Source organism: Rhinolophus hipposideros (assembly GCF_964194185.1).
Source record: "Rhinolophus hipposideros genome assembly, chromosome: 8".
NCBI lineage: Eukaryota > Metazoa > Chordata > Mammalia > Chiroptera > Rhinolophidae > Rhinolophus > Rhinolophus hipposideros.
Window position 1 is genome coordinate 62,483,913 of NC_138054.1, and position 72,089 is coordinate 62,556,001.

At 43.1% G+C, this 72,089-nt stretch overlaps 2 protein-coding genes across 6 annotated transcripts; one reads left to right on the forward strand and one right to left on the reverse strand.

Moving 5' to 3' along the window:
• Positions 1-396: 396 nt before the first annotated feature.
• Positions 397-20,065, forward strand: PDZK1IP1 (PDZK1 interacting protein 1). 5 transcript variants are annotated; one of them, XM_081055964.1, is made up of 8 exons: positions 397-571; positions 2,918-3,026; positions 4,926-5,021; positions 5,555-5,705; positions 7,218-7,316; positions 8,527-8,715; positions 9,416-9,572; positions 19,426-20,065. In XM_081055964.1, exons 1-4 carry the CDS (start codon positions 505-507, stop codon positions 5,625-5,627), a joined length of 345 nt encoding a protein of 114 aa, XP_080912090.1. In that variant the 5' UTR covers positions 397-504; the 3' UTR covers positions 5,628-5,705; positions 7,218-7,316; positions 8,527-8,715; positions 9,416-9,572; positions 19,426-20,065. The 5 variants fall into 5 exon arrangements, with proteins under 5 accessions (XP_080912090.1, XP_080912088.1, XP_080912092.1 ...); XM_081055962.1 differs by lacking the exon at positions 8,527-8,715; XM_081055966.1 differs by lacking the exons at positions 8,527-8,715; positions 9,416-9,572.
• On the reverse strand, positions 18,587-53,659 carry CYP4X1 (cytochrome P450 family 4 subfamily X member 1). The gene is made up of 12 exons (XM_081055961.1): positions 53,265-53,659; positions 46,591-46,732; positions 45,406-45,450; positions 43,896-44,023; positions 41,786-41,913; positions 41,551-41,705; positions 28,936-29,039; positions 27,231-27,421; positions 24,102-24,235; positions 21,899-21,963; positions 20,399-20,481; positions 18,587-19,576 (listed from the first exon to the last, which is right to left on the reverse strand). Exons 1-12 carry the CDS (start codon positions 53,436-53,438, stop codon positions 19,408-19,410), a joined length of 1,518 nt encoding a protein of 505 aa, XP_080912087.1. The 5' UTR covers positions 53,439-53,659; the 3' UTR covers positions 18,587-19,407.
• Between the last annotated feature and the right edge of the window lie 18,430 nt (positions 53,660-72,089).

The following is a 72,089-nucleotide window of genomic DNA, read 5'->3' on the forward strand; positions in this document are numbered from 1 at the left end:
AAGCTAGCCAGTAAATTTCTTAATCTCGCTGTCAGCCTTCCAAGAGGTCCTGCCTGCTGGGCTTATTCGAGACAGGAACAATAATGCGTCACATCACTCCATTTCCCAGAGCCCAGCCCCACTGCCAGGAAGGGGGAGCTGAAGGAAAACCTTTGGGGAGGCCTGGGGCTTAGAGGTGAAGCCCCAACACTCCCTACATCCACCTGGTCCAAAGACCCACTTCCTTAGTCAGCTTCTGAAAGGTGACCTTAAATGCCATCTCGAGTGCGCTGGGCACTGGCCAGGGAGGCCAGTCCTGGCAGCTCATTACCATGCGAGGGAGGGCAGTTTCTCTCCACCTCCCTCCTCCTTCCTCTCTCGCCCTCTTCCTTACTAGCTCCTTTCCTCCACGGCCAGTCTGAGCTCAGCCTGATCTCAGCACACACCACACACCGACAACCCTCACAGCTGCTTCAGGCGCCGATAACAGCAGCCAGAGGGAAGGGCCAGAAGCTGCCTCCAGCCATGCCACCTCTCATGCTGGTCCTTCTGGGTCTGCTCATGGCAGCGCCACCTGCCAGCTGTCAACAAGGTAGCATAGAAATAGGCCTGCAAGGCTGAGGTGAGGAGGGCGGGATGGGTGCTGGCAACCCAGGCGTGGGTGGGGGGCTGTTTCCTCGCCTCCCTTGCCACCCTTGGGGGGGCAGGGACTTGGGAGGAACCACCAAAGGCAGAGACCTCAGTCTGTGATTTGTTTTCCATGAGTGAGAAATGGAGACAGCAGGGGAAATGTTGTGTCTAGGCTTGGGGAGAGGAGTTGAGACTCAAGCTCTAGGAACAGGAATTTCCCTGGAGATAGATGGGTCCTGAGAATAGGGGTCAAGGGCTACAAGGAGGGTGGGAGTGGGACCTGAACCACTTGTGCCGGGGGAGGGGCAGAGCTGTCACTGGTTTACCTATGGCTTTGGCTTAAGTCCTTATTTCAGTTTCCTGGGTTTTGGTAGGGGACAATGCCCCCGTGTGGCCCTTACCACATACCTGAGCTCTTTGTCCAATTCTGCCTCTGTCATGCTGTGTGGCCTTGAGCAAATCACTGCCCCTCTTCGAGACTCAGTTTTCTCATCCATAAAATGAGGACAATAAACCTGCCCTGCCTACCTCCCAGGACGGCTGCCATGTCAGGGGTGTGGAAGGGCTTGGCACCACACCCTAAAATCTGGTATCTGCCCTGCATTGTGAGGCCACATCTGCAGCCAGTCTGAGGACTCTGCAGGTGGGATTTGGGTCCAGAGGGCGCTGGCAAAGATGCTTCTAGAGCACCCCCTCCTTTGCAGGTGTCCTGAGCTCTCATGCACATCTGCTTCAACTCTGTCTCCCAGGTCTTTGAAGCCTTCTTGGAAACTGAAGATCAGAGGGGTTGAGTAACTTGTGTGGGTCACACAGCAGAGCAATAAGGGACAGGGCTCAGATCACCTCTCTTCTACCCCACACTCTGGCCCTTGCATTGTGTGCTCTCTCTAGAGCCACGTGGAAGAAGGAGAGGGACTGTGGTCACTGGTGTCTTTGGAGGGAGTTGGCTGCAGGGTTTGGAGGAAGCAGGGAGGGCTTGAGCCCTAACTCCTGATCCTTGAGCAATCACTGACGTGAGGAAACAGTGGGTCTGAACCATTGTTTTTGGGGAGATGGTGAGTCAAAACATTGCTTTTGGGCAAGTATGGAACTCAGGTATCTTCTGTGTATCTTCTGTTACCCAAGGAGAGAAGCAAGATCTCACCTGGCCATAGGCCAGAGAGTTCTGAGACCCCTCCCTCCTTCCCAATACCTGCTAGGCTCAGAGAGAGCTCAGAGAAAAGGCAGGGCCTTCACTGCAGCAGGAGAGCTTTAGGGTAGACTCAAGGACTTTTGAGTGAGAGTGAGGCAGAATGAGGTTTTTGATGCCCAGCTCGGCCCCTCAAAATACAGAGAGCACTAGTGATGCAGGTGTATTCACCCGGAGGCAGGACTTCTCTGAAGTTTCCTGTTGGCCTCTGTTCCCTCCTGAGACCTGTACTTGCTCTGTGTGTATGTCCTCTGTACGGCTGAGCTTTCGGGCTCATGGGGGCACAGTGATACCCTGGGAAAGAAGAGCGCTTTGAGGCTGCCAGTGGCTGAGGGCAGAGACATCTGAGGGTTAGAGGTGGTGTCAAGGGTTAAGTGTCAAAAGGCAGAGATGGTGCATGAATGGGGCCTCTACCTCGAGGGTCTCTGGCCTAGCCCCCTGGCACCCAGCTGGAGGAGCTGAAAGGGCCCAGGTTTTGAAACTTCCTTTCTGGCCCCCAAGACCCAGAACAGAATCCCTCTGTGTTGCCTTTCAAAGAAGTCCTGTCCCATCCTTCTCTCTGGGCACCCTGGCACCCCTAGCTGAGCAGCCCGACCTACCCTACCCGGCACCAGAGAAACCTCTTGTTACAGAACAGGATCTTCCAGATGCTAACCCAGTCAGATCAGCTGTGGGCTGCCCCAGCTTGCTGAGAGCCAGAGAGGAGGGGAACCCCCCCCTGTTGGCAGGACCTAGGCCGGCTGTCCAGGGGGCTGCCCTTTGGCCCAGACACTCCCTGTGGGTCTCTGCATGTGACCCATGGTGCGATGGGGGTGGGAGCTCAGGCTGTTTGGACCTCAGACACAGCATTCTGAGGCTTGTTCCTTCCTCTGTCCCTCATTCTTTGAATGCCTATCTTCCTTCCTCTAAACCATCATTCCTTTCTTGAGCTCAGGGGGGTTCAGATGGGTCCTCCTTGCCACCCCTGCCGCCCCAGAATGTCTCCTCTTGTTCTGGCAGCTGGCTGATGGCCTCTAACACAGCACCAGCCCTTGGGGTTTGAGGCCGTCCTCTCCTTTCTGCGCTTGCTGCCCCCACTCTGGCCTCGCCGACTGTAGCACTCCCTTGTCCCCTTTCCAGGCCTGGGGAACCTGCAGCCCTGGATGCAGGGCCTTATCGCCATGGCCGTGTTTCTGGTCCTCGTCGCAATTGCCTTTGCTGTCAACCACTTCTGGTGCCAAGAAGAGCCGTGAGTACTGCCTGGGGCCCTCGGGGCTGCACCTGCACTCGGGGCCCCAGGGCAGGGCAGCCCCAGGACCACTGCTGCTGCTCCAGCAGCAGTGAGGAGGGCCTAAGAAACCCTGAGTCCAGTCCTCTCACTGTGTGGAAGGGACACTGAGGCCTGATATCTTGGGGACTAGGGTGCCAGCTTGTTGGCTCCCAGACCTGCCTCTGATGGCCCTGTAGCTCTGGTGCTCACTCACTGTGAGGTTGGGGAAATGCCTTTTCTTCTTGGAATCTCGGTGTTTCTATCTGCATTGTTGGGACAGCTGCCCAGTCTGTGATGGGGGCTGTGAAAACCTCTGTGAAAATGACAGTCCCCATCCTTCCTCAGGGTCAGCTGCTATGCCACATGTAGGGGTCCAGAGGGCTAGGGGGACAGACACAATCCCTGCACTTACACACAGCCTCCTATACCGGAAGGGAAGGCTGACATGGAGGCAGCCATCACAAGTGCAAGCACTTACGCTAAAGGGGAGTACAGAATATAGAGCAGGCCTGATCTGCTGGGGCGGTGGTGATGTGGGTGGCTGCGGTCCGAGAAGGCCTCCCATTGTACCTTTTTCCTGAGGCCTGAAGAATGAGGAGGAGCCAGTCTCAGGATAGGGTGGAGCTGGAAGGGCACTGCAGTCAGGGAAGAGTACACCTGCGTTAGCGGTCCTGAGTTAGGGGCAGGCCACTGAGGTACTAGAGGGGGTGGGCTGAAATCTGGCCCACTCTGCACTTGCCGACCCTGGGGCAAGGCTGCAGCTGCCCCCGGCTCTTACACAGGTAGTCTGGTGCCTAGGTGCAAGCAGCCACCCTGCATGGCCCACTGAGGGGACACAAGCATCTCCTAGGTGGAGAGAGGGATGGAGAAGTCCCAGATAAGCTGACGAGGAAGGCAGGTCCTAGGCCAAGCAGACCCTTGTGCACCAATGCCCCAAACTGTGGGCTTTATCCTTAGTGCAGGAGGAATCTACTGAAACTTTGTAAGCTGGAATGAAGTGCACCCGAACAGAAGCATGCTGGCTGCCCCATGGCAGATGTGTGGGTTAGGGGACAATCTGCAGGTGAGGACAGTGATAAGGAGGCTGAGCATGAGGTCAGCAGAGAGTCTGGACAGTGGGGGCAGCAGAGGGGATGGAAAGAGGGGACAGGTCTAAGGTGTCAGGAGGCGGACCCCCTGAGAGTTGGGGGAGGGGGCAGCAGCGGGCAAAAGGGACAAGGACAGAGAAATGTCCAGCCTTCTGACTGGACCACTCCCTGAGGCACAGAACACAAGAGGCAGATCTGGGACTACTGCTGAGTTTAACTGGGGACATATTAAGTCTGAGAAGCTTGTGGGATGTCCAAGGAAAGATGAGTAGCCATAAGAGTCCCTGTGACCCTTGTGAGAGTATTTTCCAGAGAGGTGGCGGCAGAGGCCACGCTCAGTGGATTTAAACATAAACAAGAGGTCAGAAGCTTTTTGTTGGTAATGCTTCCTTTCTCCACTGACCCCAGCTTTGTCTTCAGTGGCTGTTGACCACAGCTGCTCCTACTGGGTGGTAAAAGCCCTGTGGAAATCTGAGGCAGACACTAAGTCCTGCTGGGTCTGCTCCGGAGACTGAGCTGAGGGCAGAAAGCGAACAGCAGAGGGTGGCTGGGAAGTTCCCAGTGTAAGGCCTCGGATGGGACTTGAGGTCCCCACTTTGGAGCAGGGAGAAGCCTGTGAGGGCCCATGGGGAGGGGCCAGAATGAGGTTCTAACAGGGGCCCTGCAAGGGAGAGGGGCTTCTGACTTGTGAGAACCAGAGCCCAGAAGAGGGCCTGACTGGACGCTGGGGAGGAGGGGGAACAAAAAGGGAGGGGACCCAGAGAGCCCTACTGATGACACCTGTCCACAGGGAGCCTATGAACACGGTCGTGACCATTGGAAACAAGGCAGATGGGATCCTAGTAGGAACAGAAGGAAAGTACTCCTCGATGGCTGCCAGCTTCAGGTGAGGTGCTGGTCAGTACAGGACTGACTGCCCTGTGCTTCAGGGACCCACGGTGCTTCTGAGCGGGGTGAGGGTGGGGAAGGGCTCAGTGAAGAGAGAGGGTCTATTGAGGGAGGGGCTGGTGAGTGACGGGGGCTTTGTGAGGACTACAGGGCTCCATGAGGACATGAAGCCTCAGTTTGGGGAGAGGGCCCAGGAAGAGGATGGGGACATGGTGGGGGGAGTGGCTCAGTGGGTGGATTGGGACTCACAGGGAGGGGTGCTGTGAGGAAAAAGGGCTTAAGGAGGGAAGGGGACTCTGATGGGATGAGTGGAGGGACTCAGTAGGGGGAGAGGGATCAGTAGGGGGACAGAGGTGGGATTTGGGGAGGTGGTGCTGAGAGGCCTCCAGTTTCAGGTGCACAAGACCAGATGTGGTCGTAAATGCCCTTCTGGGATTCAAAGTTTATTCTGAAAGATACTGTCCTCACAAGCATGGGGTAGGGAGAAGGGGTGGGATGGAAGGTGCCAGGACCGCTGTCATCCTCTTTCAGGTCCAATGAGCATGAGAACGCCTATGAGAATGTTGCTGAGGAGGAGGGCAACATCCGGAGCACCCCCATGTAACCCCCTGGCCTGTGGCCTCCAGTGTCGATCCAGGGCACTTGTGATCAATACTACTCCTTCTCTGTGCAAGAATCTTCAGTAAGGGGCCAACTCCTCCAACTCCACACTACCCTACCCTCCCTTGAATTGTCCCAGCCAAGGTCAGAACTCAAGCTCTGTCTAGGTTGGGGTTCGGCTGTGGACCTGGGGTCTCCCACCTAATTCAATTCGGAAGGCCCTTCTGAAGGAGACAGAGCAGCACCTCCCATCCTGCCTCACATTTCCTCCCCCCAACTGTGGAAATGGCCCTTATTTCTGTGAAATAAAGACGTTTTATACTTCTGAGGCCAAGGCTCCCAGGGCTCAGACACAGTCCCCCAGGCTCCCATGCAGCCCCGCCTTGCTTTCTGAATCAGGAGAATCACCTTCCAAAGCTGTTGTCATGGTGGCTTTGGAGGCTGTCCAGGAAGCCCTCTCTGGGAGTCCTTAGGGGCCAGGGACTCTCACCCACTCCGCCCTTCTTCCAGGCAGCACCCACCTCCTCTCCTCTTGCCTCCATACTGCTTGGCATTGCAGTGGGTTCACTCACTTCTCATCCGTCCAGGGTGATCACCCTCCCATTGGCTTCTCTGGGCTTTTGGGCATAGGAAGCACCAGGCAAGGGTCTTGGGCTAGGACTCAGGAAGCCCAGATTTGGCTTGCTGTGTGACGTTGGTAGGGTCGCCATCCTCTCGGAGATCAGCTTCCCCTCTGTGGAGGGTTTGGCCAGTCTCACCCCAGAGCTGGTGTAAGATAGTCCTCACAGACACCACTGACTCCCAGTCCTGAGCAGCAGTGGAGTCAGTGAACTGAGTCCCAATGGGAATGAAGCAGGAAAGAGAGGAGAGGAGAGGAGAGGCATGACTTAGGGGCTGGCTGACCATGGAGGCCTGTCACCTCTGTGACTATTGTTCTTACAGAGGCCTGTCACCTCTGTGACTATTATAGCTTCTGTCTCAGGGGTGACAACAGAGCACTGCTATATGCAGAGGAGTGGGGGTAGAGGGTAGGAGGCCGTCCACCTTTCCCCCAACATCTTCTGCCTCCTATCCCAGCCTGTCACAGCACTGCCACTTCATTACAACCATTCCTTTGCTGTTCTAATGCTTTACTAAAATACCCCTCGGGGAGACCGATCTGCAATCCCAATAATCCCTTCTCTCCTCCATGCGGTCTAGTTAGCAGTCCACAGCAGGGGGAAGAACCCTGAGCAGAGGGATGGCAGGCTCTTTGCCTCAGGCCTCCCCCTGCCCTGCTGTGTGACATGGGGCAAGTGTCCTCCCCTCTCTGAGCTTCAGCTCAGTGCATGGTGGCTGTAGCTCTTGTGATTCCCACTGTAGGCTTTTGCTCATATGGACTGATGCCTTCTCACCCACCTCTGCTAGTTTAAACTCTGCAAACTTCTTTTTCTTGGCCCAACCAAGGTTCCTCTTCCTCTAGAAAGTCTTCCTTGATTAGACCAGAGGGCAGAGCCAGGGGACCAGCCAGCCCAGCCTCTCACTTATTGAAGGAGAGATGGAGGTTCCTAAAGGGCCTCTGCTAAAGTACAAATACCCCTTTCTTCCTCTGCAGCCTCCTGGTCTGGACCTTTTGGCTGCCCGGCTCTAATTCTCCTTGCATCAAGCTGTATTCCTTCCCACTGCTGCCCCCATCTGTCCCTGAGGCGTGGGGGTAGGTTCCGGTCTGGCCCCTCATCAGCCTGCCTGCTTGAAGGCAGAGCCACCCCTGTCCCTCTGTCTTTCTGCAGAGTGAAGCCAGTCCTCCTCACCTGTGAGGTTTTACCAGGAGGCGCCTGCAGCAGCTGCTGTCCTACCCTGGTTCCTGGGGCCGGTCCCCCAGCACTCTGCCTGGGCCTCCTCAGCCCCCACCCCCCCCATGCTGTCAGGACCAAGATGGTGGGAACTCTGGGGGTCCTTGCAGGTGCTGGGCTGGCACTGACCTTCCTCCCCCCACCCCATGTTCCTGCCCCGACTGGGGGCAGGGGGCATGAAGCTGCGGGCCCCAGAATCGCCCAAGCCCGCAATCCTTATCGCTAGTTCCCACCTGCCGGTCTGGTCAGATGAGGGAGGGAAAGGAGGCTGGGCCAGGGCCAGGTCCAGGGCGGCGCTTAATGACCCACCCGGGGCCTAATCTCAGACTGGCAGCCGCTGAGTGGCTCAGGTTCTCTCCTGGAGGAGGCTGATAACGCACCAGCTGGGCCCCTCACCATCTATCGGGGCTGCACAGCCAGTCCCGAGGGGGCGGCTCTCGGAGTGCCTGGGGAGCGGGAGCCTCCGGGCTGGGGCCGGGCGGGAGGTGAGCTCTCCACCCCCGGCCGGGATGGGGTGGGGGTGGGGGCGATTCTGAGCTCCTAGAGTGACAGCTGAGGGGGAGGGCCTCGCCCGGGGAGAGGGGAGCTGGGCCCGCAGGAACTCCCAAATGGCCGGTGCTCCTTCACGCCTTCCGGCTCCCTTCCCACACTTTGTCCCCATTTAGGACCTCCCAACCCAGTCCTGGTCTGCTTTCAGGCCCTCCCATCCTTTATCGATCTCCCACCTCAGTCACTCTTTCTGTCTCCGAGTGCATCTCTTGGCTTCTGCTTTTATCTCCATCTCCTTGTGTCTGTCCGGGCTCCCTCTTTTCTCCACGTGAGCCGAGTTTTCACCGTCCCCTTTCATCTTACATCCTTTCTCTATTTCCACCTGGTTCTTCCCGTTGGCCTTTCACCTGCTCTCTGCACCTGTCCAAACTGCCCTGATGCCACCCTTGGCCAGGAAAGTCCCCATCCCTCCACATGCTCAGGTTGCCCAGGCTTTGGCTCTAGGACCAGGAGATTCTCTTACTGCTATAGGACATGCGTGCTCCTTCCCCCCCCCCTACCCAAAACGTGTGAATTTCACAGGGTTACATCATAGGTCACACCCAAACTCAGGGACTGAAGGCTCCACCCAGGAACTGCAGAGCTGAAGACAGTTTGCAGTACAGCTTACTTCAGTTAGACTTGAAGAGGAACTTCCAGTCTGGAGTTAATTTCAAAAAAAGGCTGTGGAGTTCTATCTTGAGTGTCACTTGTTAAAGGACAGAATGTCAGGTGATCAAGATGATTTTCATGATTACTTCACTCATTCTCAGCATTATGAGCAGAAATGCTGCTTACTTATTGTGCTTCAAGGAGCCATCAGATCGCGACTACTGCTGGGCAGAATTTCCTCCAGCTCAGGGTAGAGGTGGGGTGGAGGGTGCAGAATGTCATTGGGACAGGGGTGTGACCCAAGTCACACACACTTTGCCCTGTCCCCATGGACCAACCTCACAGGTGAGTCAGATGACTGGAGCCATCAGATTTGCTGAGACTAGGACAGGAGGCAACTGCCTCCCTTCCAGATCTGGCCCAGGGCCTGAATCCCCCAGCTCAGCTCTCCCCCCAGTTTTCAGTTCCTGGAAGTACACACAGTGGCCAAGAGTTTGATATTGAGAATCGTGCAAACTGGCTCAAATTCCAGCTGTGTTCCTCACTGTTTGTGGGACCATTCAGATACTCCATTCGCTTGTCAGTAAAACTGGTTGTTGTGTCTTCCCTGTAGGGCTGCTGGAAGGAAAGAGGTAATATATGTTATAATTGCACCTGGCTCTTGCCGGAAGGCCCTGTAGGCTCAGCTTAGATGTCACTTCCTCTGGGAAGCTCCTCCCCCGGGAAGCTCCACCCCCACCGGGTTAGGTGCTTCTCTGCGCTAGTCTAGTCATTTCTGCATTCATCTCACCTTGTTGTCTGTTTACTTGTCTGTGTCCAGCTCCAGCCCAGGCCTGGAAACTCCTCAAGGGCAGGCGTGGGGCCACTTCCCTCTCTGTGTCACCGGCCCCCAGGACAGGGCTGGACTCAGAGGAAGGGACGCCCTGGAGGTGGTGAAGAGACCTAAAAGGGACTTAACTTCAGTCACCTGTCCAGCTGTAAGTCTGTCTTCACCCTTCAGCCCCACACAGGCAGACGCACACGTGGGCACATCTACATACGTGCACTCAGATTCTCTCTCTGGTTGACGGTCCTGGGATCAGTGGCAAACCCTCCTGAACATCACTGCCCACATCATGTGCCCTTCAGTTTTTGTTTTGTTGTTGTTTTTGAGGGAAGGGTGTGGGAGGGGAGGGTGCTGCTCTCCCTCTGCCTATAACATTGGCTGCCATTTGGTGGCTGCACACCCAGCAGGAAGAGCAGATTCATCAGAGGCTTTGAACTTGAGCTTCAAGTGCGGTTCTTGCTCCTTAAGTACTGGGACCAGAGGCCTTCCCATGGCGTGTCCCTTGGGACCCCCCACAGGTTGTGCCAGCTCCTTGCTCAGTGTTCCTGTGGGCTTCAAGGGCAGCCAGGCCTCCAGTGCCCCCTCCTTGTGGCCCCAGCGGCCAAGGCCATGAATATCTCAGGTTCCATGCATGGTGGGGCCAGGCTATTGGGAGGTTAGTCATCCCGGTCCTGATGACACACCTCCTTTCTCTCAGAAATGGTCTGGGAACCCAGTGGCTTTTACCCTGGGGCATTATTTCAGAGGATTAGGAATGACCATTTCTGGGACCATGTTCTCTGGAGACCTTAGCCCCCTGGAGAAGTGAGAGAGAGAGAGAGAGAGAGAGAGAGAGAGGTCAAGGATGAGTCCCAGTGTGGTCCTGAGCAATGTGGAGGATGGTGGACTCAGGGACTCTGCACTAGGCTGTGCAGACAGCGCCTCCCCCAGGCCCTACCAGCTGGTGCGGGCACGGTTTTCTGATTCTTACATAGCCGAGTGAGTGGCATTGAGAATGGCAGTTGCCAGGGGACAAGCGCGGGTATGTGTGGGGTGACGCATCTATGTAGACATGTGGCATTAAGAGCCTGTGGGATATCTACAGGGCGTGGAGGAGGATATTTGGGTGCACAGTTCAGGTCTGAAGCTCAGTTGAGCCGTTAGTAGTGGAGCCAGGCTTTTTTCTCTTCAGGTTGGATCACATTGAGAGGTTAAGAGCCCAGGTCTGGGTCAGGCAGCCCAGATACAGCACCACTGTGCCCTGATACTTAATATCTGTGACCTTGGATAAATCAACTTCACTCGAGTAACTCTGGTTTACTCGTCTGTAATTTGAGGGAAGTAAAAGGTATCTAATAAAAGATGTTGTGAAGATTGAAAGAAGCAATACCGATAACACACAGCACAGTGCCTAGCACACAGTGCACAATAAATTTAGCTATTTTTAAAATTCCTGTTATTATTATAGGATAAATTGAATTGGATGAAAGACCACAGTGTGTCAGAGCTAGCAAAATCCTTAAGCCCAGTTTACTAATATGGCATTGTGGAATCTGAAGCCCAAGCAGGAGATGGCACCTGACCAAGTCCTGTAACAATTTGGGGTGAGAGGCAGGCTAAATGCTCGGCATAGCTGGTGGGTACAGAACATGCTAGACCCAACTGCTCTCCTGGACCTCTAGAGGCACCACCACAATGGGGTTAGTTACACAGGTTCCTTCTGCATTACTGAAACAGGTACAATTCTGTACATGGACTTTGCATATGAATGACTTGGCCCTTGACTGGTTCTAGCTGTGAGCTTGGGGCTGTGAGGACAGGTGATGGCAAAGGGGGAAGGGTCCAGGAGGAGAGGGAGCTCCAGTGAGAAGAGAGCAAAGAGAGAAAGAGGGGTCAGAGAAACTGATGGAAGAATCTTCCAGGCCCCAAGAGCTAAATAGCTGAAACAAGAGACTGGAGAGGGCCTTTCCTCAAACCCAAGCACAGTGACGGTGGTGGTAGTAGGTTTTACACATAAGCTGGTATGGTGTGGGATGCTTTCTGATTAGAGTCTCATTCTGTAGCTCCTGTCAGGTTGTATAACTGGGCCCATTGTCTTGAGGAGAAAATGCAAACTTAGAGGGAGGTGACTTGCTCAAACTCACATAGCCAGTTAGTGGCATTGGACACTGGTCTTTTGACTTTAAATCCATGGCTAATTACATTCCAGCACAGGGTTTTCTGGAGAGGGAGAGGGAGAGGGAAAAAGAGAAGGAGAAGGAGAGAGAGAGAGGGAGAGGAAAAGAGAGAGGGAGAAGGAGAGGGAGAGGAGAGGGAGGGAAATGGGAAGAAGAATAGAGAAAGCTTGCCATTGCAGTAAAGTGCCTACAGTCCATTTGGAAAGATACGTGTGGGAAAGTGGAGAGGGGTCCCTTCAGGTATCTAAGAGAAGTGGTTGACATTTGCTGTGTCTGCCTCCATCCTTCCCACTCACCCCTCAATGTTTTTCACCCCCAGTACTCTGCAGACACTGCTCCGTAGTTCCAACTTCTTGTGTCAAGATACAATGGCTTATGTGATCCTTTTGCTCTCGACATAATGGGTAATAGCCGTTTTCTTTGGGGAGCTATTCCTGACCACCCACCCTCAGCTCACCAGGCTCACATGTTGGGTGTTGCTCTCTGAACAACCCTGTGACTTTGAACTCCGTGAGACACAGACCACATCTGTCTTGTTTATTGTAGTGTCTTGCACAAGTCGGGAATACGGGAGGTCCCCAGTACATTTTTGTTGAAGGAATGGCGTGGGGACTTTATCCACTCCATTCTTTACATCACTTCCTTTGAAGTATCAACTTCCAAATCAGCACCTTCAGCTCCATTCCCTGAAGTTGCCTCTTGCACAAACGCTCACACACCTTGGGTCCATAATGGGCTTCCCGATCTTTCACCAACCTGAGTCCCTTGTTCCTGTTAGTGGCACCACCACCCATCCACCCAGGCCAGAGGTGGGGTTCATACTGAATCAGCCTCCCTTACCCCCACTTCCAGATCCCTTGCTCGGGTCTCCATCTTACATGGAGATGTTTTATTTTCACTCTTGCTGCACACTGAAACCATCCTCCACACTGCCACTAGACAGACCTTTCCCAAACACAGATCCAACAAGCATCTAGCCCTTTACTCCTGCAAGACAAACCTCACTCCTCCAGGCAAATGTAGCTTAGTGGCTGTGGGCAGGGGCTTGAAGCTAGACTTCCCCAGGCAAATCCCACCCTGCCAATTTCATATTAGTGTAATGTCAGGTAAGTTAGTAACAAAGGTACTTCAGCGCCTGAGTCTGAAAACTAAGGGTGAAATGATGCCAGTCATCTAAGTTTGTGGTGAAGAGTAAGTGAGTTAATGTATGTACAGAAAGCATATAGTATATGCTCAATGTTAACGAGAGCCATCATACTTTGCCTTTCTGCTTTGCCTGCAATATCTTGAGCAGCCACTAGACCGCCACACTGGAGGCCTTCTGCGACTCTGTGCCTACTCCCACCTCCCCTCCCTCGCCTCCCACGCTGCTTCACATCTCAGTGCTGTTCTTGTTCAGGGCCCAGGATGTTTCCTCTGCCAGACTCACCTCCTTCAGGATGGCTCTCTGCCTCCTCTTTCCCTCCATGTGTTCACTGGGTGGGCTATGCTCTAAGTCTGGAAGCTTCTGGAGGGCAGAACATCCCCAGGACATCTGGCATAGTCCCTGAACAGAATAAGTTCTTGGTGTTTGTTGAATGAATAAATATGTGTCAGCCAGTCCCAGCTCAGCCACTTAAATCAGTTGTGTGACCTTGAGCAAATCACTTAACTTCTCTGGGTCTCGGTTTTGTTTTCCTTAAATGAACATTAAAAAGAGGGTCTACTTCATATTTGTGCTAAGAGTCCAGGGTAAAGCCCTGGCATAAGACCTGGCATGCTGTAGACCCAAGGCCACCATACACAGCTACCTGCCTAGCAACAATGGCCCATTCCCATTGTTCACCGCTATGGCCCACCGTAGACCCGCTCCTGTCACCTGGTCCCGTCAAGGGTATTAAAAATGGTTTCATTTCTTCCCAAAGTTCCTTCTTTACCAAGTAGGGTCTGGAATTAGTCTGCAAGCTAGCTGGGCTGGGTGACACTAGGCTTGGTTGATGGATCAGCTGAGCCCAGTGGACTCCCATTCGCCTGGAAAGCACTGCCTCAGCCTCCATCCCTGAAGCCCTCCTGGGTGACTACACTCCTGATGCTTCTTTTCTCCATACACCCCATACACCCCAGTTCCTGATGTCCCAGCTCACTCTGGTGTCAGGGTGAAGGTCTGTGTAAATTGTGTGTGTGTGTGTGTGTGTGTGTGTATGCGTGTCAGTGGATTCCTATTTGTTTCGAGGCCAAACCCTTTCTAAAAGGTCATTCACGAAGTATAGGGCTATCTTTTTTGACAACCATCTGTCCCTGTTCTTTATCCTTTCTCTCTATTGCTTGCAATATCTTGAACGTCCACCAGGTGACAGATCTTGCACAGCTCTGGGAAGATCCATGCAGGACCAGCAGCAACTCCTTTTCCAGAGCGGAGAGGAAAGAGACTGTCCAGGTTGGGAGTCTGAGTGTAGTGGCCATATTTGAGATCCCTGGGGAGATGGGGGAGGTGGCCTTTGTAGAGAGAGCCCTGGCTGGAAGTTAGGTGTGTGGCATTCTGAAACTGGTCCTGCTCAGTCTCCTTTTAATATAATATAAGACTGGGTCTTATAACATAACATAACATAACATAACATAACATAACATAACATAACATAACATAACATAACATAACATAACACAACACAACACAACACAACATAACATAACATACCGGGTCTTATATTAATTTTTGCTCCAAAAGATGCATTAGAGCTGATGGTCTGGCTAGGTCTTCTTCTTGGGGAAATACGGTAACATTTATTTCTTGAGGACAACTTGTATGCTACATTTTGTCCAACCACCACAGAGGACTCATCCATCCCCAGGGTTTGTATCTTAGGCAACTGGTGTTTTACAGAGGTCTCAGGCAATGCAAAGCCCAAGACAAACCTGGGTGCTTATGGGCCACCAGGCAATATTTATTAAAATGGATGTTCTGATGGCTGATTTGTAAACCAGATCATCGTGATGCAGGAAAGTGTGCTGACCAGGGAGGATGAGTTTTGGTTTTGTTAAACTCTGCTTCCAGGCACGATGTGGAGGTATCAGAAGAGAAGAAGTGGGACAGCACGCTCGTGGATGAAATAGCTCATGGTGAATGAGTTTACTCCCTGTCCTTTAGTCACTGTCCTGTTCACCTGGGCACTACCCTGGTGACTGAAGGCACACTTCTTAATGGTGTCCAAGGTCATTGGGAAATGTGTTCAAAGAATTTCAGATATGGGTTCTGGGTAATACGTCTCTCCCATTTGTCTTGGAAAGAAAACTGAGGATCACATTCTACATACGCTCCTCTCTATTGGTCCCTTTCTCTACATGCCCCTGACCCTCAAACCTTTGTAGGTGCCTTTAGAGCTTTTTGGGCTCCATAGTAGGGAGCAATGGTTCAAAATGCTTGTACATTATAATTATAACTACTATAAAGCAAAGCAACTGCAAACCCCTGAAAGGAAATGCTGTGTCTACTTCCCCTCAATTGTCTCATGAGGCTCTGCCAGTATTCCATGTGACTGCCAGAAGATAAATCAACTCTCTTTAATATAACACAGACCCAGGGTGGCCAGTTAGCTTAGTTGGTTAGAACACAGTGCTCTTAACAACAAGGTTGCCGGTTCGATCCCCACATGGGCCACTGTGAGCTGCGCCCTCCACAACTAGACTGAAACAACTGCTTGACTTAGAGCTGATGGGTCCTGGAAAAACACTTAAAGTAAATAAAAGCTAAAGAAAAAAAAAAGATAATACAAATAGAGCCTCTGCAACTCATTAAACACCACTTTCACCATTTAATAAAACCACAGCCAACATGCCAAGAAACAGTCCAATTGACCAAAAAGCAAAAGAAAACAAGAAAAAGACAACAGAAATAATCCTGCAGGTGATCTAAATTTGAGAAGCCAGGCAGAGACACTAAAATAATTATATTTAATGTGTTTTAGAATATAGAGAAAAACTTGGAAAATTTCATCAAATAATTTGACCTATAAAAAAGAGAGAAATGGGAATTATAGAATTATTTAGCAAAGTTTTATAGTTTGGGTCTATAGGCTTGAACATGTTTCTGTAAACTTTATTCCTACATATTTTATGCATTTGGGGGTTATTGTAAATGGAGTTGTGTTTATAATTTCATTACAATGAAGTCATTGGGCACAGCCCATACCTAAGGAGTGGAGAGTTATATTTCCCTTCTTTGAGGACAGAGTATCTACATAAATTATTTGAAATTCTTCTGCAAGAGAGATCTATCTCTTTCTCCCATTTATTAATTTATTCACCCATTTATGTATGTCAGTATGCACTCATTGGGAATTTATTTTGCAATACAACCTTATTTTGCAATACAATACAATAAGGTTATAATGCAATACAACCTTATTTATCTTGTTCAACTTGTTCTGGCTTTGGCTATTGAGAACTCTTTCAGCCGTCTCATGTGTTTCTTTGATATTAGTCTGTCAGTGCTTGTTTTGTTTTTGTTTAACTTATTTTCTGGCACAAGATATGCCAGGCTTATCTCGTATATTTTCTGCCCCATTTCTGGAGTCAGCCATTTCTTCAGGGATCTTTGGTTCGATTTATTGGAGAAGGGTATTGGAAAGCAATATGTAAGCACTAGGTGTGGTCATTGCTACTGGGGTGTCATTTCTTTTAGGCCCCGTTAGCTGACAGAGCAAAGATATATATGACTGTATGCTAACTTAGGTATATACTCATATCTAGAAATTCCTATATGTAACTGTCTATATTAAATTAAACATGAGTTCATACTGACATTTCCAACTCTACCACATTATTATATGGATCATTCCATGTAATATATAACACATGGTATATGTATAGAGCACATTTTGTTTATCCATTTATCCATTGAAGGACATTTGGGTTGTTTCCACCTCTTGGTTACTGTTAATAAAATTTCTATAAATATGGATGTGCAAATATCTACTTTCAAGTCTTTCAGATATGTACCCAGAAGTGGGATTGCTGGGACATATGGTAATTCTATTTTTAATTTTTTGAGGAAACATCATTCTGTTTTCCATAGTGGCTGTACCATTTTACATTCCCACCAACAGAGCACAAATGTTTCAATTTCTCCACATCCTCATTAACACTTGTTCTTTTCTGTTTGATGTTTGTTTGTTTTTATAGTAACTATGCCAATGGATGTGAGGTATCCTCATGATAGTTAATAGTACAGTTTGCATGTGTCAAAAGTAGATTTATATGCTCCTTTCATTCCTTTTCTCTTTTGACCCATAGTGAAGCTCCTTGAAATATTAGCTGAAAAAATGTGTCCATTGGAGATCAATGAGGGTCTACCTGGAGATCAGTGAGGGTCTAGCTGGGGTTGTCATATACGGATTGCTAATCCAGGAGAGTTGCTGGCGTGCTGGACCTGGTTGTTGGGATTGTTCATTGTATAAACTGTAATTTAGGACTGCAGTTGCATGGATGAATAGGGTCTGGACACACAATACCTTTTGCTATTGATTTCTGACTTAACTGCACTGTTGTCTGAGAATATGGTTTGTAATAAATTAATTCTTTGAAATATTTTGAGAATTGTTATATGGTGTTGTATGTGCTCAATTTTTGTAAATGTCCATTGTATTTTCATAAGTTTGAATTCTAATTTTTAGATGCTGAGTTCTGTATATTCATTAAATCAAAAATGTTAGTTAGAATCTTCTATGTCTTTACTATATTACAATTATAAATGTTATAAGTCTATTAATATTTGAGCTAGTATATTGAGAGGTCCCATCAAAATTATGGGTTTGTTAATATGTCCCTGTAGTTTTATAAATTTTTTGATATATATTTTGAGGTTCTTAAATTCTGCTTCCATGTTTAGACTTGTTATAGCTTCCTACTGTGTTGAATATTTCTCTTTTTAGTGTAATGCCTCTTTTATTCCCAGATAATGGTTTTATTTTACTTAGTCTATTTTGTAATATTAATATAGCCACTCCAATTTCCTGGCTTATATACACCATCCTTTTATTTTCAATAATTCTGTGGCCTAATGATTTAGGAATGTCTTAAATTCTAAAAATCTGTTCTGACAACCTCTGTCTTTACTCATGAGGTCCTTCTATTCACACTCATTGATTATTGATATATTTGCACATGTTCCTATCATCTTACTTTGTGGTTTCAGTTTATCCTTCCTTTCCTATGCTTTTTCCTCCTTTCTTGCATTTTTTTGGGGGGAAATATGTTGAATTTTTTTATATTCTATTTTTTTTCCCTGTTCCATACTTTCTTCTACAGATTTAGAATTTATACATTTTATTTCTGTTCTTTAGTGTCTAAGTTTGACATTTTTATCTTACATGCTTAAAAGTCTAAAATTATTTGGTATTTTAATCCTCCTGCCCTCAAAAGATGCATATATTTTAGCACGCTTTAATCCCAATCACTTCCTCCTGGCTCTAATAATGACAGTTTTTGTTCTTCCTTTCAAATATGTGTGTCTCTTCATTTTCTTTCCTTAAAATGCTCGATGGTATCCAGAACAGCCTTGCCATAGTCTGGATGGACTATTGGGGGCATGCTTTGAGGTAGTCACTGATAAATATGAAGGCCACAGGTTTCTAGGGTTCTAAATTATAAAACTTAGAAAAATTCTTACAATCACCAGCTCTTAAAGTATTTTGAAATCAAGATTAAATGTTGATTCTTATCCAGTGTGTTCCAGCATATATTAATACCATCTTTTGTGTTTTAACTGTCAATCTGCTAATTAATTTTGAACAATTATTTCTTTCCTGGGATAAAATATAATTCATAATGATGTATGTGTCTGTGTGTGTATACATGTGTGTGTGTATACATGTGTGGGTGTATCTGTGTGTATGTACATCTGTATCCATAACTGAAATTGGCATATTAGTATGTAATAATCTATATCTGTAATTACAAGTAAAATTGGTATAAAAGAAATCGTTTAAAGCAAACAAAATTTTCAACAATATATGGTAAGATAGGATACCATTCAGTTATTTAAATATTTTAATGAATAATTAGTAGCTCCCAGTTCATTCGGGTGTTGTGGAAATTAAGAAAAAGACAACTCCATACAAAAGAAAAATAGATGATGTGAAAGTCATAGAGAACAAAACAAAGATAAACATAAATAGCCAATAAGCATATTTTTAAAACTACAAATAACTTAAATGTCCCATAATGGCAAACGAATTAAGTTATAGTACATCCATGTTACAGAATATCATGAAGCCATGATTCGGAATGAGATGTATTTTTATTGAGTGAAAAAGGCAAGAACAATATGGATTTGATCCCCTCTATAAGAATACATACATACATATGAAATGTACAGGAAACAGTCTGAAAGAATGCACACCAAACTATTCTGTGTTTAGGAAAAGCAGTAGGATTGGTCAGGGAAGTAGGGGTATGCTACCTGAAATGAGATTTTTTCTTTTTATTCTACATGTTTTTCTACTGTTGGAAATACATTCATCTATTACTGCGTAATTCTGAAAAGTTATTTTTAAAAACAACAGAACATATATGAATGTCATCTAGCAAACTTCTTGGTATATAGCATTAATAGTAGCCAAAATCAAACAGAAAAGTCCTGAAAATCTCCCAAAGTCATACAGAAACAGATCTAGGTGATACAGAGTGTCACCCAAAAATGTTTTTGGATGATATGCAGCTCCACAGAGACCCCCCATACCACCTACCCCTAACCTTCCCACCATACTTTGATTCCTCTCCATTCGCTTGGACCATTAGTTGTAAATTTAATGTTAAAACAAAAAATATATAATCATTGTACCCTGGGCTCTAACATTAAGAAAGTTTTTTCAGGTACAAGTGGACCCCATTCTTGGGTCGGAGAACAACCTGAGGCACAACAGAAAGAGGCCTGGTGGGATCTGGAGTCAACTGGAAGCGGAGCAGAATCAAAGCAATGGCCACTTTTAACTCCATCATGGCAAACTGTTGCCCAATGCAGTTCCTGCAGACACCAAGAGAAAATAAGAGACACTTGAAATGGTGTTCGTTCTGAGTCTTTTACAAGATACTAGAATAACAAGTCTGATGTTCACGGTAAAGCAACGTTTTCTTTCTCTGTGCCATACAAACTTTTGTACTTTGGGTTTACATTGTTCCTTGCAAGAATGTGAGCTGGGAGTCCCCAATGTGATGCCTTGCTAAACCACGTGGCACCTGGAGTCGCTCATAGAATTGTTTCTCCCGTGAGGACCTGATGTAAAACATGACTACGTTGATAACACTGCATTGTATAATTGTAATTTGCTAAGGAAGTAGAACTTAAATCTCTCTCACACACACACAAAGATAAATGTGTGAGGGGAAGGATGTGTTAATTAACTTTGGGGAGAAATTTGTTTACAAAGTACATGTATATCAGACCACCATGATGTATACTTTAAAGATTTTAATAATTTTACCTGTCAATTATACCTCAATAAAGCTGAAATTTAAAAACATAATACTTTTTTTTTTCTAGTTTTAGAGAACAAATAAATGCAGCCTGCCTGTGTTGGGGAGGACTGCATTGAGCCTATGAGCAACAGCTTGCATCATGGGATAGTGTTCTGTGGCATGGCTATATAGAATGTGATAAAGAAGGGCACTGTCCTTTGTGAAACTAACTGGCCCTCTCAGAGGCTCGGATAGGCAGTAAGTTCTACCTACTGGTCATGTGAGAAGGTGGGGTTCCATGGAAGACTTTATAGAATTGAGGGGCTAAAGGAAAAAAGCTATCCCAAATACACATTTTTGTGTATTTTCAACAAGTTCAAGTTGTCCTCACCTTGGTCCGGCTGAGAATGGTAAGAAGGAGTGGGAGTGTCTCTGATTACAATTCTCAGGAGAGAACCTCAAAGGGTCAAAGACCTGAAATGAGAGGGCAATACCCCCAAACACCATTAACACATTTCTTAAGCCACTGCTTAGCACCGATCAACAGATATATATTGTGAACCATGCACGTAATTTTAAATGTTTTGGTAATCACATTTTTAAAAGGTAAAATGAATTTTAATAATATAATTTATTTAACTGAAAATATCATTCCAATATCTACCAAATACAAATGATAGTTAAGAAAATATTTCATTTTTTTACTACATCTTCAAGACCCAGTGTGTATTTTATATTTCTAGTACATCTCAATTCTGACTAGCCACATCTCAAGGGCTCGATAGTCACATATGGCTAATGGCTGCCATCTTGGGCTGTGCAACTCTACACCTGTGACCTTGGCTGGCTTCTAAATTGACTAATCCGTTACCCAGACTAAGTAAAAGGAAGCAGAAATACTATGGCCAGTGGTATTATTTTCACTTTGGAGGTAAGAGTGCACCTATTTAGAAGTCAAACCCAAATGATTACTTGATCAGTTGTTACTAAGACATGCAGTCCAACTTCCTTTTACAAGTGACAGATTTTAAACCCTAGCAGCTTATGTAAAAGGAAGCATTTGTACATGTTGTGTTTAGAGTTTAGAGGATACTGAACCAAGGAACTCAGGTATGTTCCATAACTTCTTTGTGCCTCTCCAGATCTTCTCTCCTCCCTTCCAAATCGCTCTGCCCTGGGCTCCAAGAAGCTGACATGTTGTTCTGTTGGGTTTGACCAAGAAAAGGCATTGATAGGAGATCTGGAGGGTGGGAGGAGAGAGCATTTGGGGTATTTATTCCCTGAGCCCCTCCCTACCAGGCCATCTCAGGTTGGCTGCATGTTCTACTAATGGCCACAATTCCTGTCTCATGGCCTTTCCTGGAAGCTCTCTCTCCAGGTTTCTAACCCTCTCTCCATTGTCCCATCAGGCCTAGAAGTGGTAAATACTTCCATAGTTATTTGCTCCATGTTGCTTTTCCAAAACCTTAACCCATACCTTTGTCAATAGTTCCTTCATAACATCTCAAATTGCTCGACTCCAGTGTGTCGTTGATTTCCCGCCAGAACCCTGATTGTTACATCCAGCAAAAGGGAGTTTGAGTTACCTGAATTATTATTGACATTCTACACTCTTGCAGATATCTAGGTAGTGCTTGGTAGAGCTTCTTAAGTAAATGACTATGGCAATTTAGAGCAGATTGTGTGGCATTATGCCAGTTTATTCATTCAAACAAAGATAAAGTAGGAATAGGGGAAAAGGACAGTTTTTCTTGAGTGGAAAAGTCTTACATTTTTGGTTTCTATATCTATTTTTGTTGGCTGCATCATTTGCTACTTCCAAGCACAGCTAAAAAAAAGTAAATTGCACAGCATTAGTTCTTTTAAGTATTTTCGTGTAAGACAGTCATACCTTTGGGTTTTCCCAGACAGCAGGGTTGTGGTGAAGACCCCAAATACTGAGAACCACTGTTATTCCTGAGAAAGGAAAGAAACATAGGAGATTGCAGGAGAAAGAATAGGCAGTAGGCTACTGTGATACCACTCTTCAGAAAGATTTCTCTTCTGAAGGGAAAGAGCTAGCTGCTGGCAGACCTCTGTGTGCTGCAGCTGAAGACAGCTGTGAAGGACCCATGGGAGGATGCAGTTTGATGTCTCCTTAGTTTTCAAAGCAGTGATCTATGAATCCATGATTCTATCATAAAGAGCTATTGGTATCGTGTCAAAATGATAACCCATGCTTATGTTTTCTGCTACGTCTGGAAATTATTTATACAGTAGTCCCTCCTTATCCATGAGGGATATGTTCCAAGACCTCTAGTGGATGCCTGAAACCATGCATAGCACCAAACCGTATATCTACTATGTTTTTTTCTGTACATACATACCTATGATAAAGTTCAATTTATACATTAGGCACAGTGAGAGATTAACACCAGCTAATAATAAAATAGAACAATTATATAATAATATACTGTAATAAAAGTTAGGTGACTGTAGTCTCTCAAAATATCTTATTGTACTGTACTCACATTTCTTGTGATGATGTGAGATTGTAAAATACCAAGCTTATTCCTGAATCTGTATAACCATTCCTGACTGCAGTAAATGCCTTGGTGTAACTCATTTTAGGGGATCCCTAGCTGAAGTCTTCATGTAGGCTCAATGCTTTCTGGTACAACACGCTGCTGTCAGGCAGAATGTGTTTTCTGTTCATGTCTTCCACCCACAAATTTAATGTCTTTTTTCCATCTTAAGTAAGCACTTATCACGCACTGTGGTGATAACTTTCGCAGTTTGAGGTGCGAAACGAGCACACATTTCTTTTCCTTCTTCACAATTTCACGGATAGAAGATTCATTCTTACCATAGATCTTAGCAAACTCAGCATAAGATTTTTTTCTCTTTCCTTGTTAAGTTGAGAACTTCTACCTTTTCTCTTTAAGAAAGTTCTTCACAGCTTCTTGTTGGCACATCCAAATTACCAGCATGACTACTCTTGTGCTTTGAGGTCATTATTAAGTAAAAAAAGGGCTTTGGACCTCGGGTGACTATGGGTAACTGAAACCATGGAAAGCAAAACCGTGGATAAGGTTCTCTACATCTATTAATTCACTATAAAGCATCCACTCCAAATAGTTTGGGTGCATAAGAACAAAACCATAATTCCATTGTGTAAATTGAATGACAAGATGATGTTTATTCATAGAGGGCAGGGAATTTTGGCAAATAGCCATGTAGCTTGGGGATTTTTAAAAAAGACAGAGGAGAGACAATTTGAGATGATTTGATTACCAGAAATAATTCTTAGTCTGTCAACAAAGTCACAGTAAGTGACACGTTGTTGGTATTTGCTACAAGCAATCCTGTCAGCTTGTGTCCAATGGCAAGAGTTAATAGAACACTGAAGCAGATAAGGAAGGTGTCTCACGTGACCCCTCTGTGTCCCACTCACCCTGCTCAGAAACCTGTGTTATTCTGAAGAGCACTGGGTTATGGCATGGGACCTCCGAGTGAGGTCTAGCTCTGCTCACTGCACACTGGAGTCCCCCACGTGGGTTTTTGGCTACCCCAAAAGTATTTGAAAGTGCTGTGTAAACTGCAAAGCACTATATAAGTATCTGCTAAGATCATGTTCCAGGGGAAAAATTGAGATAATATGTTGGAAGGCTCTGTGTAAACTATTAAGTGCTGCACACTTATTAGGGTGATATTATTATGATAATGAAGCCAAACACTTTTCTTGGGTCTTCTAGATAAACATAATAGTGCTTACCTCCCATGAAGTCTCACATGAGTTTGAAACTCAGCCAAACAAAGATTATCTTAGAAATAATGTCCCACAGTGGAAGAAACCCTGTATTCTGATTCTGGCGACACAGGTTCTGGGGCTAGCTTTGCTGCAAATGGCTATGTGCCTTTAGGAAAGTCTCTGAAACCCACATCTGATCAAGGCATTACCTGCCGAGCTTTTACTTAATAGGTACCCACTCTTAAGCCACATGTCCTAAGGATTGCCTTTTGACTTCTCCAAGACTTGAGAAATCCCCTGGCCTTTTTACTCTCCCCAGGATCCCACAGTCTCTAGAAACTGCATAGGAAAAGAAATCAAACACCTGCAGGCAAGGAGCGTCCGTCTGGGAAGGTAATGGGCTTGCTGAGTTCTCTGGAAATGGAAAAGGCGGTAGGCATCAATCGGAGAGACTCCTTGATACACATTGTGGTGTATGACATGTTTTTCAGCTGGTCCCTGTGAGCACGAGAGAGAGAGGACAGGGGACTCAGCTCCACATCCAGTCTGTAAATGTTGATATTTTTTTTTCTATTTGATGTTTTTTCCTGGTAAGTATCATCCTCAGGTTAAAGTTATTTTTCCAATTGGTTTATGTAACAGAATGTTCCAATGGGACTCTTTCTGCCTCAGGCTCAGCTGAGGTCTCAAAGGAAGAGGACCCAAACAGGTGCCAAAATCCTCATTATAAAGTAAGGTGCTACAGTAAAGGATTTGCTAAGAAGATTTCTGAAAACCAATTTTGCAACCCTTAGCTCATCACTTAAATCAAGAAAAGACATGGAATGACTAAGGGTTGAAGAAAGGAGGCTTAAGAGTTTTGAGAGGGAGAGAAAAAAAATCCTTTAAAGAGCATTGCTGGAATGCTATGGAGAATGGAGGAAGCTGTCCCCTGCCATGTTAAGCAAAGAGGGGCTTCAAGAGGATCATGTAGGTGATCTGACATGTGCTCTCTGGGGTTTGGGAAGCATAGGACTGATAAGAAAGGCTGTGAATCAGAACAGTCGGAGAGGCAGGAAAGAGCAACAGGGACAAGGCAAGAACAGTCCCGTGTGTCCTATGGGCCAATGAACCGGAAAGCGAGAGCTCTGAACCAGCTTGAAGGGAACTCTAAGGACAAGAATTCCCTTGCCTCATGAATCACCACTGCAAAGTTCCAGTGAGGGACTCTCCAAGAAACCCACAGATGTACCCACTGAAAGTAAAAGGAAGCATTGAATAACTGCCAAGGTCAGTGGGCAAGATCATAACAGTACCAACGGCTTTCTCCTTATCCTTTGTCCCGCCTGGGACCATTTTTGGAAAGTCAAAAGCAGCACGGTCGGGGAGAAACTGGTCAGCAGGAAGAAGCCAACCACAGCCCTTTACCTACCATGGGCTTCCAGACCAAAGAAGTACTGAGCTGGGATGGAGGGAGGTGCTCCAAGTGAATAAGAATTGGAAGTTTTGAATATTACACTGGATCATACAGTTTAATTACTGAAATGAGACTGCTCTTGTGATTTAAATGGATGGAAACACTACGGGATTCACTCAAGATCTCAGACCAGAGATTATAAGAACCTGCCCCACATAGCAAGTTTGAAGTGTTGGCAGGAAAAGAATAAGGTTTTTATTTGCATCTCAGCTAGTCAGGTTGATTCAATAAAATGACTGCATATAATAGGTAGTCTATTTGCTTTATTGTATTTCTATTTGCCTTTCTGAGTACTTATTTTGAATGCAGACTTGGGCCATTCAGTAATGTGAAATTTTAATTTTGAGCCCAGAATAAAAAGACTCATTGTGCTTAGTCTGGCACTTTGCGTATTTAAGAAAAACAGTGTTGTCCATCTCAGCCCTGGTGCAAAAAGACGAGAGGAATTTCAACCCAATGCAGAAATGGGTTGACAAGGAGCTAAATGGAGACACTGAACAACTTTCCACGTTTTTCAGAAATTGCTCTTTGCAGTATAGTTTTATTATCTGTCTAAAAATATTATCAATTCTCAGACTGCTATATACAAATGTCATTAAATGTAACTACACGGTCATATTATAGGATAAAAACATATTTTATTCCCTACAACATGATTGCCATTTCTCTCATTAAAATAAACGAGTAGTTAAGAGATCCTCTGGACTTTGTTTTCTCACCTGGCAAAGATTTCTTTGTTGTTCTCACATTTCACATAAGCCAAACAAGAACAAGAAAGGTTAATATTTGAGTTATATAAATATCTACCCTAATCAAGGTTAAAATATCAAATTAATTTGGAGAGGTAGTATACAGTGTTTCCAAATTCAATGAATGAATAAAAAATGACCAATCAACACTGCATTTTGTGCTGTATTGATTAGACACTTAATTTATGGCAGGAAATGACTATTATTTTCTTATAAAAAGTGAGATCTCTACTATGCCCATATAAATTTAAATTTTCCTTTGCAAATGTTCTAATTGAGTTGCCCTATGCATTTGAAATATGATGTTTTCCCCCTAGTCATGGGACTGGGTTGCCCTTAGCATTTTTACCTTTCTGTCCCCTTTGACCAGCAAAACAATGATATGTGAAATATCTAGCTAGAGTGAAGAGTGTGGTTTATATCAAGGATATGTGTGGTCTTTCCAAATAGCATGTCTAAGAGGAAATTCATAACCTGGCTTTCAGTAACAGCAAGATAGGCTCAAAGTCTAGTGAAATGGAGTTGAAGTTTTCTACCTGGCTAACTCCTACATATCCTATAAGGGGCAGCTTAGGCATATAATATCCCAGGAAGTCTCCTTGAAGCCCCCGATGCCACGTTAGGCACCTGTCTTTTAGTTTCTGTGGTGGCCAGTACATATCTCTCTCGTTACCCTTATCATGTTATTCTCTAATTATCTGTATGGGGACCTGTCTCCTGTACAAGGGGTGAAGTCATTGAGGGCAAAATCCACACATAGTCTTGCATATATTTTTAGTGCCTTATTACTTAAAATGTTCTCAGCTATAGTTGTTAGACTCAACTTCAGTGTGTATCCTTTTGTATTATGTTCAAAGTCCAAAGCCAATCCTGAAGAGTGAACAAGGGGATGGGAGAGAATGTCCACAAGGAGGCTTACATGATGCAGATGACCTCTCAGAAGAAGAGCCCCACTTGAGCACTACCATTCAAGCTCTAAATGCAAGTCTAGGGATCAAGTCCCCATTTCCAACGCATTAGAGCCTGGGTGAAAGACAGAAATAGGACAATTTACACACCACTGATTAGAAAACCAATGAAACAGATAATTTATGGATGAGTGAACTTCTTTTGCAAAAGGCAAAGGGATAATTTTGGGCCCTCTAGAAAAAGAGCAGAATGGTTGCCTGCCTCTTCTGCTTCCATATACACACATCTTGAAGCACTATAGTCACCAAGGTACCAGAAGAAAGAATAAAGCAAAATCCCATGAAAAGTAGGATGAAATGTTTAGGGATGCAGGTCTTACCAGGTGATAGCTGACCCATCTCCCAGGATGCCTCTGATCTCTTCCCGGCATCTCTCCTGATGCTCAGGGTTCTGAGCCAGGTGGTAGAGGATCCAGGAAATGCTCCCTCCCACAGTGTCTTGCCCTGCCACCATGAAAGTGTTCACCTCGGACCGTAGGTCAGTATCTGAGAAGTTGTTACCATTTTCATCCTAGAAAGCACAGTAGAGATATTTTTAGGCAATGTCGGTTTATAAACATTTGCAGCCCCAACGAAATAATGGTTTTAGGGAGGAAATTAGAGTTTGTTGTTTTTTTTTTAATTTATTGGGGTGACAATTGTTAGTAAAATTACATAGATTTCAGGTGTACAATTCTGTAATCCATCATCTATAAATCCCATTGTGTGTTCACCACCCAGAGTCAGTTCTCCTTCCATCACCATATATTTGATCCCCCTTACCCTCATCTCCCACCCCCCACCCCAGAAACTAGAGTTTTCAATGAGAGGTTCAATTTTTAATTCAGCTCAACAAATGTGTACTATGAGCCACATTTTGCTCAAATCATTAAGGAGGACTAAAGTTAAATAAGGAAATCAAACCTTGTAAAGACTTCCTCCAATCATCCTGCCAGATTTATCCAGATTTTTCTAGCACTGTCTCATCATTTCATCAGCTTACCCTATGACCCATTCTCCTGTGTTTTCCTGAACTACCATGTATCTTTATGATAGTCACCAATGCTGCCAGATTAGTACAAAATTTAGCCTTATCTGACTCTCTAGTGACAGAGTTGCAGAATTTTATCTTTACTTCAGAACCTTTGCAGCCACACGGAAACGGTGGTACCTTTGTACACTGGAGTATTAGTCGGCCATAAAGAAGAATGAAATCTTACCATTTGCAACAATATGGATGGACCTAGAGAACATTGTGCTAAGTGAAATAAGTCAGGCAGAGACAGACAAATACCATATGATCTCACTTATATGTGGAATCTAAAGAACAGAATAAATGAGCAAACTAAACAGAAATAGTCTCAGAGATACAGAGAAAAAAACTGAGGGTTGCTAGATGGGAGGGTGGGTGGGGATGAGGGAGAAGGTGAGGGGATTAGAAAGCACAAATTCGTAGTGACAATATTGTCACAGGGATATGAAAGACATTTGGGGGAATATAATCAGTAATGTTGTAAAGATTTTGTAGGACGTCAGATAGGCACTGGTCTCATTAGGGAAATCACTTCATGGACGGTGTACATGCCTGACCACTGAGCTATACACCTGAAGCTGAAGCTGAATAATAATGAATGTCAACTGTAATTTTATACATATATATGTGTGTGTGTGTGTGTGTGTGTGTGTGTGTGTGTGTGTGTGTGTGTGTGTATATATATATACATACATATATATAGTAACAGGATGTGGAGTACAGCATAGGGAATAGAGTCAATGGAATTGTAACAGGTATATATGATGTCAGAGGGGTAGTAGATTGGGGGAGGGGGGTTTATGAGAGGTGTAAATGTCTATTACATTGTTTTGTACACCTGAAACTAAAAAAAATAAACAAAACAAAACAAAAATCTATGGAGCCAACCGATTAATTCAAAAATATTGTTAAATTTAGTTGACCAATACTGCTTTTATCTCCTATCCTGCCCACTCACCCACCTACCTTCACGATTAGATATATGAGCAGGTTCAGAAACTTAAAAGATTTACCTGGGCAGAAAGAACAATATCCAGAAAATCCTGGTACTTCTTTTGAGTGTTACCCTGCTTCTTCTCAGTCTTGAGGGACTTCTTTCTTTCTCGGATTATCTGGTCTAGGGTAGAATAATAATTCTCCATTACCAAAGTGACAGCAAAGTAAATCAAAGTAAAATAAATTACAGAGAAAGCCGTGGCCCATAAATAGCTTTAAATCTTGCCTAATTTCCTGAGATCAAAGTAAGTATATCGTGTTTAAACAGATTTAATTTTTGGAGACATTTATTTTCCCATCCAATGACAACCTTTGATCAAAGCTCCAAAGACAAACACAACAGCCCAAAATATACTTTATACAATTAGGCAGATAATATAATTAAGATGATTTCAAATATATGTGCAAGTGACCAATCATTCTTTTCTTCCTCAGGCTAATATCATATTTCCATGGGAAAATTACCAAATGAAATGGAAGACAGGGAAAGAAATATCAACATGTGTGTAACTGAAGGGTCTAAAAAAATATGGGACAGAATATTTAAAATCATAATCCAAGAAAGCTTTCAGGAAATAAGAAAAAATTTAAATTTACATATTGAAGGGCCCACCCTATGCCTAGAAAAATTGGAACAGAATAACCAATTCCAATATAAATCTTAGTAAAACTATTCAACATAAAAGACAGAGAAAATAAAATACTCAGAGAATCCAGACAAAAAGACCAAATGACTTTTAAAGGTAAGAAAATTAGGCCAGCATCATACTTCTCTAGAACAATAATGAAATCAAGGCAAGTTTAGAGCATTTTTAAGAAACTCAAGGAAACAAAGTGTGAGATAAATATTATTTTTTCCAGGGGAAATAGAACTAGCCAGGTTTTACTTAACTTGAGAACCAAGAAAGAAACAGTAAAAATGACCTCTTAAAAAGAAGTGGAACCCCGATTCACTTTCTCACTGCATTAAAGACAAAGACCCAGTTAAGGTGCTTGCACTGCGTGCTGTGGATCTCTTACATCTCTTCAGGAGGGGCACAGAAGACACTTGAGCTCGTGAGAGAAAAGCAGCTGGTTGCTGGTGAGACTGGAGGAGGACCTGAAGCAGCTCCTTTATCACTAGAAATCTGACCCTTGAGATAAATAGTTTATATTCAGCAAAATTATCCTTCAAGTCTATGAAAAAATTTACAAACCTGCACGAACTCAGAAAACACTGTGCCCGTGAGCCCAATTTGAGGAATCTATAGTGGATGAGCTTCATCCAACCAAGAGATGACTGGGAAAACTTCACTTAAAGAACTGAGGTGGACATTTCAGAGAGTTAATTCTAGATCTCAGACTAAAATAAGGATAGGGACATGGGCAGAAGAATAACACATACACATTAAAAGTGAAAATAATGCAACTAGAAATAGAAGGAGTAGGGAGGGAGAAAGGAGAAAGTACAATAAGATCACTAATAGTTGTATAGGTAATAAATAAAAGTCAAAGGAAACCATTAAATACTGACAAAATATAACCAGTCACAAAAGGACAAATACTGTATGATTCCACATATGAGCTACCTAGAGTAGTCAGATTCATAGAGACAAAAAGTGGAATGATGGTTGCCAGGGGCTGAGGGAGAAGTGAAATGAGGAGTTGTTATTTAATGGGTAGGGAGTTTCAGTTTTGTAAGCTGAAAAGAGTTCTGGAGATGGATGGTGGTGATGATTGCACAACAATAATAGCACTGAACTGTGCTTTAAAAAGGTGAAGATGATAAATGTTATGTTGTGTGTATTTCACCACAATGAAAAATACTGACAAACCAGTTAGCAGATGTTTGAATAAAGGAAAGGAGATTAAGCATCTATGAAAGAACTAAATACTGTGGTAGCCATAGAACAAAAAATATAAACCTTCTTAAACATGAAAACATTTATATTTTAAAAAAGCAAAGAAGACATACTATAGAGAAAAAAACCCAGTATACTGGGTTGAATGATGTCCCCCCAAAATTCATGTCTATCCAGAACCAGTGTATTTAGCCTTATTTGGAAATAAGGTCTTTATAGATGTAATCAAGTTGAGATATCCTATCGAATTAGGGTGGGCCCTAATTCAATGACTGGTATGTTTATAAGAAGAGGGAAATTTGGACACAGATTCTGCTATGGACTGAATGTTTGTGTACCCCCCAAATTCATATGTTGAAACCTAATCTCCGATGTGAAGGTATTTGGAAGTGGGATCTTTGGGAGGTGATTAGGTTATGGGGGTGAAGCCCTCATAAATAGGATTAGTGCCTTCTTTGGACCCAAGAGAGCCCCTTCACCCCCTTCTGCCATGTGAAGATACAATGAGATGACAGCCATCTATGATCTGGAAGCAGGCCCTCAACAGACACCAAATCTACTGACAACTTGATCCTGGACTTCCCAGCCTCCAGAACTGTGAGAAAGAAATGTCTGTTGTTTATTAACCACCCAGTCTATGGTATTCTGTTATAGCAGCCCAACAGGAACAAGATTGATATGCAGAGGAAAGACAACCATGTGAAGACAGACAGAAATTAGAATGATATAGTTGTAAGCCAGGGAATGCCAAGGATTACTGGCAACAACCAGAAAGGAGGAAGAGGCAAGGAAGGATTCTTCCCTAGAAGAAGGCTTGAAGGAGTTTTTGAGAGGGATCATGGATCTGCCAACACCTTGACTTTGGACTTCTAGACTCCAGAGAGAGTAAATTTGTGTTGTTTTAAGTCTCCCAGTCTGTGACTATTTGTTATTGCAACTCTAGGAAACTAATACACACAGTAATTCTAATATACACAGTATAACAATAATATGACAGTATTGAGACCAAACATATCTGTCATTTCAATAAATAAGAATGGGAATGACTTGCTTATCAAAATAAGAGATTTTTAGATTAGTTCATTAATCAAAACTCAACTATGTGCTGCATGAAAGAAAAACACATAAAACAAAGTAATTCAAAATGGCTAAAAATAAAGGGATGGACAAGAATATACCAGACAAATTGAAATGATAAGAAATCAATCCAGACACCAGATAAAGTATATTTGATAAAAAATTCTGGAAGTCATGATATCACAAGATATAAGAGTTATACACATATACACACACCAAATAACACAGCAGCACCTTGAAAGAAGAAACTACAGGAGATGCAAGGAAAAATGGGCAAAATCACATTAGAATAGGAGTCTTTAGCATGGCATTCTCAGTATAGGACAGATCCAGTAGACAAAAATAAGATATAGAAGATCTAAACATAATAATAAGGTAAAACATATAAGGGGAAATATCAAGCACCACACCTAATAATAGAGAATGTATCATCCTTTCAAGAGCACATGGGACATTTACAAAAATTGAGGATATATTAAATGAAAGAAAACACTAATAAGTTCCATAAAGTAGAAATATTAATCTCTAATATGCCAATACAAGAAAACTAGAATTAAAAAAATCAAATTAAAAATCCTTTCCACCTATAAATTTATGAACCTTCTATTAAACAGCTTTTGGATGAAAGGGAAATACAAACAGAAATTACAGAATTTCTGAAAACAAAAGACAATAAAAGCATTACTTATCAAAATACTTGAGATATATTTAATCAGTGAACAAAGGAAAATCTATAGCCTTAAAAACAAATAGCAATAAGAAATAGAAAAATCCATTCTAAAATTTATATGGTATCTCAAGGGATCCTAAAGAGACAAAACAATCTTGAAGAAGAACAACAAAACGGGAGGATTCACACCTTCTAATTTCAAACTTACTACAAAGCTACAGAAATCAAAACAGTGTGGTATTGGCACAGAGATAGACATATTACATATGAATAGAATAGATACCCGGAAATAAACCCTCACATATATGGTCAAATGACTTTTGAACAAGGGTACCAAGATCATTTAATGGGGAAAGGACGGTCTTTTAAACAAACAGTACTGGGAAACTAGACATCCACATGCAAAAGAATGATGTTGGACCCTTACCTAATACCATACACAAAAATTTACTAAAAATGGATCAAGGACCTAAATGTAAGACCTAAAATGATAAACATCTTAGAAGAAAACATACGATAAAAGCTTCATGACGTTGGATTTGGCGAGGATTTCTTGACTATGACACCTAAGGCACTCATAACAAAAGAAAAAGCAGACAAATTGAACTTCATGAAAATTTAAAAAGTTTCTGCATCCAAAGAGTAAAAAGGCAACCCACAGAATGGGAGAAAATATTTGCAAATCATATATCTGATAAGAGATCAATATCCAGAATATATAGAAAACTCTGAAAACTCAACAAAAAATGAACAATCCAATTCAAAAATGGGCAAAGGACTTAGACATTTTTCCAAAGAAGATATACAAATGGCCAGTAAGTACATGATAAGATGCTCAACATCACTGATTATTAGGGAAATCAAAACTATGAAATACCACCTCATACCCGTTAGGTTGGCTACTATCAAAAACCCCGAAAATAATAAGCATTGGCAAGGATGTGGAGAAATTGGAACCCTTGCGCACTATCAGCGAAAATGTGAAATGGTAGAGCTGCTGTGGAAAACAGTATGGTGGGTCCTCAAAAAATTAAAATTATCATATGATCCAGCAATTCTACCTTTGAGTATATACCCAAAAGAATTGAAAGCAGGAGCTCAAGAGATATTTGTACACCAAGTTCATAGCAGCATTATTCACAATAGCTAAAATATGGAAGTAACCCAAGTGTCCATTGATGGATGAATAGATAAACAAAATGCAGTATACACATACAATGGATATATTCAGCCTTAAAAAAGGGAAGGAAGTTCTGACATATGCTACAACATGGAGAAACCTTGAGAACATGCTAAGGGAATTAAGCCAGGCACAAAAAGACAAATACTGTATAATTCCATTTATATGAGGTACTTAGAATAGCCCAAATAATAAAGACAGAAAGTATAATGGTGGTTGCCAGGGACCAAGGGGAGGGGAGAATGGGAAGTTATTGTTTAATAGGCATAGAATTTCAGCTTTGCAAGATGAAAAATCACATGGGAATTGATGGTGGTGATGGTGGCACAACAATGTGAAAGTATTTAATACCATCGAATAGTACTCTTAAAAATGGCTAAGAGGGTAAATTTTATGTTATGTGTATTTTATGTCAACTAAAAAAACCCTAAACAATTTCCAGTCAAGATGGCAGAGTGCTCACCTCCTCTTTGGACCACATCAATTACAACTAAACTACAGAACAACCATCATTGAGAATCACCTGAAGTCTAGCTGAACCAAACCCTACAACTACAGACATACAGAAGAAGCCACCTCAAGACTGGTAGGTGACCACGCCTGCATGTGACCATTAAAAATTGGGAGGGATATCTCGGCTGTGGAGGTCCTCTCTGGAGGAGTCCCAGACCAACACCAGGCTCCCCATTCCAAGGTTTCAGTGCCACAGAGAGAAGTCCCCTTAACTTCTGGCTGTGAAAACCAGCTGAGATTGAGCTGAGCAAGCTGGAGGGTGGCTGCAGTAGTAGGTGCTCCTTTTAAAGGACCTGTGCATGGATTTACTTGCTGATGGATTCACTGGCTCTGAGCTCCAGCACTTGGGCAGCAGCTCAGAAGGCACCAGGGGCTAATGGGGAGGAACTGAATTGTCTAGCCTCAGTGTAAGGGCTGAAGGAGCAGCTTTCTCCTGGAGGGATGAGCTGGCAAAAGCCATTGCTTCTTTGTTGAGCCCTCCCTTTCCCTGCATGTAGACAGATGCAGGCAGATGCCATTTGTGAGTTGCCATCAAGCTGGCTATCACCTTTCATGTGCTCCATCCTAGTGATCCCCTGAGACCACATCCCACCCAACTTTCAGGCAGACCCAAGCCACTAACATTGGCTTTTTTGTGGACTTACATAAAATCTCTCAAAGGTTCACAAAACCCAAACAAGCAGTATCTGGCTTCAGTGTGTCCTGTACCTCTGGCTGAGCAGCCCTAAGTCTGCACTGATGCAGCCTGCCTCAGTTCGCAAATTGTCCTCTCAAGGTACCTTCAAGCCCGGTGCCTGTGGTGGCCATCTGTGGATTGTGTCTCATACCAGGTGACCTGGGCAGGGCACAGGCTGCAGCTAAACTTGGCCTGAGTGGGTTCCCTCCCAAGAGGCCCCAAGGTTGGCATTCCTGGTTGCCAGCTTTGAACCAAGTTTGAGCATCACCTGGCTGCTTCCAAGGGTGACATACCCAAAGGGCAAACTTGGCAGGTACCAGAGCCATGCTAAAGTGAACCTTGCATTGTAGGGTCAGCTTTTGCACCACAGCTCCTCCACTGTAGTCACTGCCAGTTTCCACAATCAATTAGCCTGAGGGTCAATCCCTCCTATTGACAAGCAAATGGTAATCAAGGCTCAACTACAACAGGAGGGCACACACAACCCACACAAGGGACACACCTGGAGCACTTGTCTCTGCTGACCAGGGAGACAGCACCACTGGGTCCCACAGGACACCTACTACATAAGGCCACTCTACTAAGACCAGGAGACATAGCAGCTCTACTTAATGCACAGAAACAAACACAGGGAGACAGCCAAAATGGGGAGACAAAGAAACATGTCCTAAATAAAAGAACAGAACAAAGCTCCAGAATAAAACTAAACAAAATGGAGACAAGCAAACTACCAGACACAGAGTTCCAAACACTGGTTATAGGGATGCTTAATGATCTCAGGGAGAACTTCAACAAAGAGATAGGAAGCATAAAAATGGAGATAGAAAACATAAAAAAGTTATAAATAAAGAATACTGAAATGAAGAATACATTAGAGGGAATCAACAAGAGATTAGATGAAGCAGAGGACTGAATCAGCAATTTAAAAGATACAATAGCAGAAAACACCCAATCGGAAAAGGAAAAAGAATCCAAAAAATGAGGGTAGTGTAAGGGGCCTCTGGGACAACATCAAGTGTAACAATATTTGCATCATAGGTGTACCAGAAGGAGAAGAGAGAGAGCAAGGAATTGAAAATCTATTTGAAGAAATAATGACTAAAATCTTCCCTAACTTGGCAAAGGAAAAGATATATAAGCCCAGGAAGTGCAAAGAGTCCCAGACAAGATGAACTCAAAGAGGCCCACACCAAGACACACCATAATTAAAATGCCAAAGGTTAAAGACAAAGAGAGACTCTTAAAAGCAGCAAGAGAAAAGCAGTTAGTTACCGCCAAGGAAGTTCTCATAAGATTGTCAGCTGATTTCTCAACAGAAACTTTGCAGGCCAGAAGGGATTGGCACGAATTAGTCAAAGTGATGAAGAGCAAGGACCTACAACCAGGATGAATCAACCAAGCAAAGATATCATTTAGAATAGAACAGATAAAGAACTTCCCAGACAAGAAGAATTAAAGGAGTTTAGCACAAGCAAATCAGTATTACAAGGAATCTTAGAGGGAATTTTTAAGACAAAAAGATTTTAAAAAATGAATAATAAAATAGCAATAACTACTTATCTATCAACAAAGACTTTTAATGTAAGTGGATTAAATGCTCCAATCAAAAGATAGAGTGACTGAATGGATAAGGAAACAAGACCCTTACATATACTACCTACAAGAAACTTCAGATGAAAAGGCACACAGAGACTGAACTTTTAGTTTCTGTGTGCCTTTCCATCTGAAGGGAATTTTTCTTCAGGGATGGGAAAATGATATTCACGAAAATGAAAATAAACAAATAAACAACAAACAAAGGTAACAATATTTATACCAAACAAATCATAATTTAAAACAAAGGCTGTAAGAAGAGACAAAGAAGGACCCAGTAATCCCCCTTCTGGGTATTCACCCCCCAAAGAAACCTAAAATGCCACTTCATATGTATCCATATGCTCATTGCAGCATTGTTTATAATGACCAAGATGTGGAAGCAGCCTGGGTGTCCATCAGTGGATGAATGGATAAAGAGGACGTGGTACATATATACAATGGAATATTGCTCGGCCACGGAAGGGAATGGGTTCTTGCCCTCTGTGTGGCATGGATGGACTTGGAGGGTATTGTGCTGAGTGGAGTGTCAGACAGAGAAAGACAGATGCAATGTGATTTCATTTATATGTGGAAGCTAAAGAACAACATAAGCAAACAAAACAGAAACAAATCCATAGATACAGAGAATATTTTGATAATTGCCAGATGAAAGGGGGATTTAAGGGGTGGGTGAAAAAGAGGAAGGTATTAAGAAATACAAATTTGTTGTTACAAAGTAGTAATGGTCATGTAGGGTATAGCATAAGGAATATAGTCAATAATATTGTAATAACTATGTATGGTGTCAGATGGGTACTAGATTTATTGGGGTGATAGATTGGAGGGGAGTTGGGGGGTGGGCTGAAAAAGATGAGGGGATTATGAAGTACAAATTGATAATTACAAAATAGTCAGGAGGATGTAAAACATAGAGAATATAGTCAATAATATGGTAATAACTGTGCATAGTGCCAGGTTATTAGACCAGATTACTAGACTAGTCAGGGGGATCACTTCTTAAATTACATAAATGTCCAACTACCATGCTGTACACCTGAAGTTAATATAAAATAATATTAAATGTCAAAATAAATAAATTAAAAATAAATAAACTGTAAACACACACATGTAGATTACCAAAGGGGGGGGGGGAACCACTAGCTATAATAATGAAAATAAATACATGAAATCCTGACTAAAAAACTAGAGAAAAACAATAAAATAAACCAAAGGAGGGGGGTACAAAGAAGAAAAAAATTAATAAGGTAAAGAACAGAAAAACAATAGACCAAATTAATAAATCAAAATCCTGGCTCTTAAAAAAATCCATAATAGGCACATACTAGTAACTTAATCATGAAAAGAAAAGGGAGAAAGGACAAATGTATAAAGTAAAAAATGATAATGGGGAGTGGTTGGCTCAGTTGGTTAGAGCACAGTGCTCATAACACCAAGGTCACCGGTTCGATTCTCATATGGGCCAGTGAACTACACCTTCCACAACTAGATTGAAAACAACAACTTGAAGCTGATGAGTCCTGGAAAAACACACTGTTTCCCATTATTCCCCAATAAATAAAAAAATTAAGAAATGACAAGGGGAAAATAATTATTGACACATAGAAATTTTTTCAAAATCATGACACTACTTACTTCTATCCAAATAAATTTTAAAACTTAGATAAAATGGAAAATTCAGTGTATCAAAACTGACCCCAGGAGAGAGAGAAAACTTAGACTAATTTTACAGCTGAACTAAAGAAAGTCATCAAGGAACTATCCCCACCAGAAAAATAAAAATAAAAATAAAGGACCAAGGAGAAGAAAAAGAAGGAAACAGAAGAAATATTTGAAACAATAAAAGACTGACATCTTTCCAAAATTAATGATAGACATCAAACCACAGATACAGGAAAATTAGAGAACACCAAGCAGGAAAGCTCTCCAAAATCTATACCTATGCACATCATACTCAAACGGGAACAAATAAAGCAAAAAGAAAACCTTAAACACACACACACACACACACACACACACACACACACACACACAGACAGAGAGAGAGAGAGAGAGAGAGAGAGAGAGAGAGAAACAACTTAAAGTAGCAAAAATAAGAATTACATTGAACTTCTCTTCAGAAACCATATGAATCAATGAATCTTCAGAATCAATATGGTGTTCTTCCTAACTTGATCTATAGAATCAATACAACCACAATAAAAAACCCAACAATTTATTTGTGGATATCAACAAACTGATTATAAAGTTTATACGAAACGGCAAAAGACCCAGAATAGTCAATACAATATTAAAGAACAAAACAAAAGAGGACTGACACTACCCGAATTCTAGACTTACTCTAAAAGGACAGTAATGAAGACAGTCTGGTATTGGTGAAAAAAAGGAGACAAAATCAGTGAAACAAAATAGAAAGCCCCAAAACAGATCCATACAAATAGAGCCAATAGCTATCTGACAAAGGATCAAAGGCAATTCAGTGGAGAAAAGATAGTCTTTTCAACAAATGGTACTGGAACAACTGGACATTCATCTGCAAAAAAAAGATGAATCTAGATAGAGATCTTACACATTTTACAAATATTAATGTAAAATGAATCATAGGCCAAACTGTTAAAACTATAAAACTCCCAGAAACACATAGAAGAAAATATGTGACCTTGGGTTTGGCCGTGACTTTTTAGATACAACACCAAAAGCATGATCCGTGAGAGAAAACAAAAATCAATAAGCTGGACTTCATTAGAATTAAAAACTTCTATAGAGAAATGCTTTTATATTCTTGGGGTAGATACCCAGGAGAGCGATTGTTGGGTCATATGGTAATTCTATTCGTAATTTCTTGAGGAACCTCCACACTGCCTTCCATAGCGGCTGCACCAGTCTGCATTCCCACCAACAGTGTATGAGAGTTCCTTTTTCTCCACAGCCTCTCCAACACTTGTTACTATTTGTTTTGTTGATGAAAGCCATTCTGACTGGGGTGAGGTGATATCTCATTGTGGTTTTCATTTGCATTTCTCTGATGATTAGCGATGTTGAGCATTTTTTCATATGTCTATTTGCCATTTGTATATCATTTCTCTATAGAGACACGTGTACGCCAATGTTCATTGCAGCTTTGTTTACGGTGGCCAAGACATGGAAACAACCAAAATGTCCTTCGATAGATGAATGGATAAAGAAGTTGTGGTACATATACACAATGGAATACTATTCGGCGTTAAGGAAAGACGATATAGGAGCATTTGTGACAACATGGATGGATCTTGAGAGTATAATGCTAAGTGAAATAAGTCAGACAGACAAAGCAGAGAACCCTATGATTTCACTGATATGTGGTATATAAACCAAAAAGAACAAGACAAACAAATGAGAAACAAAAACTCACAGACACAGACAATAATTTAGTGGTTACCAGAGGGTAAGGGGGTGGGGGGTGGGTGATGAGGGTAAAGGGGATCAAATATATGGTGATAGAAGGAGAACTGACTCTGGGTGGTGAACACACAATGGGATTTATAGACGATGTAATACAGAATTGTACACCTGAAATCTATGTAAATTTACTAACAATTGTCACCCCAATAAAATTAATTAAAAAAAAAAAAAAAACTTCTGCTCAGGAGTTTTCATAAGAGAATGAAAAGACAAGCCACATATTGGGAGAAAATATTTGCAAAAGACATTTCTGATAAAGAACTGTTATCCAAAATATGTAAAGAATGCAAAAGTCAACAATAAGAAAAAAAATCCAATTAAAAAAATGGGCAAATATTGATAGTTTTGACTAAATAAAAATTTTAAAAATTGAGGTTTTATTCTTAACAAATTTAACATTTAAAATTTTCTCTAATCCTTTGCATTTTGTTTTTTTTCATCATAATTATGTAATGTTGATGTAAAGAACTTAGAAAACATAAAGAACTTTTCACCAAGTCCTAGGTAGATGTCACAAAATCCCCTCCCATTTACTCCAATGAGCCATATACATATTAACATTTTCTGTGTGGGCCATGATGAGAACAGGTTTGGGAACTACTGCTATGTATAATGCCCATTGCTATTTTAAATTGTTGCTAACCTGCTTATCTGAGTGTCTTCCATGTAATATCCATGTTCATGTGTGCATATTTGTGTATGAGTGTGCATGTGTAGGTGTGTCTTGCAAATTTCCTGGGGGCAAATATATTTTTTAAATTATATCTAACATTTATTTACTTCCAGGAACTGTCTGAAGTGCTTTACAGATATTAACATAATTTAATCATCACCACGAACCTTTCATTTTATTCCCATTTTCCGGATGAAACTGAGACAAAGCAGTAAGTAAGTTGCCCAAAGTTGCACTGCTAGTAAGCAGTGGAGCTGAAGAATAATTAATTAACGACTTCATAAACATTCTCTACAATGGTGTTCATGACAAGTAATGTTGAACTGATTGGAAAGCTTAATCTGTTTCAACTTTTATATCTCTGTTTTGCTAAAAGTATTTATTTTTGAACCAAACTGCTTTTACTTTATTTTTTTATTCTGGTAAGAACACTTAGCCTGAGATTTACCCACTTAACAAAATTTTAAGTGCCCAACATAACACAGTATTGTTAACTGTGGCCCTGGGTTGTATTGCAGATCTCTAGAACTTCCATAATTCATCTTCCATAATTAAAATTTTATACTCGTTGGACAACTTACCCCTTCTTTTGAATGTATGTCCATGTTTCCTCTGTTCCCCTATTGATTCTTAGGTTGCATGAATAATTTTATCATGTCATTATTACTGCAATCGTGGCATGAAAAGCCGTATGCCGTGTATACTTTGAAATATTAAATGCCCCCTAGTGTTATATGTGTATTAACAAAAATTGTACTTAATAAAAACTGTGTAACATATGAAAATTTCTCATAAGACTGCTACTATGGATGTAGCAAATTCTTCACAAGGACCTGTATTTCATTTGAGCAGTGTGCATATAAAGGCTCCATTAAGAACAAGAATTCTTCCTCATTTCACATGGAGGCCTATTCTTCTACACAGACACAAACCGTTATGCACTCAGGCAACCCAAACCCAAGAAATACCTGTGTACTGATGCAGAATTTTGCTTAATTCCCGTAAGCGGCGGCCCTCAGGGGTGAATTTGAAAATTATGTCATAGTGAAGTAAAAAGTTGTACAAGCGGTTAAAGATGATTTTGGAGACTTCAGACATTGCTTTTACATAATGATCATGGGTTCTAGAGAGAAAGTGGGGCGATGTCAATAAATGGCTTAGGCAATGGCAAACAAATGTCTTTTTTGCCCTCCCATCACTGACCTGTTTATCTGGCAGTTGGTCTCCACGCTGAAGGTACATTTCATGAGTACGTCCAGGGACATAAGGCTGATGTTTTTAGAAACTTCCACAACTGTGTTCTGAGTGCCACAAATCTTCTCCCACTTACCCTGGCACATGAGGTCAAGCTCAACAACATCACCATCATCAAAGTGCCTTTATCTCAAAGCTCCTCCCAGACCCTGCCATTAATGATGTAAAGGAGACAACCCTGACCTAGCAGGAGCCATAAGTCATACAAGTAAATAAGCCAAGTGTTTACTTGGTATGAGGAAGGGGGGGAAAGCACCCTGCTGGGTGAGGAACAGCGTGGAGCAAGCCAGGTCTCCAGTAAATGATTGAATTAAGTGTCTTTGGCCTTTCAATTATTACCATAACTCTGCTTTAAAGCAGACCAGAGTTCCAGTAAAACGGACAATCTCTGATACCCATAATTTTAAGGGGTTTCCCCAGGGCTTCCTCCGTCTTCAGTCCCCAAACTGCTAGACACCCCCACCCCATCACTACTCTCAATCACCATAACCAGAAATTAAAATAAACTTGGAACATTTAAAATGACACTTTTGATTCAGAAGTGGGGGATAGGGAGAAGCCATGAACAGGAAGCCCTACAGGGAGCTGGCTCTCAGCCAAACGCTGCCTGTGTCCACTTTACTTCCCCCTCAAATGAAATACTCACACTACCTTAAACTGCCACAAAGTAGTACCCTGTTGAAAACGTATTCATCACAATAAGCATTCTTTGTGTGAAAATACAAATAAATCTAAGTGTGTAAGCTCAGATCAACTGACATTTGTTGAGCACCTATGCCTATCGCTAGGAGCTAAGAATTTGGAGGCCACGGGGGAAAAAGGCAAAGAAATCTTTTTAAGGCCTTTTACTTCGGTCAATTGTTTAGTCAATTGCTTTTATCCTGAATTGTGTTGAGTTTTACTGAGCACAAAAAGTGAGTTTAGAAGAAATGAGAGCAAAGCTGGAGGCATTTTGGCACAAGTCAGCAGGGGGAGGAGCTGTGAGAGGAATCTCCGGGAAATGTGGGTCTAGAAGTGAGGGAGATAGAAATGGTTTATTGTAATGGAGATAAACTCAAATACCACCATTGGCTGATATGCAATTGTGCGCGAAGCTGCAGAGCACCAGAATCGGAAGAGTATGTCCCATCTCACGCTAACTGCACCTCCAGCCCTCTGCCTTGAGAACTCACACAGGTCCTTCACCACAATCCAGCAGACTTTACGTTACATCGGCTTCTGTGAACTTGCTGAGAACCGTCAATCAGCTGGTAACAGTGGTTCTCTCTTGGGAAAAGGGATGGGCTTGCAGATGAAGGCGGAGGAAAACTTTGGCTTTGTGGTGTTAGAAGTGTTTATGATGAAACTGTATTAGTGAATTACTTGTCTGATTTAAAATAAGTACAATTAAAAAAATTAATGTCATATTCAAGTGGAGTTTTGGAATAGGACTCATTTATAAATCTGGGACTGCTCATAGGAACATTTCCTCTGCGACCTCCTCCTGCTCTTTGGAAAGGTGCAGGTCAGCTCCTAATGTCCCTCTGCTATCTACAGGAGGAAACTCACGTCTGTGACTTGAATATAGACACTGACCGTTTGCTAGGTCATTTATGGTCATCAGGCAAGTCCATTCCAACCTCCCTACCTTTGCTCGAGCTAACTCGGTCTATCTAGATTCACTTATCCGTGGTATCCACATATTCCAGGTCATATTCCAAGTCCAGGTCATATTTCCTTGTAAATATGAGTCTCCTCAGAATCTGAAGCTATTATAGTTGCTCCAGATTTCCTTACCTGTCACCTACAGTACTTAAACACTTGAATGTACTACTCGGTACTTGGTTTACTGTCAGAGCATCTCAAAATATATCTAAGACAGACAACAAGAGCTTCATCTTTTTTTATTACCCAAAGAACCATAGCAAAGGCTTACATAAACACCTATTGCTCATTGGGTAATTTCTAGAAATCATCCCCCTTTCACTTTCACTACCCACTAAACATACTCGTATGTCTAATTCATTCTCTGTTGGAAGAATTTTGCAACATACAAGAACACTCTTGTCCCTTCACTTACCAGCATTATGTTCACAGAATGAACGATCACCTCGACGTATGATTTCAAGATGTTAAAATGGAATACAGGAGTTAGTAGGCGTCGATGCTGGAACCACTTGGGTCCATTCAGATTCAGTAGTCCTTCTCCTTGAGAAAGAAAAGACACAAAACCTCATGACATTTTATTGGATGAGTTGAGGAAGGAGAGGTGAGGAACACAGACACCACGGACTGTGAAGCATAGGTCACCTGACACAAGAGGAATAGCAAAGTGTGTCATGTATTAACATCGACTGAGTTTTGATGCTTAATTCTGGGATGGATGTGTTTAGCATTGTGAAAAAGAACCCATTTTTTGAAGCCTGATCTGATAAGAGTAGTGCTAATCTTGCAATCATCAGTTACTATCTGTGTAATAATTGAGTGAATCACTTAACCTTCCTGAGGCTTGGTTTTCTCAATGATAAAGTGTGACAATAAATATCTACTTCACTGTGTTGCTGTGTAGATTAAATGAAAGTATATATAAGGCACCTAGTCCGGTCTCTAGCTCACAGTAGAAACACATCAAATATTCATTTTCTCTCACTCCAAACAAATCCATAAACTATACTGTGAATACAAAATTCACAAGGAACTACACAAAAGTGTACCCTCGGTCTCTACATATCCCCTCCTTGAGCCCTAGTTTGTGATACAAAGTGAAAACACTCATCATGGCTAATGCCTCACAATTTTCTGTTACTGGGGAGGTCATTAAATATTTGGCTTTAAAAGAACCTTAAAGTTTATTAATATATAACTGCCATCATTCACCGAGGGACATACCAAGCTTGTAATGCATGGTCCAGCACTGGTACAATGCCAGCCATTGCACTAAGTGCTGAAAATAAGTGTTTCATTTAATCCTCACAACAACCCAGGGATTTTCAAAGATGAGGAAACAGAGGATTAGAGAGATTGACTTCCCCAAGATCACACTCAGCAAGTCAATGGGGGACAGGATTCATATCCACGTAGCTCTGAATCAAAAACCTGTATTCTTTCATGTATTTCCTTCCTTGTCTAATATAAATATCAATTATATGACTAAAAGGCTTAGTTTATGTACTCACGGAATATTTCCAAAGTGTACTTCAGAGCAAAATTTTACTGATTTGCATATGGAAACAGAGGAACTCCAAAAAGAAAGGGAAGGATCCCATAAAACAAAAAAGAAGAAAGAATAAAATAAAGAATATGGATCATGAGGCTACAATTTTAAAGACAGAGATGGGACCGATTTATACATATGGTTGCTTGAGAATGAGACTTTGGGGAGAGAAATGGACAAGGAGGGTTCCTGCAAAGTTGTGCTGTGTTGACCTTAGCACTCCCTCGTGACCTACCCTGCTAGAAAACTTGCAGTGTAGATCTACCATACCCTTAATGCTTTTGAATTCCTATTTAAGTTGCTTTGGAATGCTCTGCCATAGAAAGGGGACTTCTCGTGAGAGAGTGGATTATCCCTTTCATTTGCACATACATACCAAGAGATGGAACCAAGAACTTGTATAGGTAGTTGGATTTGGGATCTGCAGAGTCAAGCAGAGGAAACAAAAGACAGCATTAGAGGAAAATTATCAGTCAAAGTTAGTGAGGATTCTCTTCGTTTGCCTACTCTAACCATAAATAGTCAGCAAAAGGGAGCCCGGGGCTCATTCCTTGCAGCCCTTGGCAGGTGTCAGGTGGGGTGGGGTAAACCCACCAGGCCGACAGGTCCACAAACTGAGATTCTTTCCTTATTTACACTTCCTCCACAGAAACAGAGGCTGCCCTCAGGTCACAAAGTTTCCAAAATGGAAATTGGGACAACATGACAACATATCATATCCTTTTTGAAAAGCAAATTAAATTTCAGATCGGGGCCAGGAAAACACCAGAAAGTGAGGTACAAATGCTTCTTGGGGTTCTTGTGAACTCTAATGTGGAGGTGTTACAGCTCTTGTCCTTTAAGAGGTGAACATGAGACCAATCAGAGAGAATTGGGGAAATAAGAAATGCAGGGAAGGTTGTTATCTTCCCTTAGGTTTTGCTAAGAGTAATGGAGAAAATGGCATAGGGAAGAAACATCAGAATATCAGATCTTAGTTTACAACATGATGGAGCAAAAACTGGACATTTTAATTTTGTGCTATAAGATAGTTTACCATGGAAGATTTGAAAAAGAATTGGAGTGGGGAGCTGTGCCCTCAACAGGAACACAGTCGAGAAAGGTGCAGAAAACAAAAACAAAATTTGGGCCACAATGAAGAGGTTAGACTGGGTAAAATAATAATCTAGCATTCAAGTTTACGTACTGAACCATCACAAGCAGAGCTACTTCTGAATGTCCCTGAAGACTTGCTCAAGAAACGGGCTGGGGTGGGGGGCTATTGCTGACACTGAAGTCACAAAACCAGAAGAGGCAAAGAAAGCCCCTGGTGATCGGATGGTGCCAGCTGGTCTTTAAGGTACAGTGACCTCAAAGGGCCCATGGGCGTCTGAATTAAACAAGGACTGGGGGACGTGGGAACGCCCTTCATAATTGGTGGGAAACCTCTCCACACTTCCTCCAGTGTTTCTCAGAGGCCTAATACTAATCTTTGCTTCAAAATTCCTTTAGAATCCTGCTTCTGGGTTGTACGTATCACTCCTAGGAGGATGAGGTTCCTGAGATTCATCCCTTTTCTTACCTGTTCTGCTCAGAAATGTTTTTGCATAGTCCGGGTCATAGATATAGAAAAATGCCTGAAAGGGCGCAATCCAGAAAGGAAAGGCACATGGGTGTTTTTCGACAATCTCCTCAAGTTTCTCAAAATTCTCACCCTCAAGTAACTGCAGTGAAAAAAGTGAAGGAAATTAGAGATGCCATCCAGTCTAGACTCATCCCCTCCCACAGACAGACACAAGCCAAGTTCAGGGCCTTGGATAAGGTCACACAGGCAGAGGGGCCTGACCCTATTTCTGGACGTGGGTGAACATGCTTTTCTTAGGATTTCTAAGCTTGGGGTATGATATTCTAAACAAGGTTAGTGTATTCATCTTCTCAGTATAAATATGTTATCTCCCCAACCAAGTCACTATCGAATGACACACACTGTGAGCTGTTTTCCCAACTGAGAGGGTAAAGAGAGCCAAGTCACACACCCTGCCTCACCTGCTAACTCACACATTTAGATTAGGAATGGCGTCTCAAAGCTGAAAAGAATTTTTTTCCTATGTAGGAAGCTAACTGTTAGTAGGTTGAGCATGACCACCGTGCAGCTCACCATTCCCTCTCCCTCTTCCTTTCTCTAATTATTGATAAGTGATTCTTTCTCATGCCTTAACAGTAAATGCTTCTTCATTCAAAAAACTGCCAATTCCATCTACAAAGAAAATCCAAGTATTTTCCCTTATAACAGTAAAAGGCTCATTTATGCAGGTGGATGAAGCATGAAGCAAACTCATATACAGAACTCTTAGCTACTAACATTTATAAATCAGAGTACAAATACTGCCATCAGAAATGAACTTTTTGCCTGATAAACAGACTGCTAATGGTTCAGGTAATATTTCCACTAAATGAGTGACAATAAGATTAATTTATATCTGCTTTTTGTAAAGTGCAGCGGTGGGGGATACCTGTATGTATGTTTCTGGGTGTGCCTAGCTACACATTTGAGCATGACCATAGGAATCGTGACCTGCAAATCACCCTAAGACTGGCAAGAACTCCCTTGTATGACCAATCACACAGAATTTGCCATGTGATTGTATGTTCTTACCCTCAGGAGAGGTGGAAACTTTGGTGGAAATTTCCTCTGTTACAAGCTAGCATCTCTAACCCATGAAGTGCTGCCTGGATCATTTAGGGTCCCTAAAAAGCTGAGGGACCCTAAGCTTTGAAATCTAGTTCCTGAAATGCTGCTGACTCTTTTTGGCTAACATTCCCACAATCAAACCACTGACGACACAAGCGATGTTTAGCAACAATAATATTTACTCATTTATTCATCTGCAAACAATAAACAAATGACTATTAAGTGCCCATTACATGTGCCAGGTGATAGAGATGCAGAAAAATATAAGACAGGCAAGCATTTGCCCTCATGGAAATTATGGGCTAGTATGAGGACTATTTCTTTAGGTTAGAAATTGTCATGGACACCCTCAGGCACAAGTATTTGGTTATACTCTTAGTAACTCCTGTCTAGAGCACAAGGACAGAAAGTTATTGTGAATCATGTAATATATGAATTTATCTTGTTTCATCCACAGTAGCATTAAATACATTTGAAAATACATATTACACATATTCAGGACACAGTGTTCAGAAATAGTTGGAAATTGCTTAATCCCCAGAGAAATAGTATTAGCGTTTACCCAGCCCTACTATGCGTTGGATGCTCCCAAGTGCTTTCCATGTTTTATATTCTTTAATCTCTATGTCAGGAACCCTATGAAGCAAATATAATTGCAATCTCCATTTAACAGATGAGGAAATTGAGTCTTAGAGAGGTTAAGTAATGTGTCTAAGGTCATACAGCTGCAACCAGTAGTAAGGATTCAAACCCAGGTTGAACTCAGGAGCCCAAGCGCTTCACTACTTAGTTACACAAACTTCCCTTGAATTACACACACACACACACACACACACACACACACACACACACCTCTGCATATACACACGTTAGGTCCCACACACTGGCTGGGGTTTAATGGCCTGCTGAATAACTGTCAATCTATTTGGTCTATTCTTTGTAGACAATAGTTCTTTGAATGAATGAATTTATTTAACACCTAATATATGTGAGCATTCAACAAAATAGCTATTTAGCACCTATTATGAGCCAAGCACTGGTTTTATAGTAGTGAACAAAGAACTTTCCCTCACAGATCTTGTATGCTAGTGGAGAGAAGGGAAGTATATAGGAAAGGAGTGTACAATATGGTGTCAGAAAGTGATAAGTACTAAGATAATAAAAACAGAATTAGAGCATAGAGAGTACTGGAGGCCATGTTTTATGTTGATTTGTCAAGGGCAGGGAATTTTCTGAGAAGTGACATTTGTTCAAAGGCCTGAATAAAGTGCAGGCAGAGCATTCAACCAAAGAAGACCGTATCTAAAGCCCTGAGGGAGAAATTTGCTTGGCATGTTGGAGGAATAGCAAGAAGACCGTATGACTGGAAGCACGTGCTGGGAGAGTGGGGCACGAGGAGAGGGCATGGAAGCTCCGTGCCCCTTCACCACGTACCTTGCTCTATGCATCTCTTCTATCTGATGTTCATCTGTATGCTTTATCATATCCTTTTATAATACACCAGTAATCAGCAAGTAAACTGTTTTCCTGAGTTCTGTGAGCTACTGTAGCAGATGAATCGAAACTGAGGAGGGGGTCACGGAAACCTCCAATTTATAACTGATTGGTCAGAAGCACAGGTAACAACTGGACTTGTGATTGGCATCTAAAGGGAGTTGGGGGTAGCTCTATGGGATTGAGCTTTAATCTGTGGGATCTGATGTTATTTCCAGGTAGACAGTGTCAGAATTTAGTTAAATTCTGACACCAGCTAGTGTCACAGAATTGCTTAGTGTGGGGAAAACTGTACCACATCTGGTGTCAGAAGTGGTGTGAGTGTGATTAGTAATGTGAGAGTAAAGGAGGTACACAGAAGGAGGACTGGGTTTTTCTTACTCAGGTGCCAGGATTCAATGGGGAAAAGAATAGTCTTTTCAACAAATGATGCTGGGATAACTGGATATCAACATGTAAATGAATAAAGTTGGACCCCTACCTTACACAATATACAAATATTAACTCAAAATGGTTCAAAGATCTAAATGAAAAAGCTAAAACTATAAAGCTGTTAGGAAAAAAACATAAGGATTCGATCTTGGATTTGGCAATGGTTTCTTAGATATCACAACAAAAGCACAAGCAATAAAAGAAAATATAGATAAATTGGGCTTCTTTGTTGTCTTAAGCCACTAGTTTTTACCATTTTTTAAAATGCATTATAAGGTAATTGATACAACATTAAATGGAGAATAAGACAGAGCTCTTGGAAATTAAATTATATAGCCAAATTAAACAAAAACGTTTTTAGTAGACACTGTAGGAAGACAAAATGAAGAAGCAAAATCTGTTTTTTTTAATAGAGGCTCAATGCAGGAGGTTCATATCAAACCAATAGAAGTTCTAAAAGGAGAGAAGAGAAAAATTGAGAGGATGATGGGGAGAAAGTATCAAAGAAATGTACTATTAGTGTACTGTCCCTAACTCTTCATCCTTACCACTTTAATGCATACCATAACCAGATCTGCATTTATTAATTTAAGGGTTGTCCCTGGCCACCAGAGCCTGCTTTGCTGTCTGCATACAGTCCAGAAGTGCTGGGAATTTAATGCCTCCTAGGTTCAACGTTTCATCAATGACTCTCAGGAATTAGTCTAATAATGCCCCAGTTCTTTTTACTCTGCAAGCAGAATAACCCTGAGTTACATGCACTGGCTACCAGACCCTGTGGGATTAAACTACACGTATCCACGGTGGTAAACTGCTTGAGAACCAACTCTATGTTGACTGCCTTCCCATCCCTATCTCACCTGCCTGATCCTCTATCAAAGTTTCCTGGCATCATCTCCAAAATAAAATACTTGCTCTTGAATCCTTGTCTCAGGGCCTATTCTGGGGAAACCTAAACTAAGATAAATATTATACATAAAAATTTCTCAGAACTGATGAATATGTGTTTCTAGACCAAAAAGATTGCTGGCTAAATGTCAGTCATAATAAATGGAGAAAAGAAAAGCCTAGGTGCCACACTTAAGTACATCATAATTAAATTTCAGAATACCAGAGGCAAATAGAAGATTTTAAAACTGTTAGAGGAAAAGAAAAGGGTCACAAATAAGGACTAAAATTAAGAAAGGTGGAAGAATTCTGGAAAGATGGCAGACTAGGAAGTACCAGTAATCTGTCTCCCCAGCTAGACAACTATTGCACTGGCATACTCTGTCTGATGTACCTATTTTGGAATTCTGGAATCTGTTGAAGGATTGCAACTTCCAGTGGGAAGGCTTGGACTGTATACTTCAGTTAACTTTGGTCAATTTCAACTCTTCACACAGTAGCGGTTACTTGTCCCTCATCCCCAGCCCCATGACCAGCACCTGCAGGCAGCTTGTGGGAGCAGGGTGGGGGGAGTACCTTGTCCTCCAAATATTAGAGATTGGTGTTCTGATCACTGGTTCCTTCTTCTGATCACAGAGGTGCAGACAAAGAGGCCAGTGGCCATTGTTGTTGCACGCCTCCCCACTGTTGCAAGCTCTCCTGTTCTCACTGGATGAAGTGACTTCTAGGAAATTTAATGGGCTGGTTCTTTTTCTCCCCCCCACTTATCTTTTCTCTTTTTCCCTTTTGAGAGCCAGAAATTAAAGATTAGGACATTCAAAAGCAATTGTATATATGAAGAAAATTAGACAGTGACCACACATGTCCAAGGAAAGGTATAGGCTCAGAAAAGATCTGAGAAGACCTTAAGTTTACACCTCATGATGACCCTTGTTACAGAGGGAGCGTCCAACAATCAATCAATCAGAAAACCTCCAGCAAATCCTGGAGAAGGGAGAGAATCTGATTTCCTGAGTTATCATGTTATTAGACTGAAGTGTCCAGCTTTCAACAAAAAATCACAAGGCATACAAAGAAACAAGAAAATATGGCACATTCAAAGGAGAAAAATAAAACCAACAGAAATTGTTCCTGAAAAGACTCAAAGGCAGCATTACTAGACAAAGACTTTAAAACAACTGTCTTACAGATGTTTAAAAACTGAAGGAAACTGTTGAGAAAAAAAAATTTTAATGATGTATGAATGGAATGTAAAAAACAGAAATACCAATAAAGAGATAGAAAACCTAAAAATAAACCAAAAAGAAATGCTGAAGATTAAAAGTACAATAACTGCAATGAAAAACTCCACAGAGGGATTCAAAAGCAGAAACAATCATAGAGAAGAAAGAATCATGAACTTGAATATAGAACAATGGAAAGTACCGAGTCTGAGAAATAGAAAGAAAATGACTGAAGAAAAGTGAACAGAGCTAAGGGATCTATGAGATTACCACCAGGCAGACCAACACACAATCCCAGAAGGAGAAGAGAGAAAGAAAGGGGTTGAGAGAATATATGAAGGAATAATGGCTGAAAACTTCCCAAATTTGATGAAAGGTATGAATATAAACAGCTAAGAAACTCAGTTAATTCTGAGTAAGATGAACTCAGAGAGACTCACACTAAGACACATTATAATCAAACTTTTGAAAGACAAAGACAAAAAGAGAACCTTAAAAGCAGTAAGAGAGAAGTGACTTTTTATATACAAGGGATCCTAAATAAGATTACCAGTAGATGTCTCATCAGAAACTTTGGAGGACAGAAGACAGGTGCTATATATTCTAAGTGCTACACACACACACACACACACACACACACACACACACACACCACCCAGCAACCACAACTGTCAACCAAGAGTCCTATATCCAACAAAATTGTCCTTCAAAATTCAGGGAGAAATTAAGACATTCCCAGGTAGACAAAAGCTGAGGGAGTTTACTACCACTGGACCTGGAGAATACCACTGGAGAATAACTCAAAGCCATATGAAGAAATAAAGATCTCAATAAAGATAAATACATGGGCAATTATAAAAAGTAGCATTATTGTAACAGTGGTTTGTAACTCACTTTTTGTTTTCTACATGATTTTAGAGAATAATGCATTTAAAAAATTATTAGTTTACGTTTTTAATAAAACAAGGAATCAGGGGTGGGAGTGGATTTAGAGAACTGGAGAGACCCAATATTCCTCTACCTTACAAATTTCAATCAGTATTTTTTGAGTGATTGGCTGGGGCTGCTCCTTACTTCACAAGAATCTTAGGAAAAGAAAAGTTAATTTTCTCTGGTTGGAATGGACTAACGTTGGCAACTATTGTGTCCAATTTTTCACATTTTCAGCAATTAATATTAAGATAATACTTTCTTCTTATTATTTCTTTTTAGCAATCCATGTGGAAGGCATTTTGAAATGCAGCACATAAATGGAAGACATTGGTGAAGCAGACAACAGACCTGAGTTACACCAAGCTTTCTTTTTCCGGATTAAGTCTCTGGAAATGGCCCCCTCCCAACCCCCAAAGCTTCCTTTCCCTGTAGGGCTGCGAGGGAGCAAATCTAGAGTATTGAAAAGATACGGAGAGCCACAAGCTGGGCCAGAGTGGTCTGTGTATGATAGAGGGATGGGAGGAAGGGAAGGAAACAGCCGCCTCTCTGCCCGCCGTTTTCCAGCACTCTCCATCGCCCCTCCCTTCCATCTACCTTCAGGTGGCCGGTGAACAAGGATGCCGCGGGCCCGGGGAAGGCGCGCAGATCTCTCAGCAGCCTCTGCCTCCTCAAGTAGAGCTTGATGGCCAGTAGCAGCCCCAGGGCCAGGCAGAACACAAACGCCAGGTGAAAGGGCCGCGCCCAGTGCGTCTCCAGCCAGGACTCCATCGCTCTGCGCTGAGGACTGCCGGCAGTCTCTGGGGGCCCAGGAGAGGGTGAGCTTTCTGAAGACCGCACTTGGGGTGAATCGCCCAGCCCACTGCGTATCTGTGCCCTCCAGGAAGCTTCCTGCTTCCCCGGGAAGGAGGAAGAGCGGTGGGAATGGCAGCTCAGGCTTGGCCAGAGAAGGCAGGCGCGAGCTCCCCCTGGATTTCTAACCCTTCACCGATGGATGCAAACCTTCATTTGGGAGGACTTCTTATACCCTCCTCGAGTGTCGTATTTCAAGCATGACAGTTTTCAATCATAGGGGTTTGAATTTCGGTTTTGAAATTCTGCCAGGGTTGAGGTCATCGTTTTTCTTCATTGCCACAGATAAATAGTAAACTGCTAGGCAAAAAGACCTTCTTTCCCTGTTCTGAAATTCTATCAAAACCCAGAGGGGTCTGTGAGCTGGTGGTGGCCGAGCATGATCTTTGTATTTATATAGTGTGGCCTGTCCAGTGGCATGCTGATAAATGTTTTACAGCTGGTGCTCACTCTGATTTCTAGTGTTTGCCAATGTCCACCGTGTCCTATTTCAAGTTGCCAACAGAGGACCCTAAATCCTGAATTAGGGGAAGAGATACTAAGCAGTTTACCATTGTATAGTAGTTCCACCATACAGATAACAATCAGGGCCTGCCATATAATTTGCGGATCCTGGTGCAAAATTAAAGTGTGGGGCCCCTTGTTAAAAATGTACTAATGATTTCAAGATAACGACAGCAGAGCCAAGGACATGCCTTTCTGGGTGCAAGGCCGGGTGTGACTGCCCAGGTCCCATGCCCATGAAACCAGCCCTGGACAAAAGAGACATAAATAACCTCAAGAGCATAGATAATAGAAAATGCAGTAAAATCATTAGAAAGTAGTGAGTTCTTTTATTACCTATCAGGTGGTGAAGTAGGATCCAAGAGACCCGACTTCTCAAGTTACTGCCCCCAACTCCCAGCCTCTTTTATAGGCATTGTCCACAATACATGTATTCATTCATCCATTGGTGTTAAATAGGCACGCGTAAGGTGTTGGGTTTACAGCCGTGAACAATAAACCCAATCTCTGTCACAGCTTCCTGTTCTCCTCCCTGTCACAGCCCCCCACTCCTCAAGACCCCACCCCAGTCCCTGAAGCCAGATTCTATTTGTCAGGTTAATGGTTACGACTGACTCCAGTGATGATGACTTCATCTGGACCAAGTACTGGCCCTGGAATATTCCATTTTGTGCCACACATTCTTTCAGCTCCCTCTTCCCCAAACCTTCCCAACTCCTACCTACCTTCATCCCTCATTTATAATAGAAGTTGTCATTTGACAGTATCTCAGAATCTTCTGGTTTATACAGTTTCTTCTGGGAATCTCATGGCATTTTGGTTTTTCAGATTCTTCCTCTGTGCCCTGCTCCTTACCCAAATCGTGCTGAGTGTGTGCTGGCCCTCATCTAACTGCATCGTGGTGATCTGGCTGAAGACCTCAGATATCCTCACGAGGCTCAGTTTTGTGAGATCTAGTTTGGTCTGATCCTTGGGTCTTTTGTGCTGAGTGACAAATGGTAGGATGTGGTTGGTGAACTTCTAGTTAGTTGTCTAAGCAGAGGGAGGGCCTGAGGACTCCTTAGCTGACCCAGTCCCACGCAGGCTCTTGCTGGAGGTGTTAATCTCTCTGAAACCTGGCCAGTCCATCACTGCATTCCATGTCCTTCCTTGGAAAACAAAGAAACTTTGGGATTTCTTGCGCTATATCCAGGAGCCTAAGAGAGGCTAGAGGGTGCTAGCTCAGGCCTCCCTGCTTCCCTGCTGTTTTCACTCAGATTCCTCCCCAGATGGAAGCAAGGCAAAAGCCCCCATGCTCACAGCTTTTCCCTCAATCTAACCAAATCCCCAATCCCAGGATTTCAGCTCAGAGAGTAAAAAGCAGATATTCTCCTGACCATTGGCTTTCTGACCTCTGCCAATTCTTGCCTGAGTTCATCAGGCTGAAAGAGGAGGACTTTTCCACAAGCTCCATTTCATGTAGTGGAAACTTTCCTTATCATATTGCCTGTGTTCCCTCTATCTCTGATTGAGCGTGAAGATCTACAACCTACTCCAACAGGGCATACTAATGGGAGATATAGGAATTTAGAAAATTATTTATTCTGGCCAAAAACAGGCTTTCAATACTTAAAGCAGTTCAATAATCCAAAAGCAGAGCAGCGATCCCTTCCTTCTCTTGTCATTCCTGTGCAGATGTCCACTGAATTGAATTTCCTTGGCTGTAGTACAAGGGATAGGGGACTGTGAGAAAGCCCCAGCACCGTAGATAATGATAGGCCCAGGTAAGGCTATAGGAATCCACTGAAGGGATTTAGGAAGGAAAGTGACATGGTTTGATGGTAAATCACTCTGACAGCTATTTGGAAGACAATAATAGCAGATAAAGTACCAAGTACTATTTTATAGTTATTTACATGTAGTAAGTTATTTAATCTTCATAGTAAATATTTGAGGTAGATATTACCATTATCCTTGTTTTACATATATGGAAACTGAGACACAGAAAGATTAGACAATTTGCCTATCAGAGGGTAAGACAGGACATCAGACAGGACATGAGAGGGTAAGAAGTAGGATCAACCTTTGAATCCAGGCAGTCTGGGGGAATCCAGGTCCCAGGATCTTAACATTTATGGAAACATTTATCTATAAGGGGTGTAAGATTGGAATTAGGAGAGCAGTTTTCATACTGTTGTAATATTTAGATAAGATATGGTTGTGGCCTGAAGAGAAAGAGTAGGGGGCAATGGGACAGAGAGTTTGGGTAGTGATCACCTAGTTCTGCTGTTAATTAACACAGTAGTTGTAATTTTGGAGGAGCAACATGTTAGAAGCATAAGAGGCAGGATAGGGGAAAGAAATGGAAAGAAAGTTTTGTCTCTGATGCCAGCCAGATAACCTCAATTTTCTTAGAGGATTCTGAGGCATATTTTGCCCTGACAGGGGCTGGGAGGAGTGAGTGCCTGAGCAGAGTGGGGATTTGGAACAACTTCTCCAGTTAATGCTGAGGGTATTTGCAAGCAAGTTGAAATATTGAGAAGCCAGTAAAATTTACATGCAGAGACAAAGGCCCATGGTTCCATCATTTTCTTCCTCAACAGCCTTGGGGTAAGAGAATGGAAATGTTCAGGAAGGAGGCACGGAGCCAGTCTTTACCCTCACTGCTACCTCTTGTACACCAGCCAGTACTGGGCAATGCCAGGAAAAAAAGAAGGACCAAGGGTAAAATTTTCCTTGGGACAGTTCACAGTCTGGTGGAGGGAACAGATAGATAAGCAAAGAGATACAATACGATGGATAAATGCCACCATTGGAAGGATCCATATGGATGAACTAGCCCTTGTTCTGTCTTATGAATAAGGAAATTAAATCCAAAAAAGAAAAGCAACTTGCATGAAGCCCCATCTCTCCAGACAGAGAATTCCAAGGTCCTTTCTCTTTTTCCTCCTGTCACCTGTGTGCCATTGTGCCATTGTGTTGTTCTCCCCAGTTCCTTTGGATGACATAACCAGTGAATCAGGGAAACCTGTGAATGGGACTAATTGTGTTGCTCCTCTATTAGAGGAAACGAAGCAAGCAGAGAAGTCTGAGAGAAAGCAGGAGCACCAAGTGTTGTGGAATCCAAGCAGAGAGTGTTGAATCGCTTGAAATGAAAGATGAATGTTGAGTGCTCCTGACACAACAAGGATCAAGTTTAAAATGTGTTTATTGGAATTAGTGTCAAGGAAGTCAGTTGTAACCATAGGAAGAGCTGTTGAAATGATAGATATAGAAGCCAAAATAAAGTGGGCTGAGAAGTGAACATGATGGTAATTAATTGAGACTGTGGAGAAAGTATTAACAACTCTGAAATGTTTGACTATGAAGAAGAGTTAGGATGTTATCCTGATGGGCATTTGAAAGTAGGAGGAAGTTCAGGACTCTCTCTTCTCCGCCCTTCCTCCCTCCTCCCATTTCTCACAGAGTGAAAGAGGTTGGGGATCTGTAATGCAAAAACTGAGCTTGAAGAAGGAAAGTTTGGGACAGATGTAGAGTTTCACATTTTGGAGTATTTTTATATCATAATAGAGAATAGAACAAAATGAAAGTCCTATTAAAAATCTCCAGATAATAGAGTTTTGAATTATATTAACTCAATTTTACAACTTCAAGACCTAGTCTCTCTTTTCTTTTTTAAATTAAATGTACCAACTCGAAATAGTTGAAGTTAAGAGTATTTTTCCACATTATGACTGTTCATATTTCCTTAAGTGACTTAAACTCCTGAAGCTTAGAGCAGAGTTACCTATTCCAACTAAAGTGAATTCTGGACCTTATTCAAAATTAGAAAAATATATCCAAGTCCCTATATTTTGTAAAACAGGACCCAAACTCCTTTATGGACAACAAAAGAGCTTATTTTTCCATATGTAAATACCACACAATTTTATTAATAAAATGGTATCCATTTGATAAACTGAAACCCTAGAAAACAAATATGGATTCTTAAAACTTTAAAGAAAAACTGACAAAGCATGAAGTCAAGGAAATGCTTTGTCTTTACAAGCTTATTTAAAATTTAAAAATAAACTGAAGATATTCTTTTCTGTGATTTGACATTAGCAAAATTACAAATAAGTGTTACTACTTCTATTTTTTTCAATTGCTTTCGCTTCCATGTTTAATAGTACTAGCTCTATTAACTATGTATCCCATTGTGTTACTTAAATAATTTTTAATTTTTAGTATGGAGAAAGGCATTCTACTATAGAGACAAAGATGGCAATTGTCAAAATAAAATTAGTGAAGAACTTATTTTACAAAGCTTGCATATATATTATATTTGTAATAATCTTAGCAGATTTTCAGAAGTATTAATTTTTTCCATTTTATTTTTACTGATTTTATTCAAAAAATTAATTGAATTGGCAATAGTTCTGATGGGTCGCTTAATTTTCTTGTTTGCAACCTTTATATTTTTTGTAAATATAAAGATATAGATTTTCATCCACTTGAAATAGCTGGGGTGGAGGAAGAACTGCAAATATGTCAGCATCTGTAGTTTGGTTCTTGAAATGTCATAACTGCTAAGTAATCTCTGTCAATTGAATAACAAAAATGATGTTCTATAACACTTTTGCCTAAAAATTTCTCAGATTTGGAAGCATATCAATCTGGATATGTTCAGCCAGTGAGAAAATTGGCCTTTCTGCCTTGGCTGCCCTTCATTAAACTTTCCCCAGGACAAGAAATCATTGAGCCAAAAGTAAATGAGAACAGGGAAGAGGGAAATGTGGATTAATGTTTACAAAAATTATCCTGCTCTGTCCCGGATCTACTTACAAACCAAACTGCTGGCCAGCTTCCTGCAATATACTGCCTCTATGGATAGAACACAGCTCCTAATTCATGTGGGTTTTAAGCAAGTGGCAACCTCTCTAAGCCCCATTTTCTCCAATTGTAAAAAATGGGAATGACAATAGCATCTACCACCATCAGTTACTGTGAGAATTAAATGAGGTAATGCGTGAATGCCAAACACTGAGCATTGTGCTGGAGCGGTGAGCCCAGACATGTCTTTCAATATTATAATTATCAGAGAAACAAGGGCCCCAGCAGGGAGACACAGGGAAGGGAAGTAAGGGGTATGTCATTAATCCATTCAGTCATTAAACAAATGTACATTAAACAGATAATATGTTTACTAAACAAATACGGATGTCCATCAATAAACAAATATGCAAAGAGCTAGAGACACTGTCATGCAGCTTACTATCTACCACATATTTCCCACCTAGTAAATGCTTATTAAGTGAATGATTAACCATGGTTCAAAAGCTCTTCTTAGATGTTTTAATCCCTGCATTTTCAAAAACTCTGAAGGGTTCAGCTACAATAGCCCACCATTGAGAAAATGGTGGGATGGCCTTTCCCCTAGAAAGAAGGTGAAAGCAGGAAATTATTTTATGTGCTCCTAAAAAACTAAAAAACATAGCCAAAAGCTTTATAACAGAAAGAAGGATGTTCACATGTGCAGAAATGAGTTAAGTAACAAGATTAAGTAAAGGACTTTAATTACTTTTTGCTCCAGATGAAGTGACTTTGGAGAGAAATCGACTTTGAGACTCTTTGTAATTAAAAACAAAATCCACACCTGGAACATAAGGAAGTGAAAATAATAAGAGCTGACAGAAATGTCACTTTCAGAAATGTTCCCTCGCTTGATCCTCCCAACCACTCTGTGAAATGTAGGGCAACATAAGATTCATTTCATAGGTAAGGACACAGAGAGCCCTCAGGGTGAGCAAATGTGAAAGGGAGACGAAATCTGGGTCCCTAGTTTTGGCTTCAGCTCTTTTTTATATTATTTTTATTTTTTTTAATTAAAATTTATTGGGGTGACAATTGTTAGTAAAGTTACATAGATTTCAGGTGTACAATTCTTCATAGCTGTTACAAAGGGACCAGCTTGTGTAGTATAATAATTAATAAACAGAAACCTCATTGAAAATGAAATCAGGAGGCCAGAAGGGGGAGCTCTCACGTCCTACATGGATCACAGAGCCCAACAGGAAGAACTCTTTTCAAAAATAATAGCTCTCCCAACTTCCTCTTTTTCTCTATAAAAGAGGTTCCTTTCCTTTATTTCTTGGGACTTCATCCTTGCACTGCATGTCCAAAATTGCAATTATTTGTTGTTCCTGAATAAAACCCATTTTGCTTGTGAAATATCTGGCTTTCTGTTTGTTTAAGGTCAACCGTATTGTTTCACACTTGTGCCAGCCCTTTGTGGCCAGAATTTTCTCAGAACTGGTTGGAGGGCATGCATGAGCTGCCAAGAAAGGAGGATGGAGAGAAGGAGGCAGTGGAGTCAGCCAGTCTAAAATGCGCTGAGCTGAGAAATCAGAAAAAATTCAATGTCTGGGATAGGGGCTAAATTACATAAGTCAGAGAGACCCACCTGAGGACCTACCAAGGATACTAATATCTGTGCTCATATGAAAAAGTCACCTTCAGGATGTGGATCAAGACCAATGCAGAAAGTTAGGGCGTAGTGATGAAGATAGTATCAAATCTCACAGATTCCAGAGTGGAATAGGCACCCGACCTCCATGTTTCAAAGGCTCTTCATTATCCCATAGTTTGAAAGTAAGGGTAGAAGCCCCTAATTCGATTCTCTTTATTTTGGGGCTCAGAAAACCTTTGCCCTCAATCCACCCCATCTTAGTATGGATGCTTCCTGTATGTGCTTGGTATCTGTAAAGAAACTTAGGCTCTTCACGAGGTTTCACATAGACTTCATAATGAGCCTAGTGGTACCCTGTGAAGTTAACTGACACTATAGTCCCTGAAGGGTTACTGGTGACTTCTCTGAAGTGTTGTCAGGTCCCTTCTCTTCCTGTCCTGCCTAATAAAATGCTGCCTCTACCTTTGAGACATATTTCACATCTGATCCCTTCTCTCAAGTCATGCTGCTGCCATGGTTATAGTCAGACCTTCTTCTAGCCGGTCCCTCTGCCACCAGGAAATCTTTCACTCAATGGCCTGTGGGATGCCAATACCTTACTACAAAACCATCATGGGTTTTAAATAGATATTGTCTATAAAAAGTCCTCTTTCTCATTATGGAATGCAAGGCCCATCAGAAATTACATGCTGTCGTGCAGGGTCTCAGGTCCTGCTCCCCACATAAGAACGCAGGACATGGTGAGGCCAAAAAGGAACACGAACAGAGCCATAGATAGGGGAGTCATACCACTATATTCTCGCTGGTGGCTGGGCTGGAGACACAGGAAGCTGGAGCCACATGATCTCCAAACTGCCGTCCGCTTCCCTGCCAACCAACCAACAACACTCCTAGCATAGCCACAGCAGTTACATTAGTGTCTAATGGCTAACTGGTTACAGCTTATAGCCAACTAGTAACAGCTAATGGCCATCTACCACCTGAGCCAGCACCTTTCCACGTGAGGTCAAGAGCCTGGAAACTGCTCTCTGGGACTCCGTACCACACATGCCTACTCTTACCTCCATCTTTGCTTTCCACCGTTCACCCTTACCCTTCACTTGCACGGAACTCCTCACCATTCCCTCAAGCACCATGCCTTCATGTCTTTGTCTTGGAATTTCCTTCCTTCCTTAGATCAAGCCTTGGCAAGAAGCAAGAATCGGATCAGAGCTCGGCTCCTCAGAAACAGTTCCAAATTCCTAATCATCCCTGATTGATCCAGACTATCTCCTGTGGCCTTCCTACCCTTCACTACCACACCAAGTCCTGGACCTAAAGAGAAAGGTTTTATTGCTTTGTCTTTCCCTTGATTACAGTTCCAAAAGGAGCAGGAGCTACAAGAGCTTCAGAAAAGGGTAGAGGAATTCCCATGTGCCTGTCCTCACTGACCGTGGGGAAGTAAGGCCAGGCTCATGGTTCATGACCCTGACTACATGAAGGTGATCCTGGGAAGATCAGGTGAGAGCGAAACCTGCATTGTGGCTGGAGCAGCTCTTCCCTCTTAGATACATGCCCTTCGGTTGTGAAATTCTAAACAGCCTGTTGTTCTGCCATCGTTACCTTAACCCTCTACCCAGCACCTTCCCTATTAACAAAGAAGCCGAAGGCCTACATATTTACTTAAACTGAATGCTGAAAAAAATTTCTCCTTTCCTTTCCTTTTCTCTTTTCTTTTCCTTTTCATTCCATTCTTTTCCTTCCCTTCCCTTTTCTTCCTTCTTTCCTTCCTTCCATTTTCCCCCCATTCTCCCTCTCTTTAAACCAGATTGAGATGATCTATTATGTAAATTGCCTCAGATCTGAAAGACCTTTGCTATCTACGCTGACTTGGCTTTCGCACCTCTAATTGTTGCCTATTCTGGGTCATGGAAAACTAAACCCCCAGAAATTACAGGAAAACCATAGGCTTCAGTCTTATTCTCTGGCACTCAGAATAGAGCCTCCGTTTCTAGCTGATTCAATGTCCTAGTTGTAGAACACCTGATGGGTGATCTGCTGCTGGGACACTGAGTCTGCCTTTGTGAGCCACAGTGACTATCAGGACAGAGAGACTTGGGAATGAGAGGCGAGTGAGAGGTCACTTGAGACAAACTGCCAGCTGACAATCATCAGGAAGGAATGGTAGCCCATGGTCTGCACCACAGCTGTCTCCTAGGGCCTGCCTGCCTTGTTTGGTCCCCTCCAGTTTCTTGTAATGCCTTCCTTACCTTTCAGACCCTAAGTTTCATGGTTTCTGCTGACAAGGAGAAAATTCTGAGATGTCCTCAATTGATTGCAGCAGGCCAGAGGGTGAAAAGCAGAGAGAGAGAGAGAGAGAGATTAATTAGTTAACAACTGCAGGGAAAAACCAACAAAGACTGCTTACATTCCTGAGTGTATATTGAAACTTTGAATTAACCTCCAAGGGGCTATTTCTGTAATTATCTTAAAGAGAATAGCTAGGCACCACTGACCCCCAGGATCCTACACTTCTTGGTTATGCATGAACTTTCCAGGGTGTTGCCCATAACCAATCCAAAACAGCAAACATTTCTTCCTAACAGATTCTGCACCTATTTCAGAGCTAGCCCCACTTCACCTTCTCCCATCCCCTTTATCTATAGGCAATTTAAACTCTTTCAAAACAACTTACATCTTTCTTCCGCTTACCTGATGTATAAAAAATGCCTGTCGACTCCAGGATGGCAAACATGTTGGCTTCTCCACCTAGCACTGCTGCTGGTGGTTTAGACATCATTCTCCAGAACCTGGCCCTGTCTGGCTAGCATTAGATGTACTTACCAATCCAGGCTCCCTAGGTTGGTAACTATGTCTAACCAGGACGGTGGTCCACCTGCCAGGTATGCTTATCAACAGCCATCTCTTTGGATCACAGAGAAAAACAGATGATTGGCACCATGTCACCACCCTCATCTCTGAATTATCCACATTTCTCTTCTAATACAACCCTCACCCCTTTTGAATGGTGATGAGAGCCTCCTGAAGCTCAGCTTCTTCCACATCACTTCTCAGTGTTTGCCAATGTTTTCAGAATGACATTTATTTAAGTGTGACCATGACCTGTACCTTTACTCCATTTCAGCCTATGTCTCACAATTATCATAATGACATCGTGTACCTGCCATTTTGGGGAAATCACATTCATGAAATGTACTTGCCTTTCTTGCCATTTCCCGTGATGTACCTTCTTCTGACACCCTTGATTCCTCCCAAATTGTCCCCAGTCATCTCTCTGATTCCATCCCCGCTCCCCACACACCTCATCAGTGGTCCAGGGTATGGTTTACTCCTGTTGGATGGGCAGAGGCAGTTCCAGCACCAGCAGATGCTGACGCCAGCTTTACATTATGACATCTGTGGTGCTCATGGCTGACTCTGTGTAAATGATGCTGGTGAGTCCATCCCTCTCTCACCTGCACATACCCCTGACAACACAACTCACAAAGGCCAGTCTCAGACACATGTGTCCTTCAGACATCCATCAGACACAGCCACCCAGAATAACGTGCTCAGAACTTCCTATAAGACAGTGCTATGACAAATGAAAAACTCTGAGATGTTCTAAATTAAATTACAGATGCCCAGAGGGTAAAAGAAAGAGACAAGGGAGCTAATAGGTGGAGAAAATCAACAGGAGACTGCTCAGTCCTGAATATATGTTGAAACTTAAATCAACTTCCTGGTGTCTATTGCAGTTGGAAGGAATGGTTAACCAATAGACACCACTGCCTCCTGTTTACAAATGAACTTTCTGGACTATTGCCCACAATCAATCCAGAAGCATCAAATACTTCTTCCTTACGGACTACTCACCTATCCCAGATCTTTCCCTGCTTCACCTTTTCCCACCCTTTATCTATAGCCAATGTAAATTCTTTTGAAACAACTTACATCTTTCTTCTCCAAACTCATTGTTTAAAGTGCCCTGTCAACCCCAGGATGGCAGACATGTTTCTCTTCTCCATCTACCCCTGCAGTTGCTTGTGGACTATATACCACAGGACCTGGCCATTTTTCTGGCTAGCATATGGCTCAAAAAACCCTTTTATTCAGGAAAACATTTAGTCCCAAAAGTAGATGGGACAGGAGGTACCAGCATAGACCCACACTGTGGTCATTGCCAAATGCAAGGAGGTCCATGGTGGATACAGGGTCTGCTCTCCTCCCACCTCCATGTCATCAGCACTGTGGGCTAGAGCGGGGGTCAGTCCTCTGAACAATAGGACAAACTGCCCTTGGTTTTCCTGGACATTGGCAACTTCAGTGGAAGGGCCGAAATCCCAGGATGTCACTTGGGTAGGCTCTGGCCTGGGGAACAGGGCTTCTGAATGGAATCGAGCCACTCCAGGGAACAAAATGGAGAACACGCTGCACTCTCAGAGCTGGATCCTGCCATCACATCACCTCCCAGCAGGTCAATGACTCACCAACTGTGATCAGCTAATATTTGATGAATGAAAGGAATTAAAGTCCCTGATGTCCCTTCCTTAGGAGCCCCATTATTAGACCCTTAGATTCCCTCTTGCTTGACACGTTTGCTCCCTAACACTGGCGTTTGCCTGTCCCTCACATGTAGCTCCACCGCAGGACAAAGAAGATTCCCCCTTATCCCCTGAGAAACAATGTTTGCTGGTCTGCTGCCAGGTTGTGATCATCATAACTTACTCCTATATTTCAAAACTATCTCAACTGTTATGAAAGAACCTGTTTAATTGTGTAACAAAAGTTTCTGAGAATACGGGCCTCACTTTACAGAACTTGCTTTAGAGATTTCATGTGTCATAACGCATTGTTCTGGAAAGGAAGGGATTCCAAACAGGACATCTGGAGAGACACAGAGAGAGTGTAGCCTTGTCAGCAGAGGCCCTGTGGGGGACTAGACTAGGGTCAATGTCCCCTCCCACCACAGGATAAATGGGAAGAGCTCATCAGCCAGGACTCACATCTGGACATCTATGGCCACATCTCCTTGATGACCCTGGACACCATCATGAAGTGTGCCTTCAGCCAGCAGGACAGCGAGCAGACAGACAGGTCAGTGATAGTCCTTCAGCTAAAGGCTTTTTGTTTCACCAAGTGGGATGGACTTACCTGAGAGGCAGTTCAGGCAGCTTGGATGGTGACCAGCACAAAGAGCAAGATTCTGTCGAGAATGACCATAGACAAATCCCAGTTCAGACCAACCCTGACTCAGCCGCAGATTCCTGACCCCTGGCACAGGGAGAAGTCTAGTTGAGCACATCCGTTATAAAGGATTAAGATCTCAAGAGCTGTACGAAAGAAGTGATGAATGCCTCAGTGTTTCTGTTGCCACTGTTTGGGAAAATTTCCTCCTGCAACCCTACTCTATCTCCAGGTCAGAGGCCTGCCAACACTCCAGTCTCTTTTGCACCTTCTCCCTGCCCTAGGTCCAAGCCATTGAAGAACAGAACAGTTTTTTGTTTGTTTGTTTTTTAAGGCAAAAAATGTCTACTACCGGAAGGACAGGCCTTCCAGCTCTCCCATTAGCAGAGGTTTCAGGAGGAGATCCAGAGCCTCCTGGGGGAGGGCGCCTCCATCACCTTGTGAGTGCTCAAGAGACAGGAGAGCCCTGCCCACTCAGCTAGACAAGAACCCCTGCTGTGTCTGGTCCCTGCCTGCCCTCATGTTGAGTTTGTTTCAGGAACCACCTGGATCAGATGCTCTACTCTGCCGTGAGCATCAAGTAGACTCTGCGACTCTACCCGCCAGTCCCAGTAGTTGGCAGAGAGCTCAGCAAGCCCATCACCTTCCCGGATGGTCGCTCCTTACCCAGAGTCTGAACCACACTCACTAACCTAAGTGCTCTGCAAGAACACAGGGAAGATTGATCCACGTGTCCTAGGGTAGTTCTGAACCTTTCTGGTCTTGTTTCTTCATCATGAAATGGATGCTGACTTTGTGTTTCGATGAAAAATATGAAATGCCTGGCACAGAACTTGAACATAGCAAAAGCTCAATAAACAAATGCTAGCCTTTGAATGTGGCCTTGTGATTTAGTCTTAAACTTCTATTTCCCCAAGATCTGAGGGCTGCAGAGACATTCAGTCAGGGGCAGGAGAGAAAGGGTTTCTTCCTTATGGGGTCTATGCAAATGAGGGAGATCAGGAAATCCACGGTCATGGTTCAGATGGTCCAGTCTCTGAGGAGCCCTCAGGTTGATGGCAGAGAGCAGCTGATGACCAGATCTGAGACCCCTGCCATGGTTGAGGCCACCCCTTGGCTCACCTCTGGTCTGAATCCCTGTCCTGCCGCATCCTAGCTGTGTGACCAAAGGCAAGTCAGTCAGCCTCTCTGAGGCTCAGATGCCTCATCTGAACAATGGGGATATGAGTGCCCTGTTTGAAGGGTTGTTGTGAGGATTGAATGAGTTAATGCATAATCCCCAAGGACTCATGGATGGCACATGAACAATGTGAGTTGTCACTTGTGTTGCTCCAAATAGGAAGCCTCCAATTCTTTCTTGCTTCACAATTCTAGAAACACATTTTCTAAATTGATAATTCTGTAAATTCTTCTAATAGTGAATCAACTTTCACAGAACAGTCTTTAAACAAATAGTTCTTCCAGAAATTGGCTCTTGAATTTGGATTCTCCCAAGATTGAGCCCTTCCTCATAGACTTGGCTGTAAGTTATATGCCTGCCATTAGAGGACAGTAGAGTACTGGGCCACTCAACTCCTAGGTCAGAACTTGTGGTTACTTTTATTTTATTCCATTCTTTTTTCAATTCAATTCATTACAACCAATCACATAATACAACTGTCTCTGTGTGCCAAGTCCTGTGCTAGGAGATGGGAACACAGCGATGAAAGATACTGTTCCTGCCTCCAAGAGTTCACAGTCAAGAAACAAATACCTCTACTGTAGACAGACATCATTTATTCATCCTTTCACACATTCATTCACTCATCGAGCAGATTGTTCAATTCCATGTTCTTTGAACTGTCCTGGGCCATATGTGGTGATATGCTCTTGAGTGAAACACTAGTTGTGCCTAAGGTTCTTCTTGGGAGAAAGAGATCTAGTTAACTGTGACAGTGAGGCCAGGCTGTCATTGAACATAGCCTCGAGCATGTGGCAGACAGATTAGAGGGAGGGCATTCTCTGTGATTTCAACAAGAGCTGAGTTAGCATGTTTCCCTGAAAAATAAGACCTCGATGGACAATCAGCTCTAATGCATCTTTTGGAGCCAAAATTAGTATAAGACCCAATCTTATTTTACTATAATATAAGACTGGGTCTTAGCTAACATAATATAAAACCTGGTCTTATATTAATTTTTGCTCCAAAAGATGCATTAGAGCTGATTGTCCAGCTAGGTCTTATTTTCGGGGAAACACGGTACAGTTGGACAAGTAAAAGGTAAGGAAGCAACAACCCATAGAGGGCTTTCATGCTAGCTAGGGCACTTGGACATGTCCACCTGTGATGGAGGCCATAGGAGGGTTGGAGCTGGGCTGTGGCCTGAGTGGAGAGGGAGGGGAGGCAGGGAGACAGGAAAGTCCAGGTGAAGAGACTGACAGATGGCAAAGAGGGACATTTCTGCAGTGGACTAGGAAGGCTAGAGAACCTGCTTGACTGAGGGGATGAGGAAGAGGCAGAAGTCTGAATCATTCATTGGAGGCAGGTGGTGCAGTTGGTTGAGAGTCGCTAACCTGTGGCCCCTCCTGGATGCTTCCCTTTTGCCATTCTGACTTCCTTACATAACCCCATCTTTCCTTCTCTGTGAACCTTTTCTTATCTCTGAGGATCGTGGTCTCTGTGCATCCCCCTTGATGGTGAGGGCCTGAGAGGGTGGCCCATCCCACTCCATACCATGCATTGACATGACCTCCACACTGTAAAACCAGAAACTGCTTATGGAAGGAGTGAACACACTAATAATTAACTTTTTTAGTGATTCACTTGACTTGATTCAGTGGCTTAGAGCTTCCCCTCCCCCAAGAAGATTTATGCCTGCAGAGAACAGAAGTAGGAGTGAGGAGCTGCTTCTGGAGGACAGACAGGATCTGTCAAAGGTCAGAGGGAGAGTGTGAAGCAAGGCTTGGGGCAGAGGTGTGTGTGACCTAAAAGGAAGAGCTTTGAGTTGATCAACATAACAGAGCCCTGAAAGTCCCATCCTGACAAGGGTTCAGAGGTCAATGTCTACTGCACTCAAAAGAGGGTTTGAGACATGTCTCCTGTCATTTTCCCTCCCTGACCCAGGAACTGCATTGGGAAGCAGTTTGCCATGAATGAGCTGAAGGTGGCTGTGGCCTTGACTCTGCTCCGCTTTGAGCTGGCACCAGATCCTTCCAGAGTTCCCATTCCAGTACAAGAAGTTGTGTTGAGTTCCACCAACGGGATCCACCTGCAGCTCAGGAAGATCCTGTAACCCTTGCTGAGACAAAGACAAGGTCTGAAGAAATCTTTGCTGCCAGCCTGTCTTCCAGTTACCCACCCTCCTTCCTGCCTATCTTCCAAATTCTTGCTTTCTAGTTGCCCACCTGCCATTCTACCTGATCTCTTGCCTCCGGTCCTCTGATTGTCTTCCCTTGTCCCTGTCTTTTTCATTCTCTTCCAGCTTGTCATTCTGTGTATTTGTTTCTTTTAGCTGCTATGATAATTTACCACAGCCTTAACGACTTAAAACTACACAGTTTTTGCTCTTAGGGTTCTGGAGTCAGGAGACTGAAATGGGTTTCACTGGACCACAACCAAGGTGTGGGCAGGACCATCCTACCTCCAGGGCTCAGGGAGAGAATCCCACTCTGCCTTTTCAGCATCTAGAGCTGCATTGCTTATATTCCTTGGCTCCTGGAGCCTTACTTCCTCCATATTCAATCCAGCAGCACCTGCAAATGTCTCTGCTTCTACATTCATGTTGCTTTCTCTTTTGTGGGGACATTTGTGATTACATGGGCCCACTCAGATTAAACAGGACATAGCCACAGCTTGTAGGGATTAGATCGGGAAATCTTGGGCAGCCATAATTCTAATAAGTCCCTGTGTGACTGCCATCAGTCTCTTCTGTATGTTACCTGTCCACCCGTTTGTCATTCCCTCATCCTCTCCTTCTTTCCTCCCTGGAATAAAGTTTACAACGTCATATGAGTATCTCTCTTTTCTTGGGAGGAAATAGATGGAAGAGAAAAAAGAGGAAAGGGGAGGGAAGACAGAGGAGAAAAGAAGGGAGATGATATCTGCTCTGTGGTGTCAGGACATGAGAGAAGAGCCCTTGCTTCAATAGCTGCCAGGTCCGAAGGGAGGGTGAGCTCCACAGCCTCCCACCCATCTGAATTCTGGGTTCAGGAATCGGGTACCTCAGGGTGGGGCCACACTGAGCTGTTCCTGTGCAGGGCATAGATGTGCAGAGAGATCAGGCTACCTGTTGACAGAGCAGAGGCCGGGTTACTAGGTGCCCCTGGGACAGCCAAGCACACCGCCTCACAGAGCCAGAATTCCCTATGTCCTCCAAGCTGGGCAGCAGCCCCTGCCTCAGAGATGCCAGTGACAGACTGTTCATGACCATGCTCAACATATAAAAGTGCTTTTAATCATCATCACATGTATTTCCTATAGCCCCAGCACTGGGCATAGCACTGCACACAGACATTTGTGAAACAGGGAAAAGAGGAAGGCAGAACCCACCCCACTACAGAGCAGGACAGCTAAGGATTATTACACACTTTCTGCTTTCAATTGACTGATTCTCAAGGCAAGTTATTTATAACATTATGCTATCAATAGTAAGAGCTACCATTCAGAGGGCTCTTCCTATGTGGCAGACACAGAGTCAAACACTCTTTACAAAGCGCCTGTGCACAGTTGCACAAGCTGTACACCACACATCACAGTCTCTGGGAATGATGCCCTCCGAAGTTGCTCAGGGCATAACCAGCAGAGCGGTACATGACAGCCCTGACGAACATTGTCTCTTGAATCCTGATCACCACCTCGTAAGGCAGTTTCTCTTCTCATCCCCATTTTACAGAAGAGCAAACAGAGGCTTAGGGATAGAGGGATTTGCTCATTTGTTGTAGAGCCAGCATGAACCCAGGCCAAGACAAAGCGTGAGCTCTTCGCCATTGGTGCAAAGTTTGGCCAAAGGCACAGAGTGGTCAGGAAGCATCCTCAAGGGCTCCAGTGCCACCCCCAAATCCACCCCATCCCACCTGCGGGTAGAGAGTGGCCATCCACAAAGTTCACAGGCTTGCTGAGCTGGCGGTACACCTGGGGCACAGGTGGGTAGAGGCGGAAGCTCTCCTTGATACACATGGTCAAGTAGGTCATCTTGCTGAGATCATCCCTGCCAACAACCAACCAGTTATTTCTGGGGGTGGGAAACAATGGAGTCCTGTGGAATGGCAGGCTCCAGCCCCACCTTGCCCCCTTACCACCCTCACACACCCGAGAGTCAGAGGGACACAAGTGCTCCAAGTGTTCACAACAGACTGCGCATGGGGTGGTCACTCAGACACTGGGGTTCTGACTCCACTTTTCTCCATCCCTCCCTCATCTTCACTGCCAGGAAGGGAAGACACAGGACCCTAGAGGTATACGTGCACCCAGCATCAAAGACAAGGCCACTCCTCTGTCTCTCAGAGCCACACAGAAGCCCCACGAGAGACGGTTCTTTAGGTTCTGCTTAGTTTCCCCTAGGGAGCTGGAATCGAAGGGACAGGGGCTGATAGTCATTGGTTGAATTAGGTAACAAATGTGTGAACAACGACAAGCTCAGGTACAAAATATGCTTTTGTTTTCCTTTTTGCCCACAGGATCTCAGCCCCAAATGTGAGGTAAAACTATAACTACTGTGCAACACCTTATTACAGAGCCCTAAGCCCTAGGGTACCCCACCCTCTGCGTCCTCATTTCTCATTTCTGTTTTACTCTTTTAGTGACTATGTACCTTTTAAGTGGCTTCAAGTTCTAGACAGAACAAAATGAAAATGAAATAAATATTCCAACTCCCTCCAGGCTGTGTTCACACTGTTACGCAACCTAAAATGCCTGACTGTCTCCCTTTGCTTATCTGAGTTTTCCGCTCCTTATAAAGCCAGCTGAGCCCCACCCCTTCTGATTCTTCTGCCCAAAACATGTGGCCACTCAACCTTACTCCAATCTGCAGTTTTCTTCAGTTTTTTAGTTGTGTGTCTTTGTCTGTCTAAAAACTCCCAAGGGCAGCAGTTTCATTCTCTTCGTCCTAATCCCGCCCCCCCCCCCCCAAGCACCTGATATACGGCAGGACACCTGGTAGATTACCAACATCCAACCAATAAAAATAAATAATGGAGACTTCGTCCTCCAAATCTTAGATCCTGTAATTGGGTGCCAGTCTCCCTCAAATGAATCTCAAGTGTGTCCCATCACCTGGGCATTTTTCGCACCCTTGCTGTGCGCCGAGCCCTATGCTGGAGGTCAGGTGCATGACAGGAGGGAAGAGACAAAGAGAGAGGGATGAGAAACAGAGGTGGGACATGAGCCTGTGGAAGCTTCCCAGGCAGCCTGCTGCAAAGAGATGTCAGCCTCAATCTGTCTCGTGTTAGTAAGTTCAACTTGAACCAAGAAACAGAAAACAATAAAGTTTTTGAAG

Excerpts from the sequence above, each read along its gene's own strand:
- PDZK1IP1 (XM_081055964.1), top strand. The coding sequence starts at position 505 with ATGCCACCTCTCATGCTGGTCCTTCTGGGTCTGCTCATGGCAGCGCCA. Across the intron at positions 572-2,917 it reads ACCTGCCAGCTGTCAACAAG|GCCTGGGGAACCTGCAGCCC; the intron begins GTAGCATAGAAA and ends TCCCCTTTCCAG. Across the intron at positions 5,022-5,554 it reads TCGATGGCTGCCAGCTTCAG|GTCCAATGAGCATGAGAACG; the intron begins GTGAGGTGCTGG and ends ATCCTCTTTCAG.
- CYP4X1 (XM_081055961.1), bottom strand. The coding sequence starts at position 53,438 with ATGGAGTCCTGGCTGGAGACGCACTGGGCGCGGCCCTTTCACCTGGCG. Across the intron at positions 45,451-46,590 it reads AACATTTCTGAGCAGAACAG|ATCCCAAATCCAACTACCTA; the intron begins GTAAGAAAAGGG and ends TTGACTCTGCAG. Across the intron at positions 29,040-41,550 it reads AATTCTGCATCAGTACACAG|ACCAGATAATCCGAGAAAGA; the intron begins GTATTTCTTGGG and ends ATTCTACCCTAG.